The following is a 70,474-nucleotide window of genomic DNA, read 5'->3' on the forward strand; positions in this document are numbered from 1 at the left end:
AGCCTCTCCTGGGTCTCTGAGAGACAAATCTCTAATAATATTGTACAGTATTATTTATATATCGTCTACCTGATTATATTTGAAATTGATTTATTTGATTAAATACTTCCACTATACCAAGGACTGTGCTAGGGACATTACCTGAATTATCTCATTTAATCATCACAACCCTATGAGGTAAATAGTACTATTCCTGGGGGGGGGGCGGGGGAGAGGGGGGCAGACCCATCGAGCACAGTGGGGAGACTCCCGGGAAAGAATTCAGCTTACGTGAACTCCCAGGCTCACAATGGGGTTCAAGGAAAACAGAACCGTGCTGGGGATGAGCCAATCATCCTAACTGCCCCATGGCCTCCTCACCAGGGACTTGCTGCCTCCAGACACTGCGCAACCACTGGGCACCCTCACACCTGGATTCTTAACGGCGGGGGGGGGGGGGGGGGTGATGTACTTATCTCTGAGGAGTCCTCGAAACCTGTGATATCTAAGCCAGAGTTCCATTATAAAATACACCAGAAGTATATTAACGACCCATCTTAACTGGCCCTTCCAGTTAAATGTCTTACTTCGATTTAGTTTGCAGTTATGCTGCACGTTTTGTTACGCTCATACCTCATTCAAGATTCCCGGCCTGGCTTCCGACCGGCCGCAACGCAAGGGGCGGGAAAGACCCAGTGGGTGGCTGTGGCCCCGCGGCTCACCCTCCTGGGCCTCCCAGCCGGCACCCCGGCCGCGGACACCCGCGCGCCTCGTGGCGCTCGACGGCGGCCCAGCTGGCTTCAGCCGACCGGAACGTGTGCCTCTCGCCGCCAGCCAACCTCCTCTTGGCACGATGGCGGCCAGCGGTGCGGACTCTGCGCACTACGTGCTGCCCAACATGGCGTCTGGAGGACGGCGGCTGCGTGGCGGCTTGACGCTGCGTGAGGACAGCTCCGCGGGCACCCTACTCGGCTCCCCATTGGCCGCTGGCTCGCGGGCGTACATCCCTAAAGCAGCGCGTGAGACTTCCTACTCGGAATGTCTTGATTATTGCGTGGGTGTAAAACCCATTTCACAAGAGAACGCTCAGCAGCCAGTGTGCAAAACCTGTGCTGGACATCAGCTGTGGCCGGCTGATGACCAGGACGTCCAGCTTACTGTCCTCTACCTTGGAAGTGCCCACGGTGTATCCAAGCGCCAGTTGCTCGCCCACCTGCACGTCACTGCCCTGCTGAATGTCTCAGGGTGAACATCCAAGGCCTGCATGACCCACCTGCACAATAAACGGATCCCGGTAGAAGACAGCCACATGGCTGACTTAGCTCCCACTTTTAGGAAGCACTGGACGTCACTGACATGTCGGTGAAACGGGAGGCAGGATCCTGGTCCACTGTGAGGCTGGGATCTTCCGTTCAACTACCATCTGTGTGGCTTACCTCATGAAGATCTAGCCCAACTTTGGCTTCATGGGCCAGCAGCTCCTGCAGTTTGAATCTGAGATCCTGCCTTCCATGCCCACCCCACAGGTTCCCTCCAGCCAAGAGGAGGCAGCCAGCTTTCATTTACAGCCCACTGGCAGATGCTGACACTGAGCCCTACTGTGCAGGGTTCCTACTGCACATTCCCTACTTAAGTGCTGGTGACAGTGTCCACCAACCAGATGGTCTCAGAGCTCCTAGGAGCCGCATGGCCATAGCGAGATCCTACTAAAACTGGGATGGGGGAAATAGCCCAACACAACGGTGATTTTGTTTTTTAAATTCATGGACATTTCATATCTGTGCAGTACTGAAGAGCTCACTCTCTCACGCTGCTCCAGTGGGATAGTGAGTGGTTACCAGGCTTGCAAAGGACTTCAGACAGCTCAGGGATAGGTTCTTGGGGTAAAAGGGGAGCACAGCCTGTGCTGATTACTGCACTTTCAGACCCCCTGTCCTCTCAGGACTGCCCAGTCCTCATACCTCAAAGTTCGTTTTTTTATTTCAAGTGTAAGGCAATAAAACCTGCAGCTATGTGGGAGAAAGGGCTTGCTAGACCAGGCAGTTTCAAAGCCAATTCATTTCTGAGGAAACACAATTTCCACTTTTTTTTTTTTTTAACTTTGGCAGTCTTGGTACCTGTCTCTGTTGCTTCAGGGCATAAGCTGATCACCGTCAAGTCAGCAAAGTAACCCTCTAGGGTTTGTAGGGACATGAGATATATGCTGATATGAACTCTCGGATGTTTTCCAGACTCCCTCTTGGGTCCAATGGAAGCAGTTGGTTCAAGTAGCAAAATGTTGACATTTCTGGGTTTCCTTTTCACTGTGTGTTCTTCCCTGAGTTTGGATTTTGATTATTATTCGTACTTTCTCACTGCACCTCTCCTCAAAGCAACTCCTGTGTCAGTTGAAAAGGGTTCTGCAGACCACAGACCAAAAATGACCCCTTTAAGTGGTGACAGAGGGTGCCAGGAGAAAAAAGAGTACCTATTGTCTGGGTGAGAGGCATTGAAACAGTCACTCCCCTAGCATGCTTTCCCTATATATGCTTGTCTCATCTCTCATGACACTTGTTTTCTTCCCTCCCCTGGGGATTGTCTTCAAGCTGTTGACTTCTGGGATTTACAGATTTTACAATGTGGTACTACTTCTTTTTTGTCTATAGGTTGGTTCTCCAGGGGAAAAAAGCAATAATTTCCTAAAATCCATACTAATGTGAAGAAAATCAGTGTATTACTGGTTGTCGTTGTTTCTAGTGCAAAATAAAAAGAGTAAAAGGAAAAAAAACCCTCACATCCCACATCCCCATTCTTTAAGAGCCACAGTCTCTTTAAAAGAAATGATAAATGGCTATAAAGTATGCTAAGAGATTAATTAGAACCACCCCTCCCAATTAATATGTTTGCATGGAGGCAATGTCTTAATGCAAAGACTAATGTTAAGGGAGGAGTTTCTGGCAGAGCAGTAGGTGGAGGATGAGAGAAGAGAGGAAAAAGTAATTCTCTCATCTCTGAACTTGTGTAACTTGTTTTTGTGCCAAATAAACAAATTGTGTTACCATCTCTGAATTTATCATTGCTTGGCTGGTTATTTATAGTAAGGCAGAGCAAGCAAGGGACCATGGAATATGTTCTAAGTAGAGGCAAATAGTTAACTGTGACAATGGAAACAGACAGTATTGCTCAGATAAAGGGAATATTCCAATCCTGGGCAGAGCTCATCCTTTAAGGATGGCTGCCCCTGTTACGTGGACATTCATTAAGGAACTGAGCAAAGTAGGACTGGGATTGGAAGGAATGTTTCCGGGATATAGGGAGAAGGATCATGTAAACCCAGGGCTTAGGGTAGCTGGGAGATGAGGTCAGTTGACCGGGGCAGAAGACAAGTTATAACGATCTCAGCTCCTACCAGGCCAGGGTTATCGGGGCCAGGTACAGTGCTGGGGACAGAGCCTGAGCCCCAGGAATAGCTTACTCCTTCCCAGAGCAGTACGGAGGCCACCAGATTCCCAGGAGCTGCAGGAGACACATCTGGGTAAATATACCATGCTCAGGCCAGCATAGGTCTGAAACCAGGGATTAGCCAGGCCCGAATTTCCATGTGAGGTTTGGAGGCTGGGAACAAGACTGACACACCTTATCTGACTCTGTATTTATTAATATTAGAGGCCGGATAGTAACTACATGGAAACTTCATATTAAAAGAACTGGCAGTTATCCCACTGATAAGCTGAAAAGTTTTTTTTTTTTTTTTTTTATTCATGAGAGACAGAGCGAGAGAGAAAGGCAGAGGGAGAAACAGGCTCCCAAGGAGCAGGGAGCCTGATGCGGGACTCGATCCCAGGACCCTGAGATCATGACCTGAGCCGAAGGCAGACGCTTAACCATCTGAGCCACCCAGGCGCCCAAGCTGAAAAGTTTTGATTCTACATTTTCCTTTTTTTAAAATCTATGCTCTGAAATCACTGTTGTTTTTTTTTTTTTTTTTTCTAGCAACCTGGAATATGATGTCCAGAGCACATCCTTCATTTTTCTTCTCTTGTTTTATGACTCTAATAGGATCCTGTTTTCCTTACTGATTTACAAAATTAAACTAACTTAGGCTCTTCAAAGCACAAAGTTAGATCTAAATTATAGAGCTCTGAGGGGTCAGGAATACCTCCTATGATTTATCTGGGATATATTATGTAGATCATAAAATGCCAGGAAGGAAAGAAGGAAGGGAGGGAGGGAAAAAGGGAGAAAGAGAGAGAGAGAGAGAGAAGTCAGAAATTAAACATGAAAAAGATTCCCTTCCAGCAATTCACCATGGGACCTGAGCTGTTCTGGTAACTGAGGAAAGATGTGGATAAAATCAGGTCAAGATTGGAAAAAAGATTTTAACATTGGGCAGGGCCTCATTCACTATGCGCCACACGCAGTCACGGAGACGTTCCCAGAGATAACCAATACTGTTGTGAGCGGTTTTTGATCCCCCATCAGAGCTTCAGACACTCTCATGCACTGTGTGGGAGCCAGACACCATCCCTATCACCTGAACACTGTCCCGCTCAGTCTCTGGAGAGCCAGCTGGCCCAGGGACCCAGAACCATCACCCAGAACAATCCAGGCCTACATCCTCTTGAACTAGACTTTGAAAAATCAAAAGCCACTTAACTCTTTCAGCAAAGAAAGCCTGACTTTCACTGCTTAAAGCCCAGCCCTCCCTCTTGAGGAGGAGGAAAAATTGCCTCTCTTTCTTTCCTGATGTGCTTACTGCTAAGGAAGAACTAATTCTCAAACAGGTCATCCTGCCAAAATGTCAACAATAATTGGTTGTGGTTGAAGTTGATTTTCTTCTTTATGCTTTTCTTTATTTTCCAGCTTTCTACAATTATTGTACATCAAAAACAAAAACAAAAACAAAAAAAAATAACAAGAAAACACTACCACCACCATGACCCCCCCCCCAAATAAATCCTGCTTTGAGGACTGCCTCTCCCAGAAATCTTCCAGATGTTTCATCCTGGGGGAGGATCAGCTACTATGGGCCCCCAAGCACATCACCTTGCCTTCCTCAATCTTAGCCCTTTCATTCTACATGGCCAGTGTTGCCTTGTTCTTCTTTAATCTCCAGTGTTTAGTTCAGTCACCAGAACATGGTAGGTATATCTGTTCACTAAATTAATAAGTCAATGAATGAGTCAGTGACTGAAGTACCATATTACCTGCTCAACTCTAGACTTTAAAAGTCTTTCTAGTCAAGGGCCATCTGGGTGGCTCAGTTGGTTAAGCATCCAACTCTTGGTTTCAGCTCAGGTCATGATCTTGGGGTCATGAGATTGAGCCCTGGGTTGGGCTCCACACTCAGCGTGGAGTCTACTTGGGATTTTCTCCCTCTCCCTCTGCCCCTCCCCTGTTTGCTTATGCTTGCACGTGCTCTCTCTCTCTCTCTAAAAATAATAATAAATCTTTTTAAAAAATATGTCTAGTCATATATGAGTTCATATCTACTAGAACCAAGGTGATCGGAGCACCTGGGTGGCTCAGTCGGTTAATTGTCTGCCTTCAGCTCAGGTCATGATCCCAGGATCCTGGGATCTAGTCCTGCACTGGGCTCCCTACTTATCAGGGAGTCTCCTTCTCCCTCTCCTGCTCCTCCTGCTTGAGCTCTCTCTCTCTCTCTGTCAAATAAATAAAACCTTAAAAAAAAAAAAAAGAACCAAGGTGATCCATTAAGACCAAGTTGGTTCTCCCAAACTCAAGAATCCATGGTCAAATTTGAAATCTGGCAAACTCTCTGACATAAAAACCTAAAACTTATTAGAAACATTTCTCAATTCCTGATCCAAACTCCTTCCTAATTCTTAATCAATATTTAGAAATGTTCTTACAAGTATAATAGCCTTGGGCTATAATGGATTATAGCTAGGAAACTTCCATTTGTCATCACCTGTTGTTTAAAAATAACAGCCACCCCCACAGCCAGGTTCCATCGACATACTATGCCTTTTCTGGTTTCTTTCTTTTTTTTTTTTAATTTTTTAAAAAAATATTTTATTTATTTATTTGACAGAGAGAGACACAGCGAGAGACGGAACACAAGGAGGAGAGTGGGAGAGGGAGAAGCAGGCTTCCTGATGAGCAGGGAGCCCGATGCAGGGCTCGATCCCAGGAACCTGGGATCATGACCTGAGCCGAAGGCAGATGCTTAACGACTGAGCCACCCAGGCGCCCCTTCTTTTTTTTTTTTTTTTAAAACATCTATTTACTTGGGAGATAGAGTGAGCGAAAGAGAAAGCACAGCGGGGGGTGGGGGGGTGGGGAGAGGAGCAGAGGGAGAGGGAGCAGCAGATTCCCTGCCGAGGTGGAGCTCCATTCGGGGCTCGATCCTGGGACTCCAGGATCATGACCTGAGCCGAAGGCAGATGTTTAACTGACTAAGCCACCGAGGCACCCCTGGTTTATTTCTTCTTAATGGAAAGCAGGTTGTTCAACTGCAACAAGGAGGAGAAGGGGGAGGGCTGGTGATCATTTAGCTCATTTCTTCACTGTGATTTTAGGAGTCCAAGAAAGCCCTCTTGTACTCAACTGCCTTTCATTCCTGTAGTAGTCAAAACTTTCATTCCAAGATAAGGCTGACCCTATAAACTCACATCCAGGAAAGGGACATGGGTTAACAGCCATACCAAAGCTTAAACAGCATCCCACTGACCCCGAAGGAGGGAGAGGCCCTGCAGAGACCAGGAAGAGAAGTTTGGAGAACTTAAGTCCATCTTGACCAGTCCCATTTTTGCCCAGGGCTTGCCGAGCTCTTAGACCGGGTACAGACTATTTGAGGTTGGAATTGTTGGCTTTGGATTTCACCTAAATAAAGTGGCTTCTGGTTTACTCTCCCCTTGCGCTCTACTGTGGAGAACAAGACTGAGCAGCCTGATTAGGGACGCATAGCTGGGAACAGCACAAATGCAAAAGAAGACTTGCAAAGGGGGAAAGTGTGCTTTTCTGTTTTAGGAAACCTGCTGACGTAGGGAATGCTTCTGTTTTTCTGCAGAAATGCTGCCTTCAGTGGACAAAATTCAGCCACAATCAAGCTAATTGAATGCACAAATGTAATATTTTTCCAGGGCACCTCCAATTTAATGCTTGATGAAATCGTGTCTTTCGCATATATTTACAAAAGCTTTTCTTCATCCAGAAATGTCTGTTAAAATTGCTTATAGATGCTGAGATAGCAAATCACTCTTCTAATGTAATGAGATAAGTCATCTCTATAAACTTTGCTTGCTCAAATGTACTTGCATAAAAGAAATCAGGCTACAGGCTTTTTTCAATAAATAGAATGAACAACTAGAACTTGATGGCTATAGCATGTTCTGCCTCATTGCTAAGGGATGTTTAAAATTGCTCCCTCACTCTCTCGAAGCAGAGTTTTCATTTTGGTAGTTGATGGAAAAAGGAGGTCAAGTAAACTGATGTGGATAAGAAGCCAAAGCCGTTTGTCAAAACGTGGGGAGAGACCGGAGATTGGAGTCATTTAAAGACTAAAAATTGATTTAAAAGTGTTCTGTCCTCAAATCATTTTTCTTGCTAAATGTAGCCACTTTGTGAGCCAGGTTTTCCCTGCTTTAGCTATCTTTACTAATAATTTACACTAGAGGAACTTCACATGCTGGGAAGATTTATATGCATAGTGTTTGTGTATAGCCAAGTAAAACAGACCCAAAGATCAAGAGTCTATGGAAAAATCGAGGCCTTCAGAGGTTTAGCCAACTGTTTCCAAGTAAAATGTGTCTTTAATCTGGCAGCCAACTCTGTGACAAAAGACCTAATAGGCCATCTCATACACGCCTAGGGTTACCATATAGGGCTGTCATACACATATGGCCACTCAGGCTGTGCACTGCACAATTGAAAGGGAGATACCATTCACATAGGCTACAATGTTTAGGGTGCCATCTGGAGTTCTACAGTATGTCAGCCCTGCCCAGTCCCACCACACAGGTCAGGGGGGAATGAAATCATCCTCTTGTTCACAGTCATAGTTCAGTAAGTTTCCATGGCTACACTCCATGCATTGCCTTTAATTGCTCAAAGAATAAAATCAAAGTTCTTATTATCAGCTGACAAAATGTTAAAGCCTGCCTGGTGCCCTTTCCCTTCTCTTTACAAAGTAAAATTGTTTGGGAGACTATTCAAATCTCCAGATGGTTATTTATTTCAAGAAATGGTTTGGACAGCTTCACTGAGGGCAGACTGGAACCCAGAAAAATAGGAGACCAAAGTCTAAGCGCCGTCTCTGTCAGTTTTGGATAACGTGAGACAATCACTGCTCCATACAGGGAAGAGACAGCAGGCAGCATTTGGAACAGTTCTCCCAGAGACTTTCTGGGGCCAGTCTGCCTTTTGGATTTTCCCTCATGCCTGCTGGAGGGTCCAACCAGCCAGACCAGTGGCCAGGGTGCCCTAGGCATGGTGGGAGCAGGAGCCTCCCCACATTCTGGCTGTACAGCCTTGTCTTCTCCTACCACCTTCCCCTTTGCAGCCTGAAACACACTTTATGATGAGAAGCAACAAAGCCCAAATACTTCCTGATAGGAAACATTACTCCAGACAGCCCCTGCCCAGCCCTATCAATTTTGAGTTCAATACCATAATTTGGGGTTTTAACCCCATAAAGATCCTGCTTCTTATGCAGTTCCTTGAACTCTGCCCAAGCACAAAGAAAAGTCTTTCTTGGGATTTGAGCGTCAGTTCGAATATGTATAGGATACATTTGAGAAAATACTATTTTCACCTAGCATACTTTTTAAACAATAGCTTAGTGGAAATACAGGCACATCATGGGCCACTCAAGAGCCATGCTCCATCTGAGTTTCTATCCAAAGTTTGCCAAAGATCAAAATGGCAAATCATTCAGCCCACAGATACACTTTGGTCAACATAGTGTCACTTTAATTGTATTTGAATGCTTCAAGTGGGGCAGGTGGTCTTCATTTCTCCAGCCCCACACCCCCAGCCCCCATTCTGTTCAACTAGCCATTTTACATATTTATTCCCATTACCTGCTTACTCCCTGCAGACAGTACTGAGTGTGCCCTTCTTCAGCCAGGTTCAGGAATGAGCAGTTAACACAGCATCCTCTGACCAGGAGGAAATACAGTAGAAGGGTTTGGGGAGAGTTATCAACTCCCTCTGCCTCTGGCCCTACACCCTGCTTAGGGGAAGGACGTGTGTAAGCAAGCCGTCCAGTGTCCTGGACTAGCAGCCTATGGACAGCATCTTTACATTATACACATCATGTCTATTGCAGTCTATCCACAAAAGGATGGACCAGAAACCAGGTAGTCCTAGAACAGCCCCTGGCTGGCTAGCAGGGGTGGGAAACATAATTCTTTCTGTATATAGTCTTGGTGCCTACAGCGCCAATAATGTGAATCACCTGTTCCATTATCAGAACCATAAAAACCTGGTGGAGAGCTTCCTCCCTGCTGTAAAAACTTCACCTTAGATTTTCGGACACAGCAAAAATGCTTCCTTCTCCTCTGGGTCATCTTCCTCAATCCTCCCAAAAGCAATCACTTTCTTCTCTGTGCCCCCAATCCACTTTTGTTACACCTCCTTACAAGAATACTATAGCCTGACTCACTGACAGGTGTGTCCTTGAGGTTGGGGCAGAACGTTATTTATTTCTCTAAGTCTAATGACTTATAGACATATTTGCAGTATTTGCTAGAGCCTACATGCCATCCGACTCCTCTTCCCAATTGGAGGCCACCACTGACGCTGGTTTTCACCTAATTTACCTGTAAAAAGATAAGCAGATGGGAGTTTTCCTCTGGAGGTACTATCATCCCCTGGGCATGAAGAGCTGTACAAAAGGACTTTCTAGTATAATGGAAATGTTCTGTGCCTTTGCTGTCCAATACACTGGCTGGTAACCACATGTGGATATCGAGCATTTGAAATGTGGAGAGTGTGACTGAGGAACTGAATTTTAAATTTTATTCATTTGTATTAATTTAAATGTAAATAGCCACATCTGGATAGTGGCTATCATATCAGTCAGCTGAGTTCTAGAGCTTTACTCCTCCAGGGGACAGCTTTACCAGCTGAACAATACAGCCCTTATGCATGCATGTTTGATTTTTATTTATTTATTTATTTTTTGACGCGTGTTTGATTTTTAAACAATTAAGTCAAAAGCAAGGTCGACAAAGTACTTGTTTATAAAGTAAAAATTCAGTTTATTAATCTGTTTATGACACAGTACACAAGAGGCAAAGTGTTTCACATCATAGATTTCACTTTCAACTCCTTGGAATGTTCATTTCTTTGGCTAAAAGGAGAGACTAGATAGACATGAGAGGCAGGCAATGCTTAGGCAACTGACATAAGGATGGGGAGGGTGAGGCTAACGCTATCCTCACGGGGACAGGCACAAGGGGTCTGTTAGTCACAAGCTATTTTCTAGAACTGTTAGCTGGAAACAAAGGAGCACCACTGCTGGGTGCTCATCCGTTGTGGGCCTCAGTCATCCCCACCACACAGGTACAGCAGCGCTTTCTGGTAGTCACCCTTCGTGTCTTGCTACAAATAGCCAAGGAGAAAAAAAGAAATTCAGCATCCGAAAAAAAGACCCCAACTCTGCAATAGCATAGAAGCAGGCTCAACGCACACAGAGAGCCTCCCCTAGCAGTAGCAAAGAGAAGGCTCTGTGGGACCTGCCCAGACACAAAGACCCGAGCCATCATCAGCAGGCCCTCAGGGAGTCTGGCCCAGGGGAGACCTTCGAGTGACATGACCACAAGGGCAGAGAGAAGGTGAGGTACTGGGGATCCACACAGCGAGGAATCAGACCCACACAAGCCGGCCTGCTCTTCCTGCAGTGAGGTCCTTCCTGCAAGCACCACCACTTTCTCGCCGGCCCTCACGCTTCCACAGAAGACGAGGGCCTTTCCTGCCTCTCAATGTTGTTTCCAGGATTCTTAAGGTCATGCAGGAATAAGGTAGTGAAGTGTGGAAACATGTGCCCTAATAAACCCAGGCATACCAAACCCACCTCAAAATTCATCCTTGGTTAACCACTGACATGCCTTTGAAAATGTCAGGGTCTTTTAGAAGGGGGGGGGCTGCAATGCCTGTCTGACATACCCAGCCGGGGGCCACTGTGAGCAGCACCCCCTTGCATACGAAGGCTGCATCTCTCCAAAACAGAGACTAAACTGATGGGAGAGATGGAAGTTCTGAGTAACTAAACACTGCCAGGCCTATTGTAGAGGACTTTCAAAAAATGGAAACAGTCGACCCTTAAACAGTACAGGGCTGAGGGGGACCAACCCCCGCCACCTCTGTTCCACCCTTACAAAAATCCACATATAACTTCTGATGCCCCAAAAACTTAACTATTGATAGCCTACTGTTGACTGGGAGCCATACCAGTAACATAGACAGCCGATTAACACATATGTTGTATGTTATGTGTATTATATACTATATTCTTACAATAAAGTAAGCGGGATAAAAAAATATTAGTAGGAAAATACACTTACAGTACTACATTGTATTTATCGAAAAAAATCGATAAATCAATCAGTGCCGTTCAAACCTGTGTTGTTCAAGGGTCAACCACTTAATAAAATGTAAAATTTAATTGATGTCAGCAAGTCTTGCAGGATCATTGTCATGAACACCAATTATCACTATAGAATAGCAGATGTGGGAAGTATAAAATCTTTGCCGGTCCCTCTAAGATTCTAGGACAAATCAAAATAGACCCATGGTATCTGATGACTAGCAACTCTTCCCCAAGGAATTAGAAAACCACCACTTTTGTCATCATTCTGACAGGCCCCCGGCCCGGGGACCCAGGGCCTTCTGGATGGCCAGGGAGGGCCAACACATCACCACAGGGCTTACCTGGATGTAGTAGTACAGAGACTTGCTGTACTTCCTCTTGAATTCAGACCTAATTTTCAACATGTCCACTTCACTGCGAGAGACCATGATTCTAATCAGGACTTTATCACGAGTCCCCTTGCCCTGAAAGCCAAGTTGATGTTCCAAGTTACAATTCGCTGACAGTGTTAATCCAGTAAGTTTTCTTACACATGGAACTCATCTGAGTTCTTGATGCTGCCCTCTAAGAAACTGCAAAGGTAATGGTGAACTACTCCTTTAAGAAAAACGATCATATTGGGGCACCTGAGTGGCTCAGTTGGTTGAACATCTGAATCTGGATTTAGGCTGAGGTCATGATCTCAGGGTCATGAGATTGAGCCCCACGTCAGGTTCTATACTGGGCGTGGAGCCTGCTTGAGATTCTCTCTCCCTCTCCCTCTGCCCCTCCCTCACTCCCTCTCTAAAAAAATTAAAAAGAAAAAATAAATTAAAAAAAGAAAAATGAGCACCTTGGAATTCCAAACATGCCAGGATGAAATCAACACAAAGCCCCACTATGCTCACGAAATATACTTGCATGAGCACCAAGTACGGCATGGCTCAGTTTAAGAAGTGTGCGGGTTTACACATGTAACAAACAGTTCCTGGCTCTCGGGGCTTAAAGAACACATGCCACCACGTGTTCACTGTGGCTCTGTGCCATTTTGAATGGTATAAACAGTAAAGACCACTGAGTTTACTTCCAGAGTCTCAGACCAGGGGCACTGAGGAACAGGTCCTATTTGACACAGAACCCGAGGGAGATGGGAGTGGACAAGAGGTGATCCAGGAAGAAGGGCCAGGAAGCCAGAAAGCACAAGGGACATTTGAGGCATAGAAAATGGGACAGGACTGTGGGAAGAGACAGTCCATTCAAGAGACAGTGACAGGGCTGCCTTCGGAGTCAGACAGACCCAAGTTCAAAGGTGGCTATGTAATGTCAGATGAGTTGAAGCTTTCTGAGCTCCAGTCTCCCGATCCATAAAGAAAATAACACAAGCCACATGGGCTTTTTGGTAATGATTTCAGATGAAGTAAGTAGCACCACGTCTACTGCACAGTGGTTGCTTGGTAATCTCTCCCTTCCTTGCCTGTCTTTACTTTGGGGTAATAGAAGGCAATCCCTGAGAAATCTAAGCAGGAATCAGACACGATTACCATCTGGTACTTTATTTTCTACCTGCACACAAACACATGTTCAAGTAGTTGGGGAGAGACAGAGAAGACTGACTTGTGGTCTTCTTGCCTGTCAAATACAACCACGGCTGCCCAGTACACTCCTGCACCTGGACGGCGGGGGCCCTTCCACCATCCACTAGTCAAGGAGACTTGGTTTGGGGCACGAGAGATGAAAAGCCTAGTGTGCAAACATGGACCTCTCAGCTGAGTGCCCTTACCTTCATGGAGTCATACAGCCGGTCAGCAAAATACAGGGGCTTGTTCTGAATGCACTGGACTGTGGAGAGAAGAAAAGGGGTCAGCTGCTCCTCTCCTCTCCAGTGAGGGGTGAGACCCCGACCCCAGGGCACAAACAAGATGACCTAACATAACAGGAATGGGCTGCAAAATGGGAAAAACTAAGGGAAAACTGGGGATCCTCTGAAACTCAGCTCCACTGTCATTTTAAACCAGGGGACACTAAGGGCTGCAGAAAAACCCAAGTGGATATGTGAGATTCCCCAACAGAGCCCTTTTTCTTGTCATCTTATTCTTTCTGGGCAATTCCTCACTCTACCAGCTTCAAGCCCTCCTCAGTTTCATATCTTAAATTTATACAGTGAAGATTATACAACTACCCAAATCAGGTAAATGAGCCACACATCCCAAACACATGTGAATGAAAAGGATTGCCACTTGTCACTTCTGCTATGGCACAGTTTCCTGAAAGCTGAAAGGGATGGGCCAGGGGCGGGGGGGGGGCGGGACGGGGGGTTGCCACACTTGCTCACCCAGGTTCAGGAAAGCATTTTCCAGGTCTCCTTTGACCTCCTTCTTGATGCTCTCCAGCATGTCATAAGGGCTGTAGCTCTTGTACCTTTCAAATACTAAGGAGAAGCAAACAGTAATTACTATAACAGAGTCGCTAATCAAAGCTGTCAATGATCACTCACATGGTATGTACCATGGTAAAAATAACTAAACAACTGGGATGATCACAGCATCTTAGAGGATTAGGGGTTGTCATGGTGGACCAGAGCTGACATGGCACTGGTTGGCTTGAGACAGCTGTACCAGGCACCTGTCCTGAATGGCACAGCCTGGCCACATACTTTGACCATCTTTAACTCTGAGTGGAACCTATTCTATTTGGGAGCAATGAGAAACAGTACATAGTGTCCAGGAAACTCCATTACTTCAACAAATATGGCAAGATAAAATGATCCTGGACAAGAAGGAGCAGCAAGCTAAAGCATCAAATGTGGAAAACATTTAGGAGAAAGAAGGATCCAAAACGGGAGAGAAGGGCAAATGGATCTGGTGATGGAAGATGGATGAGATTATGGGGTGCAAAGTAGAGAGTGAACTTTCTTCTGGCAGACCCAGGCCCCAACACAGATAACCAACAAGCTGGGCTGAGAGGACCATCCCTAGGCTCAAAGACCTCTTCAGTATAGAACCCACCTTTCTGGAGGTGACACACACTCCGCTCAGTCATGATGCTGATCCACTTGGGCACATCAGTTCCTTTCCTCTTCACTCCAGCATCATAGAGATCCTACAAGTACAATCAGCCAAGAAAGTTGACTACACGATCCAAGGTAAGGTCATAAAAAAATGTCATGCAAAAAAACTCAAAACCCATACACTGAAAATTCCAAATGAGAAAGGATGATTGCACTGAAGACATGGGCAAAAATGTTGTATTTAAGTCAAAAGTCTTAGATAAGAGCAGTCTTCCTTAGGCACAAACACAGCATGAGACTAGATCGTGAGGTGTGTGCTGTACACATCTACTTCCTCGAATGCCAAAGGAAGAACTAAGAGCTTCTATTCCTATACAGTAGGACAAGTAAATGTTCATTAGCGCACACAGCACTCCTTCCTTTGGTACTTTTGTTAGCAAATAAGCTAATGGTTGTCTGCTGAAGACAGCTCAGATCAGGTGCCACACACACATTTCTTAGAGACTCAGGAAGTCTCCCTTTTAGTTTCTGGAAAATTTAGGGGCTACAGGTAATGCTAAGAATGGCAGGGAGGGAGGGAGGAAGACTTACACAAGGATAAGATACTCATTCAGTGACCACCCACTATCTAGGAGTTGTAAAACCTAACTTCTATTACTTTATTTAAAACCCTTCTCTACCTCCTGCTAAAGATGCTGTGTGAAACATATTGAATTTTATTTTATTTGTTAAAGATTTTATTTATTTGCTGAGGGAAAGTGGGAAAGGGGAGAGGAGGATAAGGAGAGGGAGAGAGAGAATCTTAAGCAGATTCCATGCCAAGTGCGGAGCCTGACGTGTGGCTCGATCTCACGACCTGAGATCGTGACCTGACCTGAAATCAAGAGTTGTATGCTTAACCAACTGAGCCACCCAGGTACCCCGGAACATACTGAATTTTAAAACTAAAATGAATTTAAATTAATTTTGTTCTGAAGCTCTCATAAAATGCTTTGAGATAGTTGTTGACCGTCTGGGAAAGGCACGCAGTTCATAATGATCTGAATTAGCTTAACAAACAGTTCTTAGTGATTATGGGACTAGAACCAGCAAAAGTGCTGTTCAACCAGAAAAGAAGGGTCTCTGCTACTCTCCCCCTTTTCCCTCACCACAAAGGGCAATAAGCCTTCCTATTCCTGGCTTTGCCTCCACCATCTTCTTCCATTGTGCCATGTTGTTTACTGGTGTTTATTTGTATTAAATGCATAGCAGTGCACACAGCCTTATCACCCTGCAGAATCTGGTACTTTCACACAAGCAAAGCCTAAAGCAGAGTCTGCTTCTCCCTCTCCCTCTGCCACTCCCCCTGCTGGTGCACTCTCTCCCTCCCTCTCTCTCTGTCAAATAAATAATAAAATCTTAAAAAAAAAATGACACCGTGACTCCTGAGATTAGGTGATAACAAGCATTTGGCTTCCTCCTTGCTTTCTCTCTTGGATCACTCACTCTGGGGAAAGGCAGGTGCGAGGATGCTCAAGCAGGCCCAGGCGGAGAAATGTAAGGTCTCCTGCCAACAGTCACGTGGCTGGGTGATCTTGAAAGTAGATCCGCCTAATGCTGTGAGGCTTTCAGACAATGCAGCCCTGGTCAATATTTTGGCCCAGCCTCATGGGAGTCCTGAGCTAAAACCCAGCTAAGCCATCCTCACAGAAACTGAGAGATGTTAAGTGTTGTTGTTTTAAGCCACTAAGTTTGGAGGTAAATTGTTAATACTGGATCGATAACCATTGTACAGACTATCTAGAGACTTGATAGAAAACAGAAACTCAAGCAAGAAGCTTGGCACTTACCCGGGCATCTTGGTCAATCAGTTCATAATCAATGACAGAGCCATCCTCTGCTCTTCTACCCTACAGAAGAAAACAAAAGTAAGAACATCAAACAGGTTTCTTTGTGTGTTTTAATGTTGAAAATTTTATTTTCTCTCCAACTCATGTAAACCATTATTTAATTTATAGAACACACATATACTTAAATTTTTCTTCACTTTGAAGTCTAGACCAGACCAAGACTGGTAAAGTAATTGAGGCAGTGAAGTGGGAGGGGTGTGCCTCACCATCATCAACCCCCTCCTGGGACAAGCACTTACTAGAATTCCCACTACCTCCAAAAAAAAGCACTAATGACACTTAGTTCCTTCCCTCAGAGAGCTTACTATCCAGATGGAAAAATAAGCATGGAATAAAAGGTAAAACAGCACAGTGATCCATGGCTTACACAGACATAAAATGCAGAAGAAGGGAGAGATCTGTCAGTACGGTCAGCAAAGTCTGCGGACAACGGGGTAGGGCCGAGGTGAACACTGAGGCCTGAGTCAATGAGGCTAGTAAAGGCGTGGAGGAAAAAGCCATTCCCCACAGGAAGAACAGCACAGGGACAGGCTGAGCATGCCACAGGTCAGTGAGGTGCCACACAGCTAGAGCAGAAGGTAAGCAGGAAGGAATCCTCGAAGGAAGAAGTAAGGGGGGGACAGGGTCTAGGGAACTTTTATAGGCAGTTAGAGTTTGGATTTGATGTAGCAGAAATGGGTTTTGATCAAGGGAGTGAATTAGTGAATGTGGACTCCAGAAAGATGGGTGGTTGGTGGGACACAGGACGAGGAGGTGGCGGGGAGGGCTGTATGGAGTTGTTACAGTAACAGAGATATGAGTGGGCAGGAGGCAGCATACCAATCAATCATTTGTCATTGAGGTTCCTGGAGAAAATAATTTCTCTTCCCTCCCCTGGCACATAGGCCTTAAACTGCATACTGGTCAGATTTCAGAAGGGAAATGCCTTTCGTCCACATTTCTGTGTTAACATTAGCAAACAAAGACCCCCTCTGTGGGCAAAGGACTACCTGGGCAAACCCTCTCATAAGAAGTGAGAGCAGAGAGAAGGAAAGAAAAACAAGAGGGTCACTTCCCACCGGGCCTTATGTGGCCCTAGACAGAGGCAAAGTGACCTTCCCCACGTCATGTGGTGAGGGCTGGCACATAATCCAGGCCAGGACTTGAGAGCTGCCTGCTCCTCCTCTGGCCCCAAAGTCCATTTGACCATGCGGTTTCCCAGGATAAGAAATCCTATTATACAAAAATGACAACTCTGCAGTGACAGTGCATACCCCCTGTCAGAAATGCAGCTGGAATTTCTGATGCAGGCACAGAGGATTGAGTTAATTTGTTCCCAGGTATAAAATGAAGAATGGGACTTGCCTTTGGAGGAAACAAGGAAAAAGAAATAAACCGGAAACCAACCTTTGCAAGGGCAACCATCAGCTTGCGGAAGTCACCAGATGTGTCAGAAACGATGTCCTTCTCCAGATCAGTCTTGTACACTTGGAAAACAACACATCTGGTTTTATGCTTCCTGCCTGTGCAGCCAGCCAGCCACCCACCCCAACCGCCCCCACCCCACACTAAGCCTCTGAGGAGCAGAAACAGCTGTGGCAGCATGGATGTATCCACCCACATGAGGGCAGATGGTCCATGATTTATTTTATGATTTTTAGCCTCATAAAATCAGAGCCAAATGTTATTATCAGTGACAGGAGATAGAAAGGGCAGGATCAAATCAGGAATCCTCAAGCTCACCTTTGATCAGTGACCTCTTTTGTAGCTAAAAATACTGTTTCTCAAACTTCTTGACTATGAAAACTCAGTTTGAACATGAAAAGAATTTGGAAGGCTACACACACACACACACACACACACACACACATACACACACACACACCCCAATTGTGCTTTGCTATCCACTGAATGAGAAAATGCACAGTGGCAAAAGCTAGTAAGAATTAAAGAGTACTTTTGAATGAATCTGTATTTTATTATTCAAAATAGCTTCTACATTGAAACCTAGGAACTGATACACATGTAAGCTACATCACTGATTCTACCCACAGCCTCCTGTAGTGCTGGGTGCACACATATCCACAGGCCTCCTGCAATAATTATCCACAATCCATAGTTGGGAACTTCTTAAGCAGAGACCAGAAAGCACCCAATACATTAAATCCATGTACAATGCTTTCTACCCCTCCCATCAGACCCTTAAAAAAAAGAAAAATTTTGCTTTCTCTCCTTTCCCTCCTGCCTATCCTTTTATAGAAATTCTAGTGGAGTGTAATTACCAAAACGGGCCACAAGAAGATAGAGAAGAGGGACTTGGACCATGGCAAACCCCTGGACAGTCCAGAGAGCACTTCTCCATAGATAATCTGGGCATCCTGTCCCCAACACATGGCCCAGGGAGCCATGATGAGGTTACAGAAATTGGGCTGAGAAGCTGCATCAAAGAACTAAGGCTACTCACTTTCTTTGTAGACTCTGTTAATTTCCTGAAGCTCTTGGTTGGTCCTTGAGCAGATGATCTCAATGAGGGAGTCCTCGTCAGTCCCCAGCCCCTGTGAACCAGGCAAGAGACATCAGTAGGGAAAGTCCTCTTGGCCATTAGCCTACTTCTCTGATCCCAATCAGGTAAATTGCAAACCTGGATTGGGTCAGTTAGCATGCTCCTTTCTAGACTCCTACTGAGGGATCTGTCCTGTATTCCTCGGCACAACATAATGTTATTTTCTATTTTTTTAAAAAATGCTTCACCAGAATAGGGGCACCTGGGTGGCTCAGTCGTTAAGCGTCTGCCTTTGGCTCAGGTCATGATCCCAGGGTCCTGGGATCGAGCCCCACATCAGGCTCCCTACTCAGCGGGAAGCCTGCTTCTCCCTCTCTCACTCCCCCGCTTATGTTCCCTCTCTCGCTGTCTCTCTCTCTGTCAAATAAATAAATAAAATCTTTTTAAAAAAATGCTTCACTAGAATAAAAGATGGTATAAGTGATACATCTGAGCTCAACTGTATCACTATAGTTGCCTTTGGGTGATGGGTTTACAAAATGAGTAACTTTTTCTTCTTCCTATTTTTCTTTATTTTTTAAATTATTTTAATAGATTGGGAAATTTTCTTTATTAAATAATTCTGCTCAGTAATTTAAAATACAGGAATATAGACAGTTTGTTGTCATTTGCTGCCAGCATCACTGGAATGGAATAAGTCTTTTGCCAGGGAAAGGTACAGATAAGATAAAATTTTTAGCTTCACCTCTTTGAAATGTAAAATTGGGTTAATGTTAAAAATTTCATTATTGTATTTCCATTTTTGCTTGATTACTATGCACTCTTCAGGCATTTTAGGGAAGCAAAAGGAAATAATGAAGTGCCAAATAAACCTAGACACCAACACTTTATTAAGGAATAAGAATTTGACGGGTGATGTATTCAAATTTAATATATACACTTTTGAACGTGCCAGATAGCTTGAAAGGACTCAATGAAACATGTATTTCAAAGCTGGCTTCATGATCAAAGTCAAGATTTAATAATCAGGATTCTCTAATAGTTGTCTTTCTGAATATGGAAATATCACTTTGAACTAAGTAGAATTACAACTGTTTAAAATGTAAATCAATTATAAGGTGTTAACACAATAAGAAACTTACTTATCCACATGAAAAGTGTGTCAGCTATTAATTAAACTTATTAGAGTTCCTATGCCCCTGAAAAGTGGTTTGTATAATATAGGCTAAACCTCAGGTTAACGGTTAATTTTGAATTTTATTCTTAATCTAAATCTCTGAGCCAATGCTTCTTCTTCCAGAGTTTTTAATCATGATATGTAGAGGTTCTAGCACAGCCAAGCTTTCTTCCCACCTGAGCAAAAGGTCTACACAACATTCTATACACATGTTACAGAGTGACTACTGAGTGTCTTCAAATATGTTAGGGGCAGGTTTTCAATCTTGAGATGATAGAAAGATAGTCTAAAAATGACTCATGCCTTGGAAGAAACACTATGTCCTGACATAGTTACAGTGTAAACACGTGTGACACTAGAAGATGTTTTCTTCCACTGCTGATCTACCAGTGTTAACATCTGAGGATTCAAAAAGCATTTTTATCTCTGGATTCAGAGGTGACCTTGGAAATTTCCAAAACGTGGCCCACGCTTCCCACAGACTGTCCACAATTCCTATCACAAGGGCAACTTCTACCATAACATATGGCTAATCCTGCCACTGGTATTGCCAGAAGTCAAAACAGATTTTTTTTTAAAAAAAGCATAGCTCAGTTAATGTCACTTCGAGCTTTATGGATTTCAGAAGGGTGCTCGGTTGTGAGGGCTAATGGGAGAGCCAGCACAAGGTCAAAGATTTAGTAGTCAAAGCACCTTTCATTGGGCCCTGTTACGGAGATTCCAGCGGTGAGTGACAGCTTGAGCAGGTCCATTTCAAGTCACTAATACCTAGTAACAGATACTAGTAAAATTGCGCACATCACAACTAAATACATTTTTGACGAAAGTAAGATAAACTGATCTGAAGTGATGATGGCCAGGGACAGGCTGACTCATCCATGGCTCCAAAAAACCCCAGATTTGGTTTTCAGGAGTGTCCTTTTTATCAAGCAGGATCATTAAATGTTGCTGACATTTTGTCCTTCTTCATTATACCTTCTCTGCAATACAGCCTACTTAGGAAACTCAGAGCCAGTCTGCTCAAGTAAGCTGAGCACAGCTTGGGCTAGGCTGGAGAACTGAAGGAAGAAAGAGATTCCCCAACAAATCTTGTGGCAGCCCTGAGCTATCAAGTCCTGGATGGTGGAAATGCCTGGTGTGCGAAGCTGCCTCACTCTCAAGGTGCTCTCTGGGGAAAGGGATGCCATGAACCGTGACATGAGCTCTGGTGACAGGCTTATAGCTTGGTCTCTTCGTAATTCAGAAACAGGAGCATCACAGAAAACATACTTGGACTTCGAATAAAAAAATGAGAACCATAGCTCTCCCCCCACCCCCACTCTGGAGGCTTTACCCAGTTTTATCAGCAGAGGGCAGTATCAGATTAGTCAAAGTGTTCCAGGCACATACTATAAAAGGGGTTATGTTTTGCTGTAAATGCATTTATGCTTATGCATCTATCACATTTATATAATACTTAATGTTTTAGGTACACACAGAATTCAGGGAGTTTCTAACCTGGAATTTCTACTATCTAATGCAACCTAAAATTCCAAATAACTTTGCAAAAACAAAAAAACAAACAAAAGAGTTAATCTGTGCTAGAATATTTTGAACAAAACACAGGTACCAATTACAACCTGAAACCACCCTTTATATGTACTGTAATGTCCTGATTTGCCTGAATTTGAATCAAACAATGGGACTGACAGGAGAAGGTCAGAAGAAGAAACACCCAAGAGAACATGGGCAGAATTTGCAAGCTTCACTTGACAAAAGCTATGAGTTTTACTTTTGCCTTAATGTCACAACAAATGTTTTTTTAAGGAGGAAGTGTAATCAAGGAAGTAGTTTTTCCAAATGGTATTCCAATTGCCCAGGTGCCAAGCAGTAGCAGCTGGATAACTGACTTCCCAGCATCATGAAATTTCTTTACAGTCTTAAAAAGAGTAATGAAATATTTTTGGTACAAATCCTGAGACTTATAGCTTCAGTTCATTAGGAAAAAAAAAAAAAAATGGTTCCAAATGAGAATTTAACAAAAATGAAAATCACCTAATTATACCCAGAGAGCTGTAATTCACAAATATTAATGGCGGATTTGACAGAGATTGCATCTCACACATGTTTACCTTCATGGAGGCTTTCAGCTCAGAAGCATCATACTGAGCAGGTGTTTTCAAAAGGCCCAAAATCACGGTCTCCAGGTGGCCGGACAAGGCTGACTTGAGTGCTGATGCAAGTTCCTTCAGAAAAACGGGCAAGAACATGGAAAACGTGGTTGGTAACCAATATTCCTTTTAAAACTGGTGAATAAAACAAAAGCAAGCAGGATGTGTGGGATCTCAGACCCAACTGTCTCAACTGCATTCCCTTCAACAGACTCCGATGTCAGAAACCATAGGATCAGACTTTGCTCTGACAAAATCCCTTGACATCCAGGCTGACTGAGGCATCTTCTTCCAGTCGTTACAAAGAAACCAGGGCAATATGCAACTCCTCAGAAAGCTAGGAGTGTGAGGGCACTTTATAGCACACTTGCAAGTGATAACCACTCATGGAAGATAGGGCACTTTCCAAGGTCAAGGCCTCTGCTAAGAAGGAGGTGGTTAGAGTAAAAGATGTTGGTGCAGCTGCGCCAGAGGTGGCTCCTAAAAGTCTCCGGAGGAACCAGGAGCCCCACCATGGGTGGAAGTTGGATCACGAAGCTTTCCTATGCAAATCGCTTCATCTAGGACAGAGAGAACATCTACTTGTCCACACCAATTCGGGACAGAGTTGACAGAGACGACGGGCGAATGAAGTCCCTGCTCTGCACTATTTTTTAAGGTTTCCACTGTCACAACGTAGATTGTTAAGTCAGAGGTCTGAGTCAGCCCCAATGTATGCAGACAAATGCCCAAACTCAATGTGTCTCTTTACAGCCACTTAAGCTGGCGGTTAAATGTCCCACACAACATGAGCACTGAGTGATGCCTGAACTCTCCCATTATTTTTTTTATTTTCCTTTCTTTTCACTTTTTCCCTCCATTCTCTCCCTTCCTTCTTTCTCTTCTGCTTGCCAGCAGCACCCCATGGCATCTATCATGGTTAGCCTCTAGAAGTATTTGCAGGTGCCAGGAGGTGATGTGTAGTCTGCTTCAGGGAGAATCTTCTCAAATCATTCCTAGGTGGTGAGAACTGAGATGGATCCTGGCAATCATCTGGACCATGCATTCCACCACCTACTCTCTTCTGATTCCCGGTGTCCTAGTAACACACCACACTTAGAAAGGGACTTGAAAAGCAACACCTTCCAATTATAGCACCAATTTTCCAATTTGGAAATCTGAGGTTAGGTCATTCCAAAGTTAACCTACCCTTGACACCCCTCTACCCATTCTCTGTTCAAACCTCAAATTTGGGTACCTACTGACATCTTCCACTTCTACTATAAACTCCTATCGGCATTCAACTTCTTGCTTCTCATAAGGTCTAGCACAGGGCTGTGCACATAATAGAAACCCCAGAAATGTTTGATAAATAAAACACTACCATTCCTTATATGGAGAAATTTAGCATCTGCTTGAATGTTGAAAAAACAGAAGACCAATTGTCTTCCTCAGCTCCTCTCCACTTCTATTAGCTTTGCCTATGCTGTTCAAGGCTCATGACAGAGGTAGCTTCAGTCCATACCCCAACGTACTCTCTAATACAGGGCTTTCTCCTTGATTATGCAAACAACTCATTCAAAACACTAATGTTCTGCTTCCAAAATCTCCTTCAGAAATGATCTCAAGTAATTATGTATCTTTCTATACATGATGACAATTTTCCTTAGCCCAAGATTGAGAGACATAAAGAATCAGTAGGACAGGGGCGCCTGGGTGGCTCAGTTGGTGAAGCATCCAACTCTTGACTTTGGCTCAGGTCATGATCTCAGGGTCGTGAGACTGTGCCCCGTGTCAGGCTCTGTGCTAGGTATGGAGCCTGCTTAAGACTCTCTCTTTCCCTCACCCTCTCCCTTTGCCCCTCCCCCCCACTCTCTCCCTCTTTTAAAAAAAAAAAAAATAAGGGGCGCCTGGGTGGCTCAGTTGTTAGGCGTCTGCCTTCGGCTCAGATCATGATCCCAGGGTCCTGGGATCGAGCCCCCGCATTGGGCTCCCTGCTCTGCGGGAAGCCTGCTTCTCCCTCTCCCACTCCCCCTGCTTGTGTTCCCTCTCTCGCTGTCTCTTTGTCAAAAAATAAATAAAAAATTTAAAAAATAATAAAATAAAAAGAAGAAGAATCAGTAGGACAGTAAGCTGTCCCCAACACACATAAAGCCTGTGTGGTCAATGAACCCTATCATGGTTCTGGTAATATCTTCCAACCAACAGAGTATGTGAGGGCTTTGTTCTCCATCTATCTAATTTGAAATCAAGATCCAGGCTTCTGTGTTTCTGTGTACACTTATGTGTACACACTCAAGTACAGTGTTCAAACACCCCACTCTATAAGTGACAAATGAAGGAGCAACTATAGGCACACTATCCAAAGAGGTGAGCCTTCTGCTCCAACTGGAACTCAGCCCTACCAGGTCCCAGATCCTTTTAGCAACTGGAGAAATAAAATACTCCCCTCTATGCCTCACTACAAAAGATTATATTAAGTCTAGTTGGAAAAAGAATTGTAATGCACGTAAGATGATAGAAGCCGGATTCTTCCCTATTTATGTCCTTTCCAACTGTTTGAGTAGGTGGGGGTGGGAGCCATAGCAGGGCTTGACCTGCAACTTTCAGAACCCTGGTGGTCATGTCAACCCCAAGAAAAGAAATGTCTTTTCCAGAATCCTTCCAGCTCACCTCCACTGTGGCTACGAGTGAAAGCCGTTAAGTCAAACAGAAGCTGCAGGAAGCCACGCTTACTGCACTGTCCAAGAATAAATCAAAAGCTTTTAATAGCAAGAAGTTAAAAATAAAGCATCCCATCCTTAAAAATAAAATTTCCTAACACTGCAACAAAATAAAGGATGAACAAATGCTGGGTTGTTCCTTAACCACTAGTGCACAAGCAAGGGAAAAAGCGCACAAAGACTCTTTAAATAGTGGGAGCATGGCATGTTGAAGATAGCCTAGTAGACCAAATGAACTACTAACTAAGCCCATTTCCAGCAAAGCTCTTAAGAATTCAAGTATATTTTTTTAAGAGTGAGGAAAGCCTATTAGGATCAATACTAACTAAAGTCTAGTGTCCTAACATTAAATTAGAAACATCTTATCAAGAACTAGCAGAAGTCATAAAGATGAAATGAGTTGCTACATGCAGAGAACTACATGCCTGGCACAAAGCAAGCATTCTAGAAATGATACCTGCTGTTGCTGATGTTCCCTAGTCCCTTCTAACTTTCTGTTCCCAGCAGTGCTCCCTCCACACCCTCTCTGGTTGGAGAAGGGCACAGTCTTTATGGATGAGCTCCAAGCACTCCAGGGATCATGAGTGTGTGAGTGATGACTTTTAACAAGGATGTAAAAGGAAAACCTTGGATACCCAAGAGTTCTAGAAGGCTCTTGCCAGGACGAGCCAGAATCCATAAAAAGAAAAAGCAATGGCTGAGGAAATGAAATTCAACAAGGAATGCCCTCCACCCCTGAAACTGCTTGTACCTTTTTGGTCCTTCTCTGATAGGCGAAGGCAATATCCTGTCTCTGTTCATTGCTGCGGTTGGTCAAAATGTTGACAATGGTGACCTCATCCACACCTACGGAAATACAAGTTGGGAATTGTTATCACCCATGTGCTCTAGTCCTTTGGGCTTACACGGAGGGTTTTAAGCAGTATATACTGTTTTCCAAACCAAAATGCCAGAACATCAAGGGTTGTCCTTGTCAGTACCCTCCACCAAATGCGTTTACTCAATTTTTATCCTGACAGCCGCAAACCTCAAGCCTAAATGGACCTTTTGAATATCTGCATTTAAAAAAACGATTTTAGGGTGCCTGGGTGGCTCAGTCAGTTAAGCGTCTGCCTTCGGCTCAGGTCATGATCCCAGGGTCCTGGGATCGAGGCCCGCATCGGGCTCCCTGCTCTGTGGGGAAGCCTGCTGCTCCCGCTCCCACTCCCGCTGCTTGTATTCCCTTTCTCGCTGTCTCTCTCTCTGTCAAATAAATAAATAAAATCTTAAAAAAAAATAAAAATAAAGAAAAAATAAAATGATTTTAGGGGGGCCTGGGTGGCTCAGTCGTTAAGCATCTGCCTTCGGCTCCGGTCATGATCCCAGGACCCTGGGATCGAGTCCCGCATCGGGCTCCCTGCTCTGTGGGAAGCCTGCTTCTCCCTCTCCCACTCCCCCTGCTTGTGTTCCCTCCCTCGCTGTCTCTGTCAAATAAATAAAATAAAATAAAAAATTAAAATAAATAAATGAATAAATAAATGATTTTATTCATAAATTGGTTTCTGGAATCAACCGTAGGAGGTGTGTTTGAGGGGCTTTGGCAGTCAGATGGAACAACAAAGTTTTAGGAGGATTTTAAATGAAGGTTCCCGAATTGCCATTTAACTGGGGATTTAATAGACAGTAACTGTGAACTGAATTAATAGAATTATTTATATTTATTGCAGGATTATGGCTGTATAAGAAGCTAGGTATAATTTCTATAATTATAGAAACTGTCATGACAAATGAGTCAGATTTAATATGGCAGTTGTATTTTAATAGCATAATTGATTAATACAATCATACTTATTGAAGACTAAATTGTTTTTTAAGGAAAATAAATGTTCCACTGCTTTTAATCTTCAATAGGCAATTTTAATAATCAATTTTATAACTTTATTAAAAAGAGTAAGTGTTTTAATCTAAATTAAATCTAAATTGGGAGTTTTGAAGTGCCACCAAAATATTTTAGTACCTATTTTAATTGGAACATGTGTATTTACAAAGATAAGCAATGCCTTCTTGTATCTGAAAGTTTCCAATTTTATATCAGAAATACTCCTAAAATGCCATTTAACTGAAGAAAGCCTGATTTTAAGAATTCAGAGAGTGAAAGGTCTCCCTCCTGACCGATTATAAACTTTGTTTAATAAAAGGAAGTCTTTGCCATAACTGGATAGGTAATTCCTGGGCGAGAGAGAGAGGAGCTAAGCCCACAATGTCACATACAAATGGCAAACAGCCTGGCCTACAGGAAATCAGGGGAGTCCCCAAGCAACAGAAATGTCAGAACTGTAATGTTTTGAGGCACAGGCAATGAGCAAACTGACAGGGGAAGTACCCTCAACTCTCAAGCATGTTAGATCAAAATGCACGAAGTTAGATTTTCTGGGTATAAAAATAAGTAACATTTATTTTTGTATTTATATACTACCAGTACGTTAACCATTTAAGTGCAGCATCTATAACTTTAGCTCCAATTTTTAAAGTACCAATGTCAACAGAGAAATACAATTGCTATATATGAGATTCAGTTGCAAAGATGCTTATTTCAGCATTATATATAGTATCAAAAAATAAAGGGGAAAAAAGCCCCTATGTCCAATAGGAGTCTGATTAAATAAATGTTCTTCTGTCCAGATAATAGGATATTATAGTCATTTAAAATGATGGCATAAAATATTAATTGACATGGAAAAAATGTTCATGATATACTGTTAAGTAAAAAAACAAAACAGGTGGCAAAGCAGTATATACAGTATAACCCAAATTTTTGTAAAATACACGGGCATGTACAAGAAAATAACTAGAGGCCTTTATACCAAAATTTTAATAGTGATCGTGTGAGTGGTAGGATTACAGATACTGTAAAGTTTTCTTTCGTTTGATTATACATACTTTCTAAGTTCACCATAATGCCATAAAAACGGTTCTTTACATACACTGTGAATGACATATAAGTCATTGATCTGGAATCGACTAGTGACTTCACCTCGAGAGAATCCTGGCATGGTTCTAAATGCTTCAACTAAAATAAAACACAATATTCATAATAATTACAACATCTACATAATTCTCTTTGGTTTCTGAAACATCCTAACACAGATTACTTTATTATTCTTCACAACTACCCAGTAAGGATAGGCGTTCTTCTTCCCAGTTTATAGAGAGAAGCTGAAGCTCGAGAGACTGCAACTATTACAACTATTACATGTGTAAACAGCTGGCCTGTTTGGGTCTCAGTTTCTACATTTGCACTTGAACAATGACCGCCAGTTCTGCTTCTACGAAACACTAACAGATACAGTCTTGCAAGTCTACACTCACACACATGTTCTCTCTCTCTCTTTAAATATTCTATGGCTCTAACTTCATGTTAGGAAAACCACTGCTTATAAATGTGTTTTTGCTTTACACTTAACTTTCTCCCTCAAGGGGCTACTGGGTGGCTAAGTGGGTTAAGCGTCTGCCTTTAGCTCAGGTCATGATCTCAGGTCATGATCTCTAGAGGCCTGCACTCAGGCTCCCTGCTCAGCGGGGAGTGTGCGTGTGCCTCTCCCTCTCCCTCTGCCCCTCCCCACCCACTGCTCATGTTCTCTCTCTCTCCCTCAAATAAATAAATAACATCTTTAGAAAAAAAAACAAAAAACACTTTCTTCCTCAAATCTGAAAATGCTAGAAAACAACAAAATCAATGATATCCTCAAACCTCAATTCTAGTATTTTCTGAAAGCAATTTTGGAGCTGCTGACCTGAACACATACCAGTAACACTGACCCATAAAAATTATTCTCCCTAGGAAACAAATGCAAAGTTTATGTTCATGTCAAAATGTGGTCGTAGGCCCACCTGAATTAGAATCATATGGAGTATTTATTAAACACACAGTGCCTTGAGCCATACCTGAGATCTACTGACTAAAAGGCTCCTTAGAACTTTGTACCAAGGAAGCAGCATTTCAACCAGCTCCCTGGTCATTCTGTATTTGAGAATCAACCAATAGAGATGGATAAGCATAAGGAATGCAAAGATCTTTAGAAATCTGCTTACGTAGAAGACTTTTAAGTCACTTCTACCACCTGCTTCTGTGAGGGACAGGGTCGACTACAATTTCAGGAACAGAAAGTGCTTACCTTTGTCCAAATAAACCATGTAAGAAAAAAACACCTGACAGAGTTCACTGCACTAACTGCAGTGTAGTCCCACGCTCCTAGTCAGTGAGACAGCCTTTTGCCTTTCTGTTCACAGCAGCTAAGCGTCCAGCCAACAGAGTCAGAATTCAATCCAATTATTGGAAATCCCCGTAAAGAGCCCAAGTGGTTAACCTAAGTCTCAAGTAGATGGCAGCAACTATGATAGTCTGAGCGAATCTAAACGTATTTTACCTAAAGTATTTACCAAGCAAACAGCCTGCGGAGATGCAGCATCCACCATGCTGGGACCCCTTACACGTGAACAATCGGATCCATTACACAAATGCTAATACCAGCAACTACAAAGAAATGGGAGCTATCTCTGCAAGTGGACGCCCCCTCCCCCTTCTAAGAACCTCACCTACATTAGCTATCTCTCCCATACCATTGTCTGCAAGTTTCAAATGGAACTGGAAAGGGGGGGGGGTGGTGGAAATCATGGCGCCCCGCATCAGTTGCCTACCTAGTCAAAGGCACTTACAGCATGTCCTGTGTCGGAACACCAGAATACACATTTCTGCCAGTGGGATTTAACCATCTTATCTTCAGAACATTGCCGCTTCCTCTCAATCTGCTATCATAATTGGTGAGGCAGTTTATTCCCATGGAAAATAGCTCAGTACAGGTTGAAGCTGCAAGGGTCATCCAGTTACTCACCACTTCTGCCCAGAATGAGGCTAGAAGGATGAGGACTGGGCACTCAGCCACCTAGGTCAGCACAATCGTCGTCAACAATGCACAGCAAGCGCCAGGACACTGGGAAAGCTTTAAATTTAATGAATTTAACATAGGTGCAGATGCCCAGGAGATGAGGCTCTGCCCCTCTGGATTTACACGTTCAGATCTCTTATGTTCATTGCATAAGGAAGCGTCTGCTGGGCACAAGGGGCCCAGGGGCTAAAAGAAATGGTGTGGGCAAGGCAAGAACATAAAGAAAAAAAGCAACAAACCTGAATAATGTTCCTTTTCCCATCCCATTCCTCTTGTGCTTCATGTGGAAAGTCAAAGTAATCTAAGCAAAGGCTCACAATGGGAAACAGTGATGTGGGTAGAGGATCCTACGCAATGTAGGTGAGAACACAGTAAGGTCTGTGTTCCAGGCAGATTTTTTTTTTTTTTTAAAGATTTTATTTATTTATTTGACAGAGAGAGAGACGGCGAGACAGGGAACACAAGCAGGGGGAGTGGGAGAGGGAGAAGCAGGCCTCCTGCAGAGCAGGGAGCCTGATGTGGGGCTCCATCCCAGGACCCTGGGATCATGACCTGAGCCGAAGGCAGACGCTTAACGACTGAGCAACCCAGGCGCCCCGCAGGCAGATTTTTAAAAATTTCTTTTCAAAACTGATAGAAGTTAAAAATTTCAAGATTGGTAAGGAACGAAGACACAAATTTACTTGGCTCCTGATGGGAAACAACACAATAAATTTCATAAGCATTCATTCCTTTTATGAAAATTGCCAGCAAATCTCATCAGCTAACTACGAAAGTGTTTCCAGCAACACTCCTTAGCTGGGGCCTCCGAAAGGTCAGTCACTGTTCTGAATGCCAGTCAACATGAAGCAGTCGGCATGCTGCTTAGCTAGAAGACTTCTAAGTCACTTCTACCAGCTGCTCCTGTGAGGTGCAGGGTCGACTACAATTTCAGGGAAAGAAATGCTCACCTTTGTCCAAATAACCCAGGTAAGAAATAACACCTGAAGAGCTCACTGAACACTGACACCTCTGCCAAGTGATACCACAGGGAGGCGCCGCTGACAGCGCAGCTCAAGCAGAAAACTCTGGGTTCTCGGGTCCCTTAAACCATCCACCGTATTTTTCAAACATAGAGAACACCTGTAGTCTAAAATAATGGTCAACTCCAAAATCATAAGATCAGCCTCCTGGAGTTTCCTCCTCCTCATCTCTGCGGGTGGAAACCCCAAGTCAGCTCCACACCTGGCATTCCATGGAAAATGTGTCTTTATTGTCCATGGCAAGGAACCAAGAGACCATTCTGGACAGGATGCTGACTCATATCTGCCAAGACACACTGACTGCACAAAGAAAATGGATTTCATTTTGTTTGATGAGACTCAGGAGGCCCTCAGGGCATGGCTGACTGATCAAAAAAAAAAAAAAAAGATTCCTTATCTAGATGATGGGAAAAACCATGCCTCAGCTTAGATTACTGGGGATATGGGTATCAAACCTCAGAAGAAATCATCTCTGCAACACGAAGGTCAGCGGCAGGTCACAGAGAGAGGAGATCCATGGGTGTGGACATATTTTGTTTATTATAATGGCATAGGCTACTCACTTGAGTACCTACTATGTGCCAGGCACTTACCAAGTGCTTCACACAATTCTCCCATGTAATATTCACCACACCTGTAAGAGGTGGGTGTTACTGTCATCCCCATCTTCACCCACGAGGAAACAAATACAAATGCTCACAGAAGGCAGGGACATGCCCAGGGTCACACAGCAGTTCACCTGCAGAGCTGGGACGCAAACCAGGATTCAAAACCCAGGTTCACTGCATTGGGCTATCCTGCCTCCTGGTATAGAAAAGTATCCAAAATTTAAAAATAAGGCAAGAGGAAGCCAGAGTGGCTAAAAGGGCCATCCCAGACTGCCTCTCTGGGTTGTGCTCTCACTCAACGAGCTACTTACTACTGTTGGGCGCAAGCTCTGTGGGGTTACATGTTAACTTGGAGACTATGGTCCAAAGGTTACGGCTTCAGTGCCTTGTAGGACATTAATGGTCTTGCCAGCAATCTTATCCCAACACTCTTCTCTCAGTGCCTATTAATACCCACTCTTTCAAATGTCCCTTTGAACTAGTCTTAAATCCTTTGAGTTAAATAAATGCTTGACATGTGTTCATCCCGTATCTCTATGAGTCATGTTGGTACCGTTCTGAAATTATATTTTGATACCTCTTCATACCACACTCTTCCAAACTGTTCCTAAAAAGGATTTGGGACAGTAACGTGTCCATATGTCTACAGAACTGGACTTACTATTTAGTGCATACAAACATACACACATTTAATAATCTGTAGATAATGATTTGCCACCCACTAATAGTGCATGGCCACTGAAGAGATATCCCAACTGAGGTTTTTTTCAACAGAAAGCTAGAAACTCTCTTCCAGGGTTAGCCATTAATAACATGGTGAGAGAGGGGCAGCCCCTCCCAACAAGGCTAATATGCCAACAAGCCATCTGTCTACTGGAAGTGACTTCAGGGACAGAGTGCCCACGCGCGCACGTGCACACACACGCGCGTACACACACACGCGCGCGCGCACACACACACACACACACAGTTGCCCAAAGTAACCTTCCCACCATCAGCCACAGTGCTGCCTGGCCTGGAATGCCTGCTCTCAGAGTCACTCCTCGGGATCACTCAGCAGCCGTGAGCACTCTGTGTCCAGAGGGTCCCACCAGGAGCTGGACATTCACATGGGTGAAAAGGTGGGGCATCTAGATTAGTGGCGGCAACAGATGCTTCAGAAATTATGTGGGGCTCAGAACTGTACTATCCGGGCACATTAGTTACCTCCCTGTACCTTGGTTTCTCACTCTGTAAAACAGATCATGAGAACATTTAGGGGGATACAGAAAGGATGGACCGAGTAAATGACTTGGAACATGTCTACTACCTTTTCCACACTCAGCTTCTCTGTCGCGGGTCTGGCTCTTGGTTGTATTCGGTTTGGGGTCAATGAAAATAGAGGGCAATGGGGGCTTGGGGAACACTTCTGCCATTAGCACATATTAGATTACTAGTCCGGTTTCAAGATAACCTGTGGCAGCTGCCTGAGAGATGAGAGAGAAAACAAGCACTGCATGGGGTGGGAGGCGGGCTGGGGAGCCCAGCACCTCTCCCAAGACCGGCACAGCACGGCTGTGGTCCTGACTTGCGCAAAGTGTGGTTTAGCTAAGTGCCTAAGAAGAACATTTGGCCCCCAAATCAAATTTCTTCTATTTCCATTCTGCTCTGATCTCACCTCTGCTGAGTCCCTTAGAAAGGATTTCAATGCCCTCTATTTGGCAACCCGATTATATACTTTAGTCATCTAGAACCCTGTCTGCCTTCCATGCATAATTATAGTTCTGAAATATTCCACAGGACCAGCAGGAAAACACAAAGTAGGCCAGCACCCAAAATTCAAACCAAATCAAATTGTAAATGAAGGCTGACACGCAAAATGCAAGCACCATTTTGTGCCCTGCTACTCTATTAGCTCATGAGACAGAAAATTTTAAAATCCGAACAGAGGCAAGAGGAACCAGCAGCCCCACCCTTAACTCAACTGATAGTGAAGAAGTTAGTATTTACTGCCTTAGCACTGCTGACACCAGAAAAGAATCTGGTTACTACACCCAGTATCCCTGGGTGGCAGCGACTGTTGGATTTCTTCGGGGGAAAGAGGTAACAGTTTTTACAAAAAAAAAAAGAAGGAGCGAGAGGCAGGCAGTAAAAGCTAATGCCTACCATTAGAAAGGCACCAGGGACTCTTTCACCCATGTTTTATAGACTTCTTGGCTCAGGTTTGGCATCTATACACCCATGTAGACAAAGAGCATTTTGAAGAAAATCCGAAAATCTGTGATCAGAGTAAAGGTGGCCGTGACTCAGCACTGGTCCCTCTTTGTTCCCAGCAGGGCTGTAAGACGAGAGCTCAGTCGAAAGTAAACTTGATCACAAAGGGAAAGGCCTCAGTGAAGAGAAGGTTCCCTTCCTCCTGTTCCTGCAGAGGAAGGCCTGAGCTGCATGAGCCACAGGGACCTTTCTCACAAGTACAGTGTTCCTCAGACTTCAGGGTTCTTGTAGGTTTGGTCCCTCCCCATCCCCCTCCCTTAGGAGAGAAGCCACCTTTCAGAGACAATCTGCCTCCTGGCATCTTCAAGAGAATACACTCCTAATTGCTGTCTCAGCTGAATGAATATTCCTCCAGGTGTGCAGGTGAAACCAAAAATACACGTCCTGGCCTGCTTTCCACTGGCATGGGATGTTTGTATTTTTGGCCATGCTGGAAAACATGGTTCCATTTTAAAAGTATAAGAAAAAAATAAGTGCATAAACTTGCTTCAGTTATGCTTCTCTCTCCTTGTGCCTGTAAGAAGGGGTGGGGGAAATCACCCGCTTCTGCATCCCTTCCGGAGAACACAAATACTGCTAAAATCAAAACTGGCAATAATAATAGGGCAACTCATTTCCCTCCCCTTCTAGAGAGAGAGAGACCAAAGCTGTATCAGTCTATTGGCACTTACACTAACTCTGGGGTTGTGCTGCTTCTAATTACAATCTATTTTATGTAGTCTGGATTCATCCTTTTCTAATTTAGCTGACTTTCCTTTCTAGTTATTTGGACCCATATGGTAAACCATTCACAGCTGTGTTGTACACTCCACAGTGTATATTTAACCCAAGGCCAATCTAGACCAAGAGACTCCTACAGATTTAAGTCTCAGAAACCTCTTGTTAATTAAGCAATATTACTACTTTTGCATGGCTTTATTCAGTTTATAACTAGACATAAATTAAGGTAAGTAATTGTACAGTCCACCTCAAGCCAGAGTATACACAAAACCACCATGCGTTTGGTTTAGGTAACATACTCAAGAAATACTGAGATCCCTTCAAACTAAAAACAAAGCAGACTTCTGAGCTAAATTCATTTTGTGAAAACAGATCAAAGCTCACTAGGGAACTGTTATCCTTTCTGGCTACTGTCCAGATTCTGGAACTGTCTCCTTGCTGCCTCATCTCACCAGCCATGCGTCCCCCTTCTCTGTACTCACCTTGTGTGGTCTGGGATCTGTATACAATTTGACTACTATTTACATAGAGGTTAAATATTTACTTTTTCACACAGTCTCAGGGGCTGTGTAAATAAGATTAAATAAATTTAATGAAATACAATCCTTACCCTCAAGGAACTCACATTCTGGTGGGAGAAACAAATCCATACATAAATAACTACAACACAATATGACAAGAGCTGTAAATTACTTACATGAAGCATCTGAGACACAGACCAAGGAATAATTGATTCTGCCTCCTTCTCAGAGAAAGCGTGAAGAGGCTGTGTATGGGCTCACTCCGAGAGGTGAGTGGGAACCGCGTGGGTGTTAGAAGTGGGCTAACACTCCCACGAGATGGGGGCTGCACACCCCTGTCAGAGTAAAAGCTCCGAATAGCCTGGAGATGAAGCTAGAGAGAGGATCTGCAATGGATGAAGCAAGGAGACCCATGAAGAGGACAGAAGCCATGACAGCCCAGGTGAGAGAGGATGTGGCTGAGGGGAAGGAGGAATAATAACTGTTTCCGGTCCTCATGACCAGTCCAGATCTCACCCAGTTCTGCCCCTCCTTCTAATCACCCCCACGCCAGGCCTGCTCCAGTTTACCACCCTCTGTTTCAAAGCAAGAGAAGGACCCTCCAGACTTGCTCCCAGCTGTCCTTCCTGAGAGCACTCAGACCAACAGGAAGTCCGTTGTCAGTCGGACCGAGCAGGTAATGCCCAGAGAGCTCTGTGCTTGGCACGGGCGGGCCCGCGTCCTGGGCTACCCTACCTGGGAGAGGGAGGCCCACATAGTCATCTTTTCATGGTCCTTTGGCCTTTGTTTATATCAGCATTCAAGGGTCACCCGCTGTTTTCTTTGATGTCAAGGAAACAGCAATCACAGAGTATTGTGTTCTTCTGTAAAGGGCTTGAGACTGGAGTGGAGTGAAGGTGTGCCACAAGCTTCTTAATTACACAATAGAAGGCCTTTTAAACGGGAGGCTAAAATATTAATTAGCTCATTTTTAAAAGTGGTATGAGTTATCTACAAATATCAAGAGGAAGGGGAAAGGGACAAAGGGATGTTACTTTCCCAACTACTGATTTCATTTTTATTTGTAATTAATTTATTGCTTTCCATTTGTGAAGTTGATACATGTCATCACAGAAAATTTGGAAAACACAGAATATGCTGAAAGCACAAGAAAGGAAAAGAATCAGTTCCACAACTGACAACTTTAAGGTGAATGCATGTTAAAACGAGCATTCTAAAATTGTGATAGTTGCACAACTCGGTGAACACACTAAAAAATTTAATGGCACATTTTATATAGGTAAATTGTATGAATGTGAACTATATCTCAATAAAAATTGTTCATAAATTTTATTTTTCACATTTCACATTCTACAGATATTCTATGTTAACACAGAGGGAGTTACCATAACCTATTAAGTCATTCCCCAACTAGCTGGGTTTTTCACTACCATAACCAATGCTGATATAAACATCTTTGGTACACTGAGCTCTATATGAGTATCATTTTCTTTCTCCTCAATAGTTTCCTAGAAGGATTTAAGGTTCCCAAACATACTAACAACCCAGAAATTATTTTATAAGACTAAGAGAATTAACTCAAGAAAATTCAGTTACTCTCTACAATTACTAGGCACCAAAAATAAGTAAGTGGTCCTAAGTGAAAGTCACTAGGCATTAAGTCTGAAGAGAAGATAGGGCACCTAAAGCTGGGCCACAAATATGACATGTATCTGATATCAATAGAATCACAACTGCAAAATGTTTTTCATGTCTGAAAATAACTTATGGCTAAGGAAAAAAGTCCAATCCTCAACAGGTGGGTGGCACAACATCGGGGTGTTTAAGAACACAGGCTTGGGGCTGGACAAAGTTGTTCAAACCCCAATTTGAACCAAGGCCAAGAAACCTGGACCATGTTAATCCTAAACTGTGTCACCCATAAATTGGAGAGGATATAACACTACATCAGGATGAATCTGAAGTTCACCTAAGAAGAACATTCCTAAAGCGCTTGGTGCAATGCCTTCCCATAATGAGCACTCAATAAATAGTGGCAACCAGGATCATGGTGATGTCAGCTGCTTTTGACCAAACTGGAATGCAGGAATCCAAATCTAAGCCCTCCAGACGTCTCTGTTTAGAAACTATTTTCCGACTAACTCAGAAAGGGCCTGAAGGTATTTTTATTACCATGGGAGTTTCAGCTGTGACCAGAGCTCATTTGCGCAATCTTTACATTCCAGGGCGCTTAAAAGCTTTCTCATGCAAGGATGAAAGCAGCCTTTGTCAAACTTGTAAAAGGCACCTTCTTTGTCAGATGAGTTAACTGTGAGGTGAGTTAAGTGTGTTTCTGCAGTGGCGTGTTCGGAAACCCCAGGAATGTAGGCACACCCAAATAGTGAGATAGGGTGAGTTGTAGGAAAGTGGGTTGTGCGTATGTGCATGCGAACGCTTGCGAGAGAGTGTGTGTGTGTGTTAGTGTGTGTTGAGATAACACATTTTGACCACTATCTACATGGCAGGCACCACTTCATACTTCCCAACTGTGTGTGGTGGAACTTTGATTAGCCCTACTTTGTATGTGGAAGCTGAAGCTAAGAAGTGCAGTGTTTTTCCAGAGTCAGCTAGCTAGGAAATGAGTGGCAGAGCCAAGATGTGAAGGGCCATGATTGCACAATCCCTCATCCACTACACCCCAGCTCCACCAAAGAGAACGATCTGTGGTGAGATAAGCCTGCACGTTTTAGTCTCATTTTCTGATTAGTGACTTCCTGACTTCCCAACCTGGCATTTGGCAAGTATGGTCATTTGAAAGCCTCAATAAAAGAAGACTTTTGAAAGGTCTAATTTGGATGCTTCCTTATTCTCCCTCCAGCTGTCCAGGCAGTCATTCTGGGAGGTACCCAGTGTCCCCAGGGGATGTAAGGCTGCTTTAGGATGATGCAAATCCTTGTGTCCTGTCAGAGCCACAGGACGTAAAAGATCTTTCTCCTTTCCGTCCTATCTCTGGAAACAAAGTCACCAGTTTCTCCAAGGGTTTTAGGAAAGATGGCGATATAATTTATCCCGCAAAACAAAACAATTCTGAGAGTGAAAAGGGGCACAATCAGTAAATAATGCAGACATAAATAAGCCAGGAATATGATCACCCTTGTTTTAGGTTCCTAGGTCATCCCAGTTGAGGTTCCCAGTCTATCGGTGACCTGCATTTGAATTGTACAAGTGTGTTTGTCAATAAGTTAAAACACTGTACTTCCAAGAGAAAACTGTCCATGGTTCTTCACCAGAGGTATGAACCAGCATCTGCTCTGGTTGATGGGTCATGTCTGCATCTCAATCGAGCCTCATGGTGAAAGAAGTGCTTTGTCCAAAAGGGGAAAGAGTGTGGTGTCACAAGCATCACCCCAATAATCACAATGTCCCAGGGATTCGAGGGATGGAGCAAGCCCAAAGACACACTCTTCATTAACATAAGCCAAGGAGTCTGAACATTAACTTTTATAGACACAGAAAACAGCACAATGATGACCCGAACAAGTTCTTACTCAATCCCACCCAATTAAATGCTTTACCCGCTTTATTTCGAAAGGAAGTTCTTATGCCTTCTGGCCCTCTCTTACTCATCCCAGAACTCGAGGAAATACACTCATTCTGACACCTCTTCTAATTCAAGGTCCAGGTCTAAGGAGTGGTGTAACTAGTAGGGTTAAAAAAAAAAAAAAGTCCGGGGGCGCCTGGGTGGCTCAGTTGGTTAAGCGACTGCCTTCAGCTCAGGTCATGATCCTGGAGTCCCAGGATCAAGTCCCGCATCGGGCTCCCTGCTCGGCAGGGAGCCTGCTTCTGCCTCTGACCCTCCCCCCTCTCATGTGCTCTCTCTCTCCTCTCATCCTCTCTCTCAAATAAATAAAAAAATCTTAAAAAAAAAGTCCGAATTTTTTGTTCATTAGATCTAAAAGCAAATTAGTACAATTTTTCCCAGCATTTTTCCAACAAATGTGTTGAAATACAGGGGGATACAGGACAAAAAAAAGCCAGTTTGGGATCACCATGACCAACCTCTTCCTTATAAAAAGAGACACGGAGGCTTCCAAGTGAACAGCAGAGCCAAAAACACGCATCCAGGCAATCAGGCCTCCTGCTCTCAGCTGAGGCCTGTTTCCCTGTTACTACGCTCCTTGGTTAAAATACTTTCTCATGTTTTAAGTCTTCCCTCCAAAGAGAGGAAGGAAGAGGAAGGGAGAAAGGAAAGGATGAAGGGAGGGAGGGAGGAAGGAAGGGTGGGGTGAGATGGGGAAGGTTTAGATCCACTCCATTAAAGCTCGAGCACAATTTCAAATGACTAGTAAATGGAGATTTGAGGGAGAATGAAGAGACAACTAAAAATGCCCGTCATTGTCAGCCTGACAAGAGGACAAATGTCACCTACCTTTGGTCTTGATGGCCGTTTCAATATTCAGAGCATCACGCTCAGCATCAAAATTGGTGTATGCTTTGACCGACCCGTATGCACTTGGGGGCGTGGAGTGCTGAGGTTAAAAGACAAACATACTCAAATCATACACATTTAAAATCTTCCCCTGAAATATCCCTAAAATAGATTTTTTTCTATTGTTTCTTTAAACAATTCAAATCATTCATAGACTAGGTAACTAGGTAAGTATTAATGTGCCATCACACAGAGAATAAGAAACTTCACTGTTTCTAATGAGAATTTATTTTCAAAAGCTCAGCTAGTATAGAAAATGCTGTTTGTATTTTCACTTATCCTACCTCTAGTGCAAGCTCAAAAGCAGACAACCCAAAGCTGGGCACTGGAAACCATTTATCTGGGAAGGCTTTGAAAAGCATTAAACTGGGCTGGCAACAATTTGAAACAAGCTGAAAATGTGGAAATGCCTGGATGACAAGTGTGTTTAGCCAAGTTTTTGCTACAGGCATCTGAATTTCCACAGGGCCTGTTATCATTGAGCTCACAATTTTTTAAAATGCAAATGTATAATGCTGGCCTGCTTGTTTCAGACTATCAGATAAGTGAGGGAAGCCCGGGCACCAAGGTGGTCAGGCCTCCTGGCCCACATCCTCTTTGTGTTCGCTAAGTTCCTGCTTCCCGCTCTCTCCTCTGTTGTCTGTAACACTAAGCTTTTAACCCTATGGCTACCACTCTTCCTATTTTTTTCTTTTTTAAAAAAAATTTTTTCTGGGGCGCCTGGGTGGCTTAGTCGTTGGGCATCTGCCTTTGGCTCAGGTCATGATCCCAGGGTCCTGAGATCGAGCCCTGCATCGGACTCCCTGCTCCACGGGAAGTCTGCTTCTCCCTTTCCCACTCCCCCCTGCTTGTATTCCCTCTCTTGCTATCTCTCTCTCTCTGTCTCTGTCATATAAATAAAAAATCTTTAAAAAAAAATTTTTTTTTCTTACTGCCTTTTAAACCATACTCTCTTCCTTTTCCAATGCTTTTCAAAACCCATTACCTTGCCTGATCTGATGGACCCATTTCCATCCCACCCCACCACCCCAGATTGAGGTAAGGACAGTAGTATGTGTCTACATCAGTTCTACTATCCGAAGTGTTAATTACTCTTCTTCCTTGAGAGCTCTTACAGCTTCCCTCCTCCCTGCTACCCGGTCCCAAAGCAAAGGGCAGGCAAAAGAAGATGGACAATGTGGTTTAGGTTGTCAGTGGAACCATCCACCTTCAACACCAAGATTCGTCTATCCACGACCTCCCCTGAGTACATAATGCCCATCATAATGTGATGACTTTGCCTTAGCTCAGTTTCTGGGAAGAGTCAGAGTCTGAGGTGCCCTGACTTACCTCTCCACCCACAGGCAACACATTATGAGACATCCCAGCACCCGTTTCATTTGCTGTTATTAGGAGTGCGATTATACAAGGAAGTAACTAAGATGACATCCTCTCAAATGTTTCCCAGGGCAAACCAGAAATCTAAGTTCAGGACTAGACAGAGTATTTCAAAATGCACTTGTGACCATCTTGGCCAAATAGTGAATCCAGTTAACATTTATAACTCTGAAGCACAGTGGATTATTAAAGTATTTTCCATCTAATTTTACTGAACTTTCCAGTAAGATTAAACCAGTGGAAATGGAACATACATTTAGGCAAAGGTAAGGACAAAGGGTTATTCTGAAATACTATATTTGTTATGGTGGCTACAAAGTGTGGATGGAAATCTAAGAAAAACACTTCCCTATTTATTAACAACGCCATCAATTATTTACAAAGGCAGGCAGTCTGGTCATTGAGCCATTATCACATACTGCTTCATTTCCTAGACGCTATGTCGTCTTATTCCAAAAACAACAGTGAGTAGGGAAAGTTTTGCATACCTTTTATAAAACTTCTAGAAACAAAACTAAATGGATAATTGAACCTATTATCTATAGAATCCACCTGCCTGAAAATCAAATTATTGCGGAAAAGTGTTTTTTTTCTTCCTCCAAAATATGGGGGAAAGTATGACATTTTCTATTGCAGTCCCATCTCTCCACACAGAGAGATGCATTATACTAAAGTAACTTCAAAGGCTACACGAAAAGCCCTTTTCTGAAATCTGATACTAAAAACAATCTGATGATCAGATCCATTAAGAAAAAAAATTATTGGGGCGCCTGGGTGGCTCAGTCGTTAAGCGGCTGCCTTTGGCTCAGGTCATGATCCCAGGGTCCTAGGATCAAGCTCCGTGTGGGGCTCCCTCCTCCGTGGGAAGCCTGCTTCTCCCTCTCCCACTCCCCCTGCTTGTGTTCCCTCTCTCACTGTCTCTTTCTCTGTCTTATAAATGAATGGATAAAATCTTAAAAAAAAAAAAAAAAAGGAAAGAAAAAATTATTTAGCTCTTGGACTTGTCTGGACCTCAACCTGCAGCTCCTAAGTGTTGCCAACAACAGTGTGCACAAGTTCCATGAGGAAAGATTAAACATATACAGGCTCTATAGTCCATACAACCTGTGTTTGCATATACGCCACCTATCTGAACATTTGATGGCAAGCACCAGAGATAACAGAGGGTTCCATACCACCTAATCCAAACTGCTGTCAAGTGACTTTTGAGTGCTTCTATGTATTTCAGTTTCAGTAAGAGCATATTTTGAAGTATCTGCAAGATATGCCTACAAACCAGTGTTACTGCTGAATTTTTGTAAAAGCCATTTCTGCCAAGATGACCTGAAAGATGTATGGTATTATTAGATATTTTTACATATTCATAATTTATATTCTACTTGATTTTAAGAGTATTTGCAATGACTTATAATTTCACATACAGTTTAAAAAATTTTTAACTGTAAAACAAAGCAGATGCATCAGAATTTCCAGGTTCACATATTTCCTATGAAAGACAGATATAATTCTGAGCTCCCTGATAGCTAAAGCAAAAAAGGGAAACATGATCAATTAGAATACTTTCTTATTTAGCTAAAAAAAAAAACAAAACAAAAACACACAACACACACACACACAAATATTCTAGTTCTTCTGGAGAAAAGAATTCCCAGATGTTAAATTAAAACAACAACAACAACAAACATCTAAGTCCTTGTCTAGAATAACTTCATGGACACTGTAAGAAGTCCAAAACGCAAGGATCATTTTTGATATGGCTGTAGCTTATGCCAATCATTAATAAAATGCCAGGGTATGACATTAAAACTCAAGTATCATCATGACAATTACTACCACTGACACACTAAGTATGTAACAGAATAAAACTCCAGCCACCCCAGTGTCACTAATGCCTGTCCAATTTTAATGTGATGCTAAAGAAGTTTCTAGTGCCGTAACATTTCTGTCAAATTGAACTACTGGGAACAGTAAAAGTAATGGGGAAGAAAAGTGGAACAAAGAGTGGGGAATGATTGTCTAAATTTGTCCTTGTCCTTAGATGTACAAGGAAGGAGAGTAGCACAGTTATCCAAAGATGTCTAATTTGCAAAAATTACACAAAGTGAAAATGATATACTTACATCACCCTCCAAGCTGAGCTTGCAGAGAATTTCGTGAACAGTAGACATTTTGAAGGAAGCTGGGGGGAAAAAGTACAACAAAAAGTATTTATGAAGAGGCTTTCCTTTCTCCTGAAGTGCAGTGATTCATTATACTAATCTCTATTTCTTGGACCATTTCATCTGAGGATATTAGAGTAATTTTTGCAAATAGATGCAATTCCTATCTTATGACTGGGCAAATTAAAGCTGGGAGATGGTTTTTAGGTTTCAGATGGACTATAGAAGTAGCCAGTCGGGGCACCTGGGTGACTCAGTAAGTTAAGCGTCTGCCTTCGGCTCAGGTCATGATCCCGGGGTTCTGGGATCAAGTCCTGCACTGAGCTCCCTGCTCAGCAGGCAGTCTGCTCCTGCCTCTCCCTCTGCCTGACCCCTCATGCTCTCTCTCTTTCTCAAATAAATAAAATCTTAAAAAAAAAAAAAAAAAAAAAAAAGACGAAGAAGTAGCTAGTCTTTCTCATGCTCTGTGTAAAGAGAATGCTGGGAGACTCATTTGTGAATACAAAAACAAAATGCTCCCCAAGGCTCATGCAACTTGTCTGAACAGGATAAGATTGAATCTTCCATTTCTCATGAAAAGTGATAAGCTTGTCCAACCAGCCACTGCTTCTGTGTTTCTCACCAGTAATTTACCCTATTGAAAAGGACCTGAAATCAATAGCATTTGCAGGCTGGTCCATTCCTAAATAGAACCTTTATTACTATCCATGATTTTCTTAGCTCACCAATGCTTACAAGATACGCAACTGTTTATGAAAAAGACCACGGACAGATTTTCTGACATTAACTCATTCCAGAAAAGACTGATCCCTTGTATTTAAGATTCAAAAGGGATGAGATGAAGTCATCTTCCAGTTAATACACTTAATCGGGCTGTGACACTAGGCTGATGAATTGGCTTTCCAGCTTTGCAATCACACAGTTCTCGGAACTGATACACCAACCTCGGCCAATGAAGAGTGCCCAATTAGTAGGAAATTTATCTCAACTGAGACAAGATGGGTCATTCAGCATCATCATCTCCAAAAGACGGAAAATAGAGCAGAGCTATAACCTGAAACAGTGGGATCGACATCTGAATTAAAGTAACTCCTGCTTTGGTCTCTTTGCTTAATATTCTTTAATCAAAGAAATTATGCCCATGCAAATCCAGCTTTCCATTTTCCCAACAGTTTGCATGGTTTTCTAAATATTTTCATAAAACTGGCTTGGAGGGAGTATTTGACACAGACATTTGCTAACTTATCGGAACACTGTGGACTAAGCAGATTCCAGGCTCTGTGTTGGGTGGAGGTGGGGGAATCTAAGAAGATATGCCTTTATTTGTGTTTATGGAGATATTTCTGCAAGATTTTCATCCTGAGCTCTCTCCTAGACCACCCCTCTCTCTTCTTAATGATTGCAGTATAGTTTTAAGCATGGCAAAAAGAAAATCAAAGCTATTCCAATTACCCCCGCTCCCACAGCTCTCAGACACCCCCACCCCCAAATATGTCCCGTGGCTGGGATGTAATCCTGACTTTAAAAGGTCTTGCTCTATAAATACACTGTGCTACATCCAGACAATGGAATATTATTCAGAACTGAAAAGAAATGAGCTATCAAGCCATGAACGGACATGGAGGAATCTTAAATGCATCATATTACTAAGTGAAAGAAGCCAGTCTGAAGGCTACATACTACATACATAGTATGATTCCAACTATCTGACATTCTGGGTAAGGCAAGACCATGGAGACAGGAGAAGGATCAGTGGTTGCCAGGAATTAGAGGGAAAGGAGGAAGGGATGAAGAGGTGGAGCACAGAGGATTTTTAGGGCTGTGAAACTACTCTGCATGATACTATAATGGTGGATACATGCCATTATACATTGGCCAAAACCCATAGAATGTACAGCACTAAGAGTGAACCCTAATGTGAACTATGGGCTCTGAATGATAGTGATGTGTCAATACAGGTTCATCGGTTGTAGCAAATATACCACTCTGGTGTGGGAGGCCATGCATCTTTGTAACTGGACTATCCAATACAGCAGCTACCAGCCACACGTGGCTATCAAGCATTTGGAAAGTGTCTTGTCCAAACCGAGATGTGCTGTAAGTATAAACTACACACTGGATTCTGAAGACTTAGCATGAGAAAAAGAATATAAAATTTCTCCGTTTTTTATACTGATTATATATTGTATTTATGATACGTTGGGTTAAACAAATTATTTAGATTTAATTTCACCTGTTTCTTTTCCCTTTTTTAATGTGGCTACTAGAAAATTTACAATTGCATATGCAGCTCACATTCTATTTCTGTTGGGCAGTGCTGGTCTAGAGGATCCCAGGGTGCCATAGTCCAATCCTAGTCCAAAAACGTTTGCAGTAGCCAGGTCATGTGAAAATTTAGTTTGAGATTTCTTTTTTTTTTTTTTTTTTAAAGATTTTATTTATTTATTTGAGACAGAATGAGAGAGAGAGCTCGCTCATGAGAGGGGGGAGGGCCAGAGGGAGAAGCAGGCTCCCCGCCAAGCAGGGAGCCTGATGCGGAACTCGATCCTGGGACTCCAGGATCATGACCTGAGCCGAAGGCAGTCGCTTAACCAACTGAGCCACCCAGGCGCCCCTTTAGTTTGAGATTTCTTGTCAGGACAGACGAGTTTGAGTCTGCCTTGACAGAGCAAGAAATATCCTACTTCTACTTGGGCCAAGAAATATTCCAGAGGGTCTCGTCAGTATCCATCAGCCTGAGAATCACCAAAGCGGAGATGAATTCCATAGGACACTAACCACCCAATCCTGACCTTGACCATCACCCCTGAGCCTCCTCAGAACTGCAGTAGGTCTGCAGTGAGGGGTAAACTGTTGTCATCTGCCTTACAGAATTCTAGTCCCCACTGTAAATGGCTAAGAAATAAAAATGCCAAAACAAAAGCAAAACCCCAAAGAGAGGATCAGTAAGTCAGACTTGCAAACAGAATTGTCTCTGCTCACAAAGAAATGTGGATTAAAAGTCCACTTCATTCTTAAATCAGGTGCCTCAATGCGGGTTCTGCTGTTTAGGGAATCTCGACCACAGAGGAACAGTAAGTTTTTATTGTACAGTTCTTTCAAGCTGCCTTTCCAGCCCTGAGCACTGGCTTTGCAGACAGCTGCCGAAGCTTGTCTCATATGGGACCCTCGTTACTGTACAAGCCAAAGACAATCTGATATACACTCTCCATTCCTGTTAATTCTTCTCCCACAGCCGCAACACACTGAGGAGAGACAGAAAATAGGGGTTTTTAAAGGCCCCACAAATCTTTCTTTCCGTTTTATTGTCCACAGTTGTGCTGTTCTTTCATCACATCAATCCCACGTGCTACTATCAACTAAATTCCTACATATCATCTTGTCGAAATAGTTCAAAACCCATCCTTCAACAGCCTTCTCTTATTCCAGCTAAGGCCAGCCCTCAAAGATTGGCACAGAATCCAGCCTCAGCGCCTTCTATCTACTCCCCCAGCAGAAGTGGACTTGAGCCTAATAGTTACTTGCTTCTCCCCAAACGCTGTACTCCTTTCATCCACAGCGCCCTGACCCCTGCTTCCTCCCCCATCCCCTTACCTTCACCTCTCCTTTTACTTATGGAGGCCCTGCCCATTCCTGAAATCACCACTACTCTGGCCTCTGCTCATGGGCTGGCTGTAGCTGCCATCCCATATGCTCTCTCCCACCTTCCAATGCCAAAAGCACTTTCTGATGGCAGCAGACTTCTTTGCTGAGCACACTGTACTGAGTTCCCGCATGTACCCAGTATTCAAATGGCAAATGCCTAAGTACAATTCAAAGCAGCAGGGGGTATATTTTACCTCATCTCCCTCACAGCGTCCTGGTCCCCCACAAATTTAAGAGGGCCTTTGCACACTCCAGGGGCTAAGTAAACTTTCAGAATCAAGTTGGTATTTGGCATAATTAACATTTACACTTGTATTATTTATAACCATTCTGCAGAAAAAGCTAAAATGTCACAATAACCACAAAAGAATCTCCATGAAGCTTGCTATAACTCTGTGCAAGTTGTTCTGTATCCAATAAATATTTCCTATTTCATGCAAGCTTAATGGCAAACAACTTTCACCTTACAAATAAAATATGGCCCTTGTGTCTCCACGACATCCGATCCCCTGGCAATGCAGTCGTTTTGTGGCGGACTGATTAGTCTCTAGAAGAAACAGTCAGCTTTGCCACTCATAACGTTGGTTAAAACATCAGCTTAACATAGTATGTTTGATTAATGAGAACATGTCAGTGCAGTGCTACCCTTGAAATCAGGAAAAGAAAGTCTTGGTAGGGCTACTGTAGGTTACAAACACTGGTAGCCTTCAGATAATCAACAAACCCGACAAGCACACACTCTTGGCTTGCAGACACACCCTCCCACAGGGCTCTCCCGCTCTCTTCTCGTCTTGCCCCAGTGAGACACTTGAGGCAATAGCCCAGGTTACTCAGCTAATGAGAATCCAGGCAGGCCCAGAATCTGGGTCATCTTGACTCTTGGGTCTTCACCCTGGCGGCTTTCACAATGGTTCTCCACTCCAAAAGGTGAAGACTCAGAAAGATAAAAGTAATATGGGTGAGATCCGCTAAGAGATTAACGGTGAGGTAGCGACAGGTTTGAGAAGGGCAATTACCCTGGAAGGTTCCAGCCAGACGAACACGGGGCAACGCCTGGGGAGAAAGAACAGAGGAGAATGTCCGTCCCTGGGTGGTGGGAGAACCAAGAAGACAAGTTTAAAACAAGCCGCGTCTACTGCAGTGCCCCGTGGGGGGCCCAAAATACTGGTTTCTGAATGGTGCAAATTTAAGCATGGCTAGAGCCTGAAAGTCAAAGTGATTTGTTCCCCAATACTCATCTAATCTGTTCACCACATTTGCTCTGGAGGCTGAATTTTCTTACTGAAAGCAGGAGCTCTGCCTTAATTTACCTAGTGCTTTGAGAATAAAATGAGGTCTATGAGCCATGTGACAATTCCATCCCCACTGACGCCTCATCCCAGTGTAAAATTCTTAAGTGTGTTAAAAGCAGAACAACCACTCCTTTCCTGGCAGACTTCTTACAGAACCCGAAAATGGCAGTCTGCATCACTCCTTCCAGCACTTCGACCTCACCCAGATCTCCAACTGGTTTCAACGTGTAAAAAAGAAGGGGAAAAAGTCAGCCAATTCAGTCTGTTGATGAGTAGTATCTGCACACACCAGTACCTTCCATTCCAAGGGAAGGGCTGGCTGACGAGACAAGATCATGAAAACGGCCCTCTATTGGGTAGTTTTTTTTTCCTTTACGAAAATAACTAGAGGGGCGCCTGGGTGGCTCAGTCGGTTAACGTCTGCCTTCCGCTCAGATCATGATCTCAGGGTCTTGGGATCAAGCCCCACATCTGGCTCCCAGCTCAGTGGGGAGATTCCTTCCCCTCTCTCGCTCTCAAAAAATAAATAAATCTTAAAAAAAAAAAAAAAGAAGAACTAGAGAGGTACAGAGAGACTTAGTGAAAGAGCCATACCCACTTCAAACTGGTTTGAGATAACTCACCACTGGGGTGAGAACGGACTCACTCATTCCTCGAAGCCACCCCCCCCACCCCCCCGCCGCCGCCATGAAGGGAACAGTTTTCTCCTCTGGCCTTGAAAATATTAATGAATGAAGACTGTTAGCCACCTGACTGGAAAAGCCCTTGGAGTACAAAGCTAGACATTAATGAAATCTGTGCAGCTGTTGAAAAACATTTACATTTAACATAGGACTGTCTTAAAGATACTTAAAGGTTTGTCTGTTTTTTAAACTCTATCTATTTTTTTGTCTTTTATTGTTTCACTTCAAACACACGGTAATAAAAACAGTACAAGTGAAACAGATTTAACTTCTCCCCGAAAAAGTAAAACAAAATTTGCTAAAAAGAGTTGAGACAAAGCATAAACCCAAAAGTCAACACTTTGCAAACAGCAAAAACAAGTTCTACTGAAATGAATTAAGAACCAGCTCCAGAGAACCCAAATACTAATTCGTACAAACAAACAAACACATGTTGAGACACGGCTGGTCTGCACAGCCAAATCTGAAATCTGAGCACAATCCAGCAGTTTCGTGGACACACCCACTTTACAGTTTAAACGTGGTGTTGATGTGTTACCACAAAACACAGCCCTAGCAACCATGCTGAATCAATCAGGAACCGGATGATACAAACAAGGATTTTTAAAGTGAAAATGTGTGGGGGTGGCAGTGCAGCGGGTTGGGTTTCCCCACCAAAACCTTCCCTGTGCAGAGTTCCTGGTCCATAGGACCAGTCTGGAATTTTAAACCAAAAGGGGGGGGGGGGAATTGCATGAGTGGGGTTGGTAGTGGAATTTATATTGTGCTCCATCTACTCCTTACCCCCTGAAGCATTTTTTATTCAATAGAACTTTCCTGAAAACACATCCTTTTCTCCTTGGTTTTATGGTCTTGATCAATGCCTGAGTCACAAGGCCAAGTCATCCTGCAGAAAGCCTGGAATTGTGCCCAGTGGCCTTGATCAAACTGAACAGGACTGACACAACAGCACTTGCCCTGGCTTATACCTTTTGCTACCTGATCTGAATCAATATGTATTTGTTTGCTACCTACAGACTTACATGGCAGCCTCTTGTTCTCTCTCAGAGTTTCTCCGTCAGTCCCTGGTCATGGGTTTGGAGTGGGTGGAAAGAGACTGGTGGGAAGAATGAAGTCAGTTGGCATGGGACACTTTTAGGGTTGGGAAATCAAGGTCTTTTACAGCTACAGCGCAATGTCAATGTTTTATGGCCCACTTACTGTGTTTCTAATGGAGACGTGGTGCCTACAGAAAAAGCCTGAACGGGGAGCCTGGATGGCTCAGTCAGTTAAGCCTCTGCCTTGGGCTCAGGTCATGATCTTGGGGTCCTGGCATCGAGCCCCGCATCGGACTCCCTGCTCAGCGGGGAGCCTGCTTCTCCCTCTCCTTCCATCCCTCCCGCTGCTCATGCTCTCTCTGGCTATCTCTCTCTCTCAAATAAACAAAAAATCTTAAAAAAAAAAAAAAAAAAAGAATTGGGGCACCTGGGTGGCTCAGTCGGTTTAGCGTCTGCCTTCGGCTCAGGTCATGGTCCCAGGGTCCTGGGATCGAGCCCCATGTCAGGCTCCCTGCTTGGCTGGGAGCCTGCTTCTCCCTCTTTCTCTGCCTGCCACTCCCCATGCTTGTGCTCTATCAAATAAATAAAATCTTAAAAAAAATAAAATTAAAAAAAAAGAAGAAAAGAAAAAGCCTAAACTTAGCCTTCAAGATCTCCCACACTTTGGACTTTACCTACCTTTCCATGAATATCTCCTACACAGCTCCCCAAACGATTGCGCATGCGCGCACACGCACACACGCGCACACACACACTGCAGTGACACTGGGCGGTCATTCCTCTCTAAATACACTCAGCACAGTTCTACCGGTTCTAGGCCCAGGTTCCCTGGGAACACGCAATCTTGATCAGCTGACATCCCTCATGAGACTTCAGGATACAAAAAATACTGTACTTTTTCTCCCACACCTCTCCCTACTCTGTGCTCCTGTCCCGGTGTGTCTGTGAAATAGCAAAAATGAGTATATAAAGGTGGTCTTCCATTTTTATCTGCCCATAGGGTTTCTGTCACATTCACTTCTGTTTCCTTATAGGTCTGAGTGCAGTGCCTACCAAACAGTAGGCGCTCAATCACATATATGGACGGTTTACACACACAGGGTCTTTCAATATCATTATGGCTTCTTTTTCAGTGCGCTCTTGCTCCATTTTCTTTCTCTCCCTCAGACTTAACATCCTAAATGCAGTTCCAGTTCCATACAATCTGGGCTGGATGCTTAAGCTGCCAGCTTCCTTGCAAATCTTCACAAAGCCTGGCAGGTCACTTCACGGGCAGCCTCTTCCTCATCGTGATAGACAGCCCAGTCCCACCCCAGCACCCCACCTCTGTACTGCCATGGCCGCCCGGGTCCTAGCTGTGTCCCCTGGACAACATGCAAATGTAACCTACATCTCCTAGGGCACTTGGAATGCAAGGAAGGAGCAGAAAGGAGGAAGAACTTGCAAGTGACCTTGGGACTCCGATTTCCTCTGAGCTATGAGTGTGTACACTGGGTGTGGCAGGAAGACAAAGAGCAAGGACCCAGGTCACAGCCACTCCCCTGATTCAGAACTTTCCACACTGAACCGGGGATTAGAACTCAGACTACTTGGATGTACTGACTTCTTTCTGACAAGACTGAGCGCAGATGTCTTCAAGCTTCTGGGTGTACCCTAGAAGGGAGACTCAGAGGTACTCTCAGTTTGGATCTACCCAAAACAAGCCTGGGCATCTCCTGACCCCTACTGTTGACCTGCTTCCCAACAAAGTAGACGGAGACTGCCTCTGGCAACAGAAGGAAAAGCATACCAGTGAAGGGGAGGAAAGAATTTTTTAAAAGAACTGGAATTTCCTGATGTAGCCTCTAACTAGAACAGGGTGTGGCACCAGGGAAAATGAGGGAAGTGGATTCCCATGGGCAAAAAAAAGAAGCATTCCATTTCTATTTAATTCTCACAATAAAATCCGGAAGGCAGGTTAAGTCACCATAACTTTAAAAAACACTACCACAAGGCAGGCTAAATACGACATTCAGATTTGTGGAACAGCTAGGTTAAATGGGAAATGAGCCCCTGCCAAGTCTGGAAACTAAAATATTAATATGGGAAAATGTAAGGTTCAAAATCCAATTACTGTCTATACAATTCACTTATTTGGTCTGTTTTTTTCTCTCCTCACCAGACTTAAGTCTAAAGAGCAGGTTTTTGGTTTTGGTTTTTTTTTCAGTCTGTTTTGTTCACTCTTGCATACCCAGTACCTCTATCTTCGAGTAGAACATGATAGATGCTTAATAAATATTGTGGAATGAATAGATGTTCAAAGCAGCCCAGTAGAGACTGGGACTCCTCCTTGAGACAGGGCCCCTCTCCATTAACAAAAAATGCCTCAGCAGGCCCACAGTCCTGCACGAGGCTCATGAGTGTGTCAGTGCAAGATCCTAGGCCCAATGGTGCAGGATGAGCCTACAGCCCCCAAAATCAATAGCAATTATAGAAGGATACCTACCTTGCCAGGAAAACTACTTAAATCAGAAATTAGTCAGGACACTAATGGCCGTGACAGCCAGCCTAATGTCAATCAATACAGTACTTTAATAGCTCAAAGACACAATATGTTAAATACTGAGACGCAATCCAAGAACAAGCACCTAATCAAAGCCAGTGAGTAAGCAGGATTTCCTGGGCATTTGCCATAGGCAGTGCATTTGGCACTGCAGGAAATTAAAAAATCCAGGTCTCCAAATCATCAACTCTTAACTAAAGAAATGCACCTTGATGGTCACACCCTTGCACTACAGATGTGATAGATACTTTTGGAGAAACCCCTGAAGTTTTTAGATAATCGATGGACTTGGAAGAAGGGAGGGAAGTGCTAAGCAGGAATGTCTTACCACCACTGGCCAGTGGACTCCTCCCAGGAGTTTGCCTCTCTGAACCTGGCCTCATCCAAGATCCTCCTTCACAATGCCTGAATGTTATAATTATGTGGCTCCTTAATTCCATGGGCTCCCATTTCATAAAGCACAGATCTGTTTAGGTTAACAAGGTTTTCTTGGTTTTTAAATAATACAACTCTTTTGTGTTGCTGAGGATTTCAGGACCACCAACTATTCCTAACTTAATGAATATTGATTTGATTTGCTAGTTTCTAGCTGGGTGCAAGTACACTGAAACAGGAAGGAGGGACAGCAGCAGAAATAGATAAACCTAATGGCTTTTATAATATGTCAGAGAAGAGGGATGCTAAGGACACCGGAGGAAGGTAGAAAAAACAAAGTGGGGGGGGAGGGGCAAAGATACAATTTTCCAATTAAAATAATCAGGGCCATTCTTAAAACCGAGGTAAGTTCCAGAATAATATTTCAATGATTTATTCTTCCTACCCACATACCCTCATCCTTTATCCTCCCACCTTTCCTCCTCACTTTTACCCACCTCCCACCGCCAAATTAAGCATGTACTATCAATATACTACTTAGATACAGTGCACGTTAAGTAGGGGTTTCTGGGCTAACCTGGGAATCTAAACACCTTTATAACATTGTTTCAGTGAGAAAGTACATTCTGCATTCCAAACCACCAAGCTCCAGACCAGCACAGGAGCACATATTTCTGGACAGAATCCATCAGTAGAGTCAGTCTGAACTCAGGGCACAGGCTCCTGGACTCTAGGATCTTAAGGCTCTAGGTAAAGACCCAGTGTGCACCCATGAGGCCACTGCTCTTTTACAGATTCAGAACACCCACAGCTTAAAAAGGGCAAATCTTAACATAAAAGTGACCATCTGCACTGGTACGGCACCTGGTGTTTTCAGTGTGCTTTACATATTTATTTTCTAATGAACATGTTTTTTGAAGTCTTCCATAATAACTGTGTAGGTGGAGGTAAGAATTGGCATCCTTAAGCTACTTTCGCAGGTAAGGAAATTGATTTTCTCCTCCTACCTTCTCAACAGCCAGTTGATGGAATCCAGCCCTCCACGCCAGGGGCTGAGACCCGCCACAAAGCTCTAGGAGCAGCCTCGCAGGAGGGGGGGAGGGGGAGGGGGAGGGGGGGGGAGGGGGGCCGACCTTTTCTGTACCCTCGTCCCTGACTCACTGCTGCATCACCGGGAGTAACAGTCAATGACAACCCTCTTCCTCCCCTCCCCCCCCACACTTGGGGGACACTTCCTTCCTGACGCAAAAATGGTCAACCAAGTGGGAAACTCCCCAGATAACCTGAAATCAGAGGTTGTCCTCCTAGAAGATAATCTAGACAAAGGATAAAGAGCTGAGGTTTTTCCCCTTTTTTTTGTTTTATTGGGGAGAGAGGTTGCTACTACAAACTCCCACCTCTCATCCTCCCCCCACTGCTTCCTTCCAGATGGTCGGTACAAGTTCCACAAATGTTTTTTGTGTTTGTTTTTTTTTTTCAAATAAAGTAATTTAAAACTGAGGGAGGTTACTTTCTAGATGGCCGTTAAGCTTTTGTTAAACGTGGAGGGAAATGCCCCCAAGACTGCTCCGCCTGGGACCCAAGGTTACCCGAGCAACCACACCCTGCCCACCGCGGCGCCCGACACGTCTGGAATGTGGGGCCTCCCTCCGTCCCCCCCGCCCCCGCGCCCGTCTCCGAGCTTCCTGGAAGCGCTTCGGGGGGATGCCCGACGCCCTCCCTCTGCCTTGCAACCCCAACGCCGGGACGCAACCAGTCCCCTCACTCCTACCTAGACCACCCTGCTACTACGCTGCTCTCCGAAGAACCCCTTGTGCAGACCGTCCCTCCAGCCCCCTTCCCTGGACGGCTTCCCGGGTTCCTGTGGCCTAAGGCTCTTCGCAAGGCCGTCTTCCACTTTTCCCCGCTGCTCCCCGCCCCGCTAGCGCGGCGGCCCCGGGGCCATAGCGGGAGGGCGGGGCGCACCCCGCTTACCTGGGCCCGGCGCCGAGAGCTGCGAGCGTCCCCAGTTGTAGAGCAGAGCTGGCTGCCCTGGGTGGGGCTTTTATAGCCGCGACATCCTCAGTGCAAGGGAGGCCCGCCCCGCCCCGCCTCCCCCTGCCCGCTCCCACCCCAAGCCAGGGTGACTCACCCTCCCCGGCCGCCGCCTACTGGGGCGGCCTCGCCCTGGAACGTTCCCGAGCCGCGCCATGCAGGAGCGGCCCCCGCGCCCACTGCCCTGCCCTCCATTAAAGCTCTGCCGAGGCTTCCTTGAGGCCCATCGGCGGCCTCGTTTCTTCCACCCTTCCTCTTTACTCTTTTAGCGCCATGTCAAGTTCTCAGCCCTGACTTAGGTTAATAAATTAGCAAGACTTTAATAGACGCGGAGCTTGGTTAAGTCACATTTTTTTTTAGGGGTCATTGAAATGGAAGAACTAATTGTTCCAAGAAACATAAATCGAGATTCCCCTGAGCAGGGGCCGTTGGCATCCAGCTCCAGCTCCCAGTTACCGTCTGCAAACATATTAGCTTAACCTCTGACCAACAGTTCCTGGGAGGAGAGTGGGGCGGGCGATCCGCCTGGTCCTGTCCTGCAAAGACTGGCTCACGTGGGCCTCGCAGCACGCAGCCAGGCCCGGAGCCAGGGTTGGGATGAGAGGAACGGGTGGGAGGCCAAAGCCAGGCTCCAAGATCCCACACCCGCCTCCCGCGTCGGGAGGAGCCCGTTTTTCCGGAGCGCGGTCCTCTCAGCTTCTCTCCACACCTCCCACAACCGGGCTCAGCACCCTGCGCGCATGGCAGCGCTGCGCGTCCTCGTGGCAGGCCATCCGCGCTGGGTGGGGCCGGTGGCTTTGAGTCTCGAGTTCCAACAATGAAGTTACCTCCCTTCCTTCTTTCTTAACTGCCGATCTTTTGCTGCCTCTTTGCTGGCTCCCTCCGCTAGGTTTTGCTTAATTTCTCGCTTTTCTCCCCTTCTCTATTTCTACGGACCACAGTGGCAACATGTAAGCAAACATGTTTTTGTGTATGATTGCTCAAATACTGTACTCGCACTTCAAAGTAGCAGGAATGTTTGGCTAAGAATCCTGATGACCTCTCCCTGCACCTTTGAATTCTTCCCTTTCACACATTTCACAGAGCTCTTCTCCTACTCCTGATGCTTATGTGTTTTAATCTTCCACCTATCTTGAGGTCTATTTTTACTTTCTGGTTGATCATCATTTCACTCCAGGGAACCATAAAATTAAAGGAAAGCCAAAAGACGTTGGTAGCCATGCTCATGGTCACCTAGCCAGCTAGCCACAAAGGGGGCGTCTCTGGACACTCAGCCCTGAGCTCATGGTTATCCAGTTCATTCACTTGTAATGATACATAATAGGCCCTATCAGAAGGACACATAGAAAATAAATCAACAGTTTCTGATTTTAAAAAGATTTTTAAAAAAGATTTTAAGTAATGTCTACACCCAACATGGGTTCGAACTCACAACCCTGAGATCAAGGGTTGCTGGCTCCACCGACTGAGCCAGCCAGGAGCCCCCTGGTTTACATTTATAGCTCAATTTAGGCTGAAAGTCTTACAGGCAGAAATCGTGTTTATCCACCTACTCCTCTGAACATTTTGGAACAGAAGGGAACACAGGCTGACTATTAATGGTGGACAGGCTTCTGCCTCCCTTCTATTCCTTTCAGGGCAGGGTACACAGCCCCTTACTCCTACTTGTGTGTGGTGGGTCCTCTACAGAAGATAAGATTTAATTCAAATCATATGGAATGCATAAAAGCCAAGTCTTCAAAAGAATGTTTTTTGTTTATCTTGGGACTCTAGCAAATTCAGACATACAGATCTGTGCAACAGCCTGTTTGCTTCAAGCTCCAGAACTTTACACTGATGTTATAAAAATGAAGCTATTAGAAGTCATGGTTTGCTATCCAAGGAATGTGGGGCCAATTCTGCCAGTATAAAAGAACTTCTTAATCTCTTTGTGCAAAGATTCTCTTTTTCCTTTCTTTTTCCCCCATAGCTGGGGAGAATGTTTACTACAATGGATCTCAGATTATGTCTACTATTGTGCATACTGTCCTCTAAAGCCTCTATTTTATTCACACTTTGTCTGCCATATCTGAACACTGCTAATAGTAACTAGCTAGCAATGATAGGCACTCACAAAAATTAAAGAATAATAGAATCATTCGCAGAGTAATAGAATGTTAGAGCACACTGAGGTTTTCAGACTAACTTGTCTAATCCTTAATTTTTATAGATGAAGCTGGAACCCAAATAAATTCTTCTGCCCAGTCCAGAGATTAAATAAATGCACTGTTACTTGTTGCAGTGTAACAAGTTACTACCAATACTTAGTGGTTAAAACATACATAACCGTTTATTTGTTCATGATTTTGCAATCTGGACAGGATTAAGTGGGGACAGCCTGACAGTTCCACATGATGTTGGGTGGGGCAGCTCAAATGGGGTTGGAGGATCAAAAGTGGTTTAACCCATTTGTGTAGTGCCTCAGCTGGGCTGCTAGAATGTCTGAGGGCAGACTAGGTCTCTCTGTCCCTTGGTCTCTCATCCTCAAGTTCTTCATCTCTATACCAGGGTAGTAATGGTGTGGCTTTTCAAGAAGAAAAGTGAAGCTACCAGGACTCTTAGCTTGTAGATTATACAAAAACAGTGACAGGCTGGATTGGCATTATGGGTCATAGTTTGCTGATCCTTGCTTCAGGTCTGATCAGTTTTGGGCTTTGCATACTGACCTCTTCACTACAGTGAAATATCTCCTTTTCCTTAAGAATAGCCCAAATTTGTAGCTGATTAGCTCTCTCAGTCTGCTTCATGCCAATAGAAACCCAAAGGTCCAGAAACTTCTCATTTTGTCCTGTTTCTGTGTCTAAAAAAGCTGGCAATTCTTTCATTAACACAATTATTTTTTTAAAAAAATACAATTATCTTTAAAATATGTAGATTTTCTATAAATCTTATTGAGGTTCATTCTATGCTTCAAAAATTTATAACCAATACCATTTTCTCAAAAACATTATGGGTTTTCTGTAAATCTTAATGAGGTTTAACTCCATGCTCCAAAATTCACATGTATTATTCTTTCTAAAAACAGACCTCTCTACTTTGTGCTTGTCAGATTAGAACAATGCACTTAAGATTCCTAGAAGACCTGAGATGGTCTTCAAAGTACCATATTAGGGGCGCCTGGGTGGCTCAGTCGCTAAGCATCTGCCGTCGGCTCAGGTCATAATCCCAGGGTCCTGGGATCAAGCCCCGCATTGGGCTCCCTGCTCTGCGGGAAGCCTGCTTCTCCCTCTGCCACTCCCCCTGCTTGTGTTTCCTCTCTGTGTCTCTCTCTGTCAAATTAAAAAAAAAAAAAAAAATCTTCAAAGTACCATATTAAATCTCCCTGGAATCTTTTTTTTTTTTTTTAAGATTTATTTATTGATTTCATGGAGAGAGAGAGAGAGAGAGAGAGCTCACAAGTGGGGGGGGGAGGGGCAGAGGGAAAGGGAAAGAGAGAATCTCTAGCAGACTCCCCACTGAGTGTGGAGACCAACAACGCTGGGCTGGACCTCACGACCCCATAAGATCACTACCCCAACCGAAATCAAGAGTCCGACTCTTATCCGACTGAGCCACGTTGGCGCCCCTCTGTGGAATCTTAAAAATAAAAAAAGGTTTTGTAGCCCCACACAATTTGATCTTTATCCTGAGGCCATTTCTCACATCTTTTACTGGCTAGCAATTCTGCTTGAAAACCAAACATCTTTCTTTAGTGCATTTTTCTCCTATTATACTTTATCATAAGCAGCTAAAAGACCATTGGCATTTTCAGGATTCTGCCTAGCAATCTCCTTGGCTAGATTCAGAGTTCACTGGGCATATTTTCTATCATCTATCATTCATGTGACCACAGGCAATGGTAATGTTAAACATTCTCGCAATACATAACCTAGGCTGCCACTTCAACCTCCTACTGCAATTTCCTTACCACCCTTTCAACCTCCACCAACCATCTACTCTTTGGTTACTGCCTGGCAGTGAGGGTCAATGTCACATATTTTAGGTTTTTGTTATAGCAATACTCCACATCAGGGCACTAATTTGTTTCACTTACTATTATTAGGAAATAAACTACCTCCACATCTTAGAGGCATAAAACAACCACCACCATTTGCTCATGATTCTGCAAAGGGCAGAGTTCACTGGGTCAGCTCATCTCTGGTTTTATTTAGCATTGGCTAGGGAGACCCAAATAGAGTCTGGAAGATCCAAAAGGTCCTCTCCGCAGCAAGGTGGTTGATAGTGTTCAGGAATAAAAGTGGAAGCTGCCAGGCCCAGAACGCTTCCTCTGTATTGCACTGGTCAAAGCCAGTCATTTAACCCAGATTCAAGAGAAGGGGAAATAGATTCCACCTCTTCATAAAGGAAGTGACATGTGTTGACATGGAAGGAATGGTTGGCAACCACTTGTGCAGACAATCTACCATAACCCTTAGACCAGCAAGTGGCAGACCTGAGGCTAGAATATATTTTTTTCTGCCTTTCAAATCACTGCTTTTTCCATCATGCCATATTTTTCATATACTACCATTGTTTGGTGAGACACGGGCTGTCTCAAGTCCTCTACATTACATGGTTTAGACTCTCTCTAGCCATATAGCTGTTATATCTTTGAGCCTTGTTATATACAATCAGTATATAATAATGTCTTGTATTTGAAGACTTGGCCAGAAAAGGAAAAAGAACTATTTGTAAAATCCAACATCCAAATAACAGGAGTTCTAGAAAGAAACAATAGGCAAAACTAAGGGAAGAAAATCATCAAGAAATAACTGGAGACGATTTTCTAGAACTGATGGCCATGAGTTTTTATACTGAAAAGCCATAATAGGGGCGCCTGGGTGGCTCAGATGGTTAAGTGTCTGCCTTCGGCTCAGGTCATGATCCCAGGGTCCTGGGATCGAGCCCCACATCTGGCTCCTGGCTCAGCGGGGAGCCTGCTTCTCCCTCTGTCTCTGCCTCTTCCTCTGCTCATGCTCTCTCTATCTCTGTGTCTCAAATGAATAAATAAAATCTTTAAAAAAAAAAAAGAAAAGCCATAATAAATAGAACCAACCAACCAACCAAACAAACCCGAGGCACGTCACCATGAAATTTCAGAACACTGGATGCAAACAGGGAGAAATTCCTAAAAGATTCCAGAGATTTTAAAAGGTCATACATGAAGGATAAGAAATAAGAATGGCATTATACTCAACACTCAGATCTTAGTTTCTAAATACCATTCTCCAATAAATGAAAGAGGTTGCCTAGGAGAAAGGGTTGGTTCCAGAAATGGGGCAGAGAAAATACATGGTGAGCTTTGTGCTACACAACTTATTAAAAAGAGACAAAGCCAATTAGAAGGAGCCTCTCCTGGTTAAAATTGGGGTAATCTGAGCATCACACTGAATGAGAGGAATTGATTACATTACATTGAATTGTCTAAACTGGTAGTTTGAAAAAGTACACAAAAGATGGGATAAGGGGACGCCTGGGTGGCTCAGTCAGTTAAACATCTGCCTTTGGCTCAGTCATGATCTCAGGGTCCCGGGATCAAGTCCCGCATGGGGCTCCTTGCTCAGCGGGGAGTCTGCTTCTCCCTCAGCCTGCCGCTCTCCCTGCTTGTGCATGCGCACTCTATGACCAAAAAAAAAAAAAAAAAGGTGGGATAAGGAAAGCTCTTATTTACAGAGGAATGCCAACTTATAAATGTATCAGGAAAGAAATATAAAGTCACTATTTTGCTACTAGAATTCCATACCCATCCAAATTATAAATCAAGGATAAATACATAATAAACATTTTTCCAAAATGCTGTTTATGTTCACGTACCCTGTGTTGATTTGCTAAGGCTGCCATAACAAATTACCACAATCCTCATGATTTAAAACAACAGAAATGTATTCTCTTACAATTCTAGAGGCCAGAAGTATGAAATCAACGTATCAGCAAGGCTGTACTCCCTCTGGAAGCTCTAAGAAAAAAACCCTTCCTTGTCCCTTCCAGCTTCTGGTGGCTGTCAACGTTCCTTGTGGCTGCATCACTCCGATCTTTCCCCATCTTCACGTGGCCTTCTTCTCTGTTTCTGTGCCTTCTCCTCTTCTAAGAACACTTGTCATTGACCTCGGCCATACCAACTTCTTATTAGACATGTCACTGGAGGCAAGGGAAACAAAAGCAAAAATGAACTACTGAGACTTCATCAAGATAAAAAGCTTATGCAGAGCAAAGGAAACCATCAACAAAACTAAAAGGCAATGTATGGAATGGGAGAAGATATTTGCAAATGACATATCTGATAAAGGATTAGTATCCAAAATCTATAAAGAACTTACCAAACTCAACACCCAAAAAACAAATAATCCAATTATGAAATGGGCGGAAGACATGAATAGACACTTTTCCAAAGAAGACACACAGATGGCTAACAGACACATGAAAAGATGTTCAACATCAGTCATCATCAGGGAAATACAAATCAAAACCACAATGAGATATCATCTCACACCTGTCAGAATGGTTATAATTAACAACACAAGAAACAACAGGTGTTGGCGAGGATGCGGAGAAAGGGGAACCCTCTTACACTGTTGGTGGGAATGCAAACTGTGCAGCTGCTCTGGAAAACAGTATGGAGGTTCCTCAGAAAGTTAAAAATAGAACTACCCTATGATCCAGCAATTGCAGTACTAGGTATTTACCCAAAGGATACAAAAATACAGATTTGAAGGGTTACATGCACCCCAATGTTTATAGCAGCAATGTCCACAATAGCCAAAACTATGGAGAGAGCCCAAATGTCCATTGACTGATGCATGGATAAAGAAGATGTGGTGTATATATATATATATATATATATATATATATATATATATATATACACACACACACAGAAATATTATTTAGTCATCAAAAAGAATGAAATCTTGCCATTTGCAACATCATGGATGGAGCTAGAGTGTATTACACTAAGTGAAATAAGTCAGTCAGAGAAAGACAAATACCATATGATCTTACTCATATGTGGATTTAAGAGAGAAAACATATGAATATATGGGAAGGGGGAAAAGAAAAAAAGGAGAGAGGAGAAATAAGACATAAGGGACTCTTAATAACACAGAACAAACTCAGGGTTGATGGAAGGTGGTAGGTGGGGGAGAGGCTAGATGGATGATGGGGATTAAAGTGGACACTTCTTGAGATGAGCACTGGGTGGTGTCTGTAAGTGATGGATCACTGAATTCTATTCCAGGAACCAATAATGCACTGTATGTTAACTAACAAAATTTAAATTAAAAAAAAATAAAGTAAATGAATCTGTGTGGAATATTTTCAAAATAAAAATTACAGGAAAACTGTTGAATATTTCTAATGCTGCAGAGGAATTTAGATTTCTAATACTGGGAACCTGTGATATACTCAGGTAACTAGATAAGGGGATCTACACTGGGGACACATGTATGCAGATGCTGTCACTACTGAGAGGGTACAATATTCCTCCCCACTCTGTAAGAGGACATTAGCAAAGAGCAAGTAGTATGGAGCCAGTTTTGTAACCCAAGAGACCAGCGGTGCGTAAGGATGTATGGGAGGACTGCCCAATGACAGTGATACCTGAGGGTCAGGCTTGCTTGATATGAAAAGCAGCCACCGATGGTAAATCATTTGTGCCATTTCTTCAAACAACAACAAAAAAGAGCAGGAGGAGGAGAGGAAGACGAGAGAGAAGAGCACTACAAGGGAGGACACTGGGCAATTGTGACACAGAGAGAAACGGATCGAGAGGCCTATCCTCCTGACCCCGGCATATCTGTAATCTCTTACCATCTCCATCCTAGTTTCTGCATCGGGGAACTCCACATTTTAGCCCAGATCATCTGTAAGTTCTTTACTAGTTCTTACATTTGTAAGGTCTTGCTAAAACAGTTTCAAATTCTTTTTTTTTTTTTTAAGATTTTATTTATTTATTTGACAGAGAGAGACACAGCGAGAGAGGGAACACAAGCAGGGGGAGTGGGAGAGGGAGAAGCAGGATTCCCACGGGGCAGGGAGCCCGATGCAGGGCTCGATCCCAGGACCCTGGGATCATGACCTCAGCCGAAGGCAGACGCCTAATGACTGAGCCACCCAGGCGCCCCAGAGTTTCAAATTCTTTAAGACTCTGCTAAAACAATCTTTGGAAGATTCATAATCCAACTTTATTACTCAGGCAGTACAATTCTAGTTCAACTCCTTAACACTTTGGCATCTGGTGCTCCTAGGGTCCTTGAGAAGAATTCCTGATTGGGTTCTGATAGGGTAGAGCTCAGGATGCTGTTAGAAGCAAAAGGTGAACAGATGGGTGAGCTGCTCTAAGCAGTGCTAGTTGCAGTTTTTTCTTTTCTCTTTTTAAATGAGAGGTTAGTCTTCCCCAAATCCCAAGGCTCCACTCCCTAATTTGGAGATGAACCAGATGATTTCACTGGTCTTTCCCTTCTCTGGTTTCTATGATTCATCAGCTATAGCAACCAGGGTGGGGTAAAGAAAACAATTCTAATATTCAGTTATGTTGTAGCTCAAAAGGAAGGAATCTAAGAAAAACTATTAAGATTGTAAGAGAATGAAAAAATATAACCCCTAATACTCCTAACTCAGAAATTGTTCCCAGGAGGTGTCACTACATCCAGTGCCCTGATCTCGCCTCTTTAAATATCAATTACATGAACATTTTTGTTCATCAAATGCTCTACACATCTTTTTCTATGAAATTGGTAAAATGCTTAATGTAGTACAGATAAATGCCCAGTTGGTTTTGATCACCCATGTCTCTGAAAAAGCTGCCAGTATCTAACTATAAAAATCAAGGAACTCCGGGACGCCTGGGTGGCTCAGTCGGTTAAGCGGCTGCCTACGGCCCAGGTCATGATCCCAGGGTCCTGGGATCGAGTCCCACATCGGGCTCCTTGCTCAGCAGGGAACCTGCTTCTCCCTCTCTCTCCCTCTGCTTGTGCTCTCTCTGTCAAATAAATAAAATCTTAAAAAAAAAAAAAAAAAAAAATCAAGGAACTCCCTAGACAAATGCACTCTATTTAACAAACACTGAGTATTCACCATATGCCAGGCACTAGGGCAGGACTGCACAGCAGATGCCTAATAGGCAAAAACATGGTAACTCTGACCTCAAGGTCTAGTAGAGGTAAATAAGTAATTCTTATTCGACAAATGTATCAGAAATGAAATCAAAGTGCAGGGGAACCCAATAAGAGAATGACTAATTCTGTCAAGGGCAGTTAACCAATAGAGAAAGGAAGTAAGACATTCTGTCTTGGCCAATGCATTTAGTTACTCATAGCTATTTGAAGTAATTGTGTAACCATAGGAGAGGAAATGTAACATACACCAATGTATTCTATATCCGTGGACAGTGTCAATGTAGAGCTGTGACTGTTTTTTTTTTTTTTGTTTTTTTTTTAAACAAACCATTCTAGTATAAAAACAGGTAAAGAGGAATAGTCACTGGAGAAGATATATTATTTGGCTAATTCCACTCATGTGAAAACTTGAGAATATTTTTGGAACTCCTCTACTTAATTCCCTCAGAGCTTAAGGCAAATCTTAGTCAACTGAGAGGAGTTCTAAGCAATAGCTAAAGGTCATTCTGAGCCAAGGCTCATGACTAAGTGTGCAGAGGATAGTAGGAGTTTCAACTGGGGTTAAAAATACATGAAGCCATGAATAGGACCTCATTTGATTACATTGTTTGATGGAATCAATAGTATTGATTTTCTGGTTTTAAGGGAATTTGATCATTTTGATATGATGTCTGAAGTGGGTATCAGTCCAATAAAGTTTTTGGAGTTCTTAAGATACTAAATATTCAAAATAATGTAATACAATCTAAAGGTACTTTTTTTTTGGCGAAAATACCCAAAAATATAGTGGGCTGAAATGGAATCTTCAATAATGACATACCTATGGATGAGGTACTTATACATCAAAAAGAGTTTCAAAAACCAATTCTCCATGGCCAAGGAAATAGCCAACCAAGTTGATTACAGTTTCCTATGACTGACATTGGCATCATGTAGGTCTCTATCAAAATGGATTAACACCACCAGTCCCTTTTCAGAGCCAGTGGCATTGTTGAGTATTCTGGATAGCTAGAACAAACTCCAACATGACCCCACACAGCTGAAGAGGAAAGAAGAAAAAGCACAGAGTCAGTGGATGCAGAGTGTGTCTAGAGACCCTTGCCAACCACTCCTCACAAAGGCTGACCACTCTCCTGGAGTGGCAGTTACTCTTCCTTCATAAACAGAAATCCTTTCTCAGAGTCATTAACATTGCTTCTGTTAGTCTCTTAACAAATTAGTCTGTTAGTAAGTTGTGTACATTATAAAATTGCCTGCCCTGTACTGTGGAAAAAAAATACATGAAGCCTTCATACCCTTTTCAGATATCAAACTGAAAAGGTACGAGGGGCAGAAGGCATGGCCTGAGACCCACCATGGGCTGGCAATGCTGGTCTACATATTTCGTTTTAACTGGGTAAGCCAATTTTCTCATTCAAAGCTGTAGTATTCATTTTAAACTTTTAAACATTAACATAATTATCACACAAACATTAAAATATTCTGGGGAGGAGCTCATGCATGACTTACTCTGACCCTCAAGTTTCTGAAGGGAGGCAACTTAGGTTTCAGTTTGGGCTTCTGGGCTCAGCTACTTGGCTCATTTCATTTTTCCTTCTTATACCCCAGAGTCTAAGTTTTAAAAGGTTAGGAAAGAGTCCAACTAGGTAAAAGTGACATTTAAAGAGTTAACCATCCTTTTTAAAGTGACTTACTTGGGAGGATACCAACCTTTTTTCCAGATTTAGAGTGTGCTTCCAAATGATACAGAGTTTAATTCCCCAAAGAATAATTTTTGCAAAGGAACCCTTACTCCACTTAACTCTGGGCTGTGGAGGGAGGAGAGGCACCTGACCCAGTTTGCATGAGGGTCTGCAGCACTTACCACTCCATTTCTGACTTGTCTAACTCCAACAGATTTAAGATCAGCAACTTCTATCTCATGGGCTTGACCACATTCTCACAAATGTGGCAGGCATTATTTGGAATTGCAAGAACAGAGATGACAGATGGCCAAGTAAGATGGATCACTAGAAGCTTTGGTTTGGATTGAAAAATAGCCTCCCCTGATCTCCCTGCTTTCAGACTTCCCTAGTTTCCATCCTCCCCCCCAATCCAGCCTACATATTATATATTGCCATAGTTTCCATTAAGGAAGTTTAACCTTGTTGCCCATCTCTAGTGCCACCCCCCATTAAGAAGCTTCTCCTTATTCCCCACCTCAAGACAATGCCACAGTCTCTAAATCAATCACAGCTTTTTAGTGACAAGTTCTCCCCAGCACACTGTCTTAGATCCTTTGGGTCCCTTCACCCTAGGCACACTGGTCATGTCTTAGCCACATGGATGACCTGCCCTTCCAACATGCTATGCATGTTTGCACCTCTGAACATTGACTATACTTTGTCCCTGAGCTTGAAATTTCCCTTCCAGTCTGGCAAACTCCTTTCAAGTTTTAGCTCAGATGACATTGCTCATTGATTTGGTCTGACAATAATTCACATTTACACAGGGACTTGCAGTTTAAAAAGAACTTCCATATCCATTATCTACTGGGGGGCCACTAAAGCCTATAGAATATGCTGGCAAGGTATAAATATCTGGATTTCGCAGATGAAAAGACAGAAGAGCAAAGAGGGGAGAGATACAGCCTTAGCAAATGGAGGAGCTGAGACTCTTAACTCCGTACTCCCCACTTCCCATCCCCTTCCCAACCTCATGCCTCTTCCATCAAACTCCAAATCTGGGCTGCCAACTTCTGAGACTCAACTTCTCATACTTCTCTCCAAGTTGTAGCAGACAGTCTTAACATTCTAAAGACTTCCCCAAATGCTGGATGTGAATTAACTCTAGCACAGGCTCCTGGGAGGCAGAAGGCTTGGCGGACAGCAAACTTAGCACTCCCTTATATGCAAAATAACATTTTGGCCTTAGGCACTTAGTAAGTTACATAGTCCTTGCTCCTTAAGAGTCAAAGTTTTCAGGCACTAGAGTGTAGCATTAAAAAAAGCCAAACTGAATTAGGGACTGACCCACCACTTTATTAGCCTCCCAACATGCACAATATACAGAGATATTCAAGCCTCATGCACTGTGATTTCAGTTTCCCTCACTCTCTCCCTGAACTCAAACGAACTCATTGTGCAATTCTACGAGATTGCATTTTGGAATTGGACAGAGACCACTTCCAGCTGCCCATTGTGGCACTTGGGAAACTATAATCTGCATCACTTTTCGTGGGACAGAGGGCAGACATTATACTTGCAAAATGTATTCCATTATTTATTTTTCACATTAGTAAAACTGCTGTTTGCATATTGTTAGGACCCATGACTAAAGCGTTAAAAATAAAACACAAACTCTGTAAAATACATTCTATATCTTAGTCATCTAGAAATGTTAACTTTAAACAGACTGCAATCACTTGATTATTTATTCTGGACTCATTTCTCACTTTGGGTTGAAAACTTCAGGAGCAAATTTAAATATTATCTCATGGATAATAATGCAGTCAGTAAGACTGTCTCTGGGCACAATATCCTCTTTATTTATTTGGAGTCTCTCTAACAGGTTAAACCAAAAAACCCTACAGTTTATTTCTGGAGCCTAAGTTGGGTAGAGGTTTGTTGAAAGACCAACTTGAAAAACTGTGGATGACTTGTTTACTTGGCATTGGAGAACATTACCTGCAGATGATGAGACCTCAAAAGTTGTGTGAAAGAAACGGCTTTTTTTTTTTGGCCACATCAGGAAAAACAGGTTTGTCCAGACAAGTTTTGGCTGCCAGGTAGAATGTTTTCAAGAGGTTTTGAAATATGGTATCTTTAAAATTGTTTAATCTGAATTTGTACGTCCTCTGTTGTTCCAAAATGAAATAGAGTAACACTGGGTGAGTCAGACAGTAATATACCACCTAAGTAATGTGCTCTTCCTGGTGCATAGCAAGAAACACACATTGTTGATTTGTCTCATTACTGGTGATACTAACTTTAATCGCTTAGTTAAGATAGTTTCTGCCAGATTTCTTCTGGATTAAGTAAACAAGTAAGTATACTATACCTAATAATAACCATCTTCTGGGGAGATTCCTTAATAAGACTACATGAATATTCCTGGGCGCCTGGGTGGCTCAGTCGGTTAAGTGTCTGCCTTCAGCTCAGGTCATGACCCTGGGATGGAGTCCCTGCTCAGCGGGGAGTCTGCTTCTCCCTCTACCCCTCCCCCCTTCTCATGCTCTCTCTCTCTCAAATAAATTAAAAAAAAAAAAGCCTATGTTAATATTCCTCTTTGCCATCAAATTTTCACCCACCATATTTAGCATCCTTTGAGGATTCTTAGCTAAGTAATTATCTCTATAATGATTGTAAGTTGGTTTTTCTAATTCCATCATTCCCTCTGGATTTATTGGTTGGCAATCTACTGTAGAATAGAGTATTTCCTTCTTCTCCATTTATTTATTCATTTATGCCAGCATGAGCATGTGGATTACTATTTTACTTAAAGCATTATAATATGTTACTATCATTCTTTCATGCTCAAATTTTCCCAGACCTAAGAACTCCTTTAAGCTAGTTCCTATGTTCTTTTAACATGCATCCATTACTCTTTGAGCACCTTCTTACTTTCTGGTGCAAGACAATGTTCCAGGTTCATCTTGTATTTTCCCAGCCCCAATCTTGGGATAGTATCTCCAAGGAACACTGATTTCTTTTAGCGAAGGATACAATTTAGAAACCAAGATCTGGGTGCTAGGTGTGTTCATTGCTATGTGAGTATTACTGCTTCTAGGCACTATCAGCAGAATTAGGAAATATGTATGCATATGTACACATAACACACAGCTGTATCTGTTTCTCCATCTCTCTCTATATATATTAAGTGCCACAAATTCACTCTGATACTTCAATTCCAATCCAATACCATGGGGTTTATTCTTGCCTTCCTCTTTCCCATTATTCTCAATATAAAATGTATTTATTTGCTCAGTTAATCTAGTATGTAACCAAACTCCCTGTCCCTTGGCCCTAGTAAAGACGAAGTAGAAGAAAGAAAAGGCCAGTGTGGTCCAAGGCATGCCAGCCCCAATTTCCTGGTTTATCAGCCCAAAGGTAGGACCCAATCTTCCTGTCTATTTCTCTCCTCTAAGTTGTAGACCCACATTTTCACTTTACAGATTCCATAGGACATTATCACCTTAATTGTACTGTTGACATTTGGTTAAAATGTAAGTAGTTGTCTTTTTACGCCATCTATATTCTTCCTCTAATATTTTCATTTAGGTCAGTGGCAGCACTCGGGCTAAAAATTTCAGTTGTCTTGGAAACCTCTACTTCATAATTCCAACACACAAGCTACTTCATGTGCCATGACCTTTAGCTCTTCTTTGTATTCCCAAGACCTAGTGTCTATAACCTACTTGTGACTCTATGTTACATGAGGTAAACATTCATTTGGTGGACAGGATCAAATCTCATAGCTGCTAACTAAATAGCTTTCCAATTTACCTTTCCATCCACCTGCTATTTGTAGAGTTACCACCTCCTTGCCGTAAGTCTTTCCTCTCTCTAAATAATCCTTTATATTTTAAGTTTCCTAAAATTAATGTCATTTTGCTTGAAAAGACTTCAATGTCTCCTCACTGCTCTTAGAATCAAATTAAACTATCTGGGAATAATAATCAATACCTTCCACTATCAAGCTCTAACTTACCTCTTCAACTTTATGTCCCATTTATCTTCTTTTACCCTCATACTTGTTACAAGATCATATTTGCTATTTTTGAAAATCAGCACTTTCCATAGGATTTTCCCTAATGCTATAATGCTCTGCCTCCTTTTTGTCCATATTAATATTTTACTTGCCTTTCAGAACAAGCTTAAAGGTCATTTTTACCATGAGTTTCTCTTATTTCCAAGCACCCCCTTTTCTTACTCCTATGCACTATTGTGCCACTTAAATTCTGCTCTGTATTATAGCTCATTGCACATATCCATCTCTCCAACTAGATTAGAGAATACCCTTAAGACAGAAACCAATACTATTTATTTTTACATCCCAAGAAATTGGCATAATGTACTATACACCCAGTAGATGCTCAAAAAAGCATTGTCAACTCATTTCCATGTTTTGCAGATCAGTTGGCAATGAATTTCATTGTTTCCACCTTACCTTCTCCTTAGTCCTTAATGTTTATAAATCTGATTTCTATACCAGCTACTTTAATGAAACTTCTATAGCTGATGATAAACCCAAGCAGATATAGCTTTATGAGCAAAAGCATGCAAGTAGGGCCTAGAATGGCTAATCTGTGTGTTGGTAAAACTTGGCTGAAGCAGATGTTGTATTAATGCAGTGCTCGGAAGAGAGGTAAAACCCATGGAATCAGTGTAGCATTCCCTTGTTACACTGACTCTTAAGATTAACATGCACATACTCTCCTGTGCTGTACATTTTTGGGCAAGCCAAACCTAGGATAGGGACTACAGAAAAGATTTCCTCCTTTTCCCCTCCAAGAAATGCATATTCTCAAGAAAAGGGAAGGAGGAATTCAACCCACTAATCACAGACTCTTTAGGTTTCTTCACTTTCAAAACAGCAATTAATTCATACTGTGGCTTTTCCTCCCATTCCTTAGAGAATTAACCGGACTATACCATGCATGTACAGCAATAAAACACAACCCTTTTGTAGCTCCTTGCTTGATCACATTCTAACAGTAGTTCATATATTGGAAGCAAACATGTATGCCAAGGCAATAGTACATTATGCCTGTACTGTTTGTATCTTCCTTTTTGATGAGGCA

The 70,474-nt window shown here is 43.2% G+C and overlaps 1 protein-coding gene and 1 pseudogene across 2 annotated transcripts; one reads left to right on the top strand and one right to left on the bottom strand.

Annotated features, from left to right (window-relative positions):
• Positions 1-832: 832 nt before the first annotated feature.
• Positions 833-1,675, top strand: LOC110583753 (annotated as a pseudogene).
• Positions 1,676-10,163: 8,488 nt separating this feature from the next.
• On the bottom strand, positions 10,164-54,549 carry ANXA2 (annexin A2). 2 transcript variants are annotated; one of them, XM_021693748.2, is made up of 13 exons: positions 54,503-54,549; positions 42,916-42,974; positions 39,359-39,458; positions 25,653-25,747; positions 22,161-22,274; positions 18,834-18,924; positions 17,777-17,856; positions 16,331-16,390; positions 14,500-14,593; positions 13,827-13,922; positions 13,275-13,333; positions 11,857-11,979; positions 10,164-10,527 (listed from the first exon to the last, which is right to left on the bottom strand). In XM_021693748.2, exons 2-13 carry the CDS (start codon positions 42,961-42,963, stop codon positions 10,468-10,470), a joined length of 1,020 nt encoding a protein of 339 aa, XP_021549423.1. In that variant the 5' UTR covers positions 42,964-42,974; positions 54,503-54,549; the 3' UTR covers positions 10,164-10,467. The 2 variants fall into 2 exon arrangements, with proteins under 2 accessions (XP_021549423.1, XP_021549424.1); XM_021693749.1 differs by lacking the exon at positions 54,503-54,549 and adding an exon at positions 49,597-49,615.
• Positions 54,550-70,474: the final 15,925 nt, after the last annotated feature.

Source organism: Neomonachus schauinslandi, chromosome 9 (genome assembly GCF_002201575.2).
Source record: "Neomonachus schauinslandi chromosome 9, ASM220157v2, whole genome shotgun sequence".
NCBI classification, from domain to species: domain Eukaryota; kingdom Metazoa; phylum Chordata; class Mammalia; order Carnivora; family Phocidae; genus Neomonachus; species Neomonachus schauinslandi.

Coding starts and splice junctions, on each gene's coding strand:
- ANXA2 (XM_021693748.2), bottom strand. CDS start 42,963: ATGTCTACTGTTCACGAAATTCTCTGCAAGCTCAGCTTGGAGGGTGAT. Junction 22,275..25,652: donor ATCAGAGAAGGACCAAAAAG/GTACAAGCAGTT, acceptor GTTTTTCTGAAG/GAACTTGCATCAGCACTCAA. Junction 13,923..14,499: donor TGTGTGTCACCTCCAGAAAG/GTGGGTTCTATA, acceptor GCTTCTCCTTAG/TATTTGAAAGGTACAAGAGC.